Consider the following 69,986-nt stretch of genomic DNA (forward strand, 5'->3'; position numbering starts at 1 on the left):
CGCTTGTGTGATTTGCACTTGTAGTCTCGGGCACGCGTTCCGGAAATGACTGGGATCACCGCAGTTAAAGCACGATCTGGGTCGTGGGTTTTGGTAGGTTGGTTGTGGGTTCTGCGGGTAGACTGGTGGTGTTGGCGCAATTGGATTGGCGGGAAGGACTCTACAGTTTTCTGCAAGGTGACCAGCGCGGCAACATCGGGTACAAAGTCGACATGGGACTTGAGGTGGGTGGTGGAGTCTACAGGTTGGGCAAAAGGGGTGGTTTCCTGTGTAAGGTTTCTTAGTTGGCGGGGCAGGGAGTGCTGGATTGGTTAAGGCATAGTTGTGGGCTACAGGAGGTGTTGGGTAAGCTGACAGAGGGTTAGGCGCATAAACTGGGGGTTGGTAGATGGGTTGCTGGACAATGGGCGGGTTGGTAAGCGCATAGGCCTTGCGCCTGCGCTTGAGGTTTTTACGGTTTGAGGGTTCAGGTTTGGTTTCTGTTGGTTCAGGGGCAGTCTTGGTGAGTTTGGTCTTTTCTGTTCCCCGCAGGAACAGGGTTCCTGCTCTGACATGGTTGTCGCTGAGCACAGCGGCCAACTCGATGGCGTCAGAGAGGGTTACTGGGTTTCTGGCCCATACAGAATCTTGAATTTCCATGGGGAGACCCCCAAGGAATTTCTCTATGGCTCGGCGGGAAGGGGTAACAAGGTGAGGGACAAGCAGGCTTAGTTCATGGAAGCGCGTCGCGTACTCGCGCGCTTCACCACTGTACTGCTTAAGATTCCAAAATTCCTCCTCCAGGCGCTTAACTTCGTTGGGAGGGCAGAATTCTCGCGTAAGAATTTCCTTGAATTCCTCCCATGTCATGCTAAAAGCAGCCTCTGCGCCACCCGCATGAGCTACTCCATTCCACCATGTAAGCGCTCTGGATTCCAGGACACTGGAAGCATATAGGGTTCGTCTGTCTGAGGGGCATTGGGTGTGGAGGAAAGTGTTTTCTATCTTCTCAAGCCACTGGAGCATCACGGTGGCTCCTTCAAGACCTGTGAACTTTGGAGGGTTACCCGCGTTAAAGGACTTAATGTTGTAACCAGAGGTGTTGGTATTGTTTTGGCTCAAAGCTTGGGCTATTGCGGCGGCCATTTCCTGGGAACGTTGCTGTCTACGCATGCGCGAGGCTTCTCTTCTCTGAAATCGGCGAGATAGCAGAGGCATTCTATAAAAGTTTTAATTTTAGTTAATATCTTGGTTTTAGCGCAAAGTTTATTCTTATAAAGCTTGGTTTCGCGGAGTCAGTTACTGTCAAAAGTTAAAGTAAAATAAATGACCCTAAATGCAGACTTAATAAAGGTAACAAATTCGAATCAAGAATCGACAATTCATGTATCACCATGACTTTCCGAATTCCCAATTTAAAATATACGAGCAAACGAGTATTGGGGATTGACGATTCATGCATCACCATGACTTTTCAATCCTCAATATAAAATATACAAGAAAATGAGTATTGGAGGTTGACAATTCATGTATCACCATGACTTTTCAAGTCTCCAACCTCAGAACATAATCGTAAATGGAAATTGAAAATCAACTATTCATGTATCACCATGACTTTTCGGATTTCCAAATCCAACAAACGAATATGTAAGTAAAATCAATAAAAATCGAAATTTAACAAAAATCGGAATATCGCGGAATAAATCATAAAATCATATACTGCGCAAGCGCGAGCATATTCATAAATAACGAGTAATTAACAATAAGCGTGCAAACATGAGATTTCTCTCATGCGCGAGAAGGGACTCTTAGGTATTCTAGGCCGTTACGTCTAACCACCTATCCTAAAGTCAACGAGCTCTGATACCAATCTGTAACACCCCGACCAAAGGCGGATTATACATCGGGGCGCCACATATTGTTTCATTACTCGTGACACTATTGGGTGTCAATATTTAATAAATACATTCATTCGCGCACGCGCAAAGTAGACACAAGATAACATAAATCATCATAAATCAATATATTATAAATCATAATATTCGAACAGCAATAACTTGTCTTGATACATTTTAATCTAGGTCCAAAAGTAAAAACGTCCTACGTGTCCACAAGCTTCAGAACAGCTACAGCAAACCTGAACATGTGTTAAAATAAACGTCAAACACTTGCGTGATGGTGAGAAATCAAGTTTAATACAATACATAACAATAAATCTGCGCGCAACATGTGTATGTCTGGTTTTCAACAGGGGTGTAATCTGATCGGGACCAACTCTAAGATTCATAGACTGCCAGTGCTCACAATTGAGCTCACAAACAAGACAAACTGTGCATGTGTAAACAAAAGAGAAAATCATAAACGATAGTTCTCCCGTGTTCATCTAATGGTACCATGAGAACTGCGGAATAGACCGACAAGACGGTTAATGATCCACACATACAAATAAACAGCCAAGTCTACGTCCTCAACACATGGGATACTGCGCGACTAAAGTTCATAAACAAGTTTAAGACTCTAAGTTTGTATGAACACATGAACATCCCAAAACATTAAAAGCAAAAAGGGATTAGGTACGAGATTACTCACTTGATAAACGATGCGGCGTAAGATAAAGCAAGAACCAATTTTAAACAAGCACAAGTTAACCTATAAATAAGATTATTGTTTTAATGAATTGATTTAAGTCTTGATTATAAGTTAGCATAATTAATAAGTAAATTATTATATATAATATATATATTACCGGAAAGCAGGGCAGAATAGAAAGGAAGACGGAGGCAGAGAGGAAGGCGGCAGAGAGAGCAAGGAGGAGGTTAAATTAAGTGTTTGTGTGTGTAGTGTTAGGAAAAATAATACTATTATTTATAGAGAAACCCTAGGGAACACAATCCCTAGAAAAAGGGGAAAAGATCTCAAAAAGTAAAAGATTCCAAAAGCAAAAGATATCAAAAGATATGGCAGCTGCAGGGGGCAAGATAAAGCTGACAGGGAACAGTAAAAAGGCATGGGCGGTTCAGATAAAGGTACTGGTCAAGCATGGAAAAAGCAGATCTCCAAAGATAATGTCAGTCACTTTTTCTGCCAACCAATGGGGTTGGTGCGCATGCTGCGCCGAAAGTAACTTTTCAGACATAAAGCAGATTAGGTCAACAGCTCAAAAGATAAGACAACACAAAAGCAAACGGCTAGATTCAACAGAAGAAAACTCAAGGGGTTAGCGCGAGAAGGCATCGAGCGCGAAGGCAAAAGTGCGCGAGCGCGAAGGCAGACAGAACCAACCTTAACGCGTCGCGGGAAGAATTATATTTCTAAGCGCGCCGCGGGAAGAACTTCAATTCTAAGCGCGTCGCGAGAAGAACTATATTCCTTAGCGCGTCGCGGGAAGAACAGTATCCATAGCGCGCCGCGGGAAGAACTAAAATCCTTAGCGCGCTGCGGGGACAGTTCGTCTCGCGTATCGCAGTAACAGGTGGTCTTCACGCAAGCTTCCTTGTAAAGAGTCTGGCGCGTGGAGCTGCGCAGACAACCTTAGGCGGGAAGGAACAAAGGACAGAGGTTCAAGGCTTAAGGGCGGGACGGCGACAAGAGGGAAAAGAAGGCGGAAAGAGAGAAGAGGGACGGGACGGCGGAAAGAAAAAGAGAGAAAGAGGCGGGAAGGAAAATATATATTATTATTAAAAGTAAAATATAAGTATAAATATTAAATCATAAAAGAAAGAGATCGGGTCAGAGAAACGGGTACCTGGGTCGGGTCGGATCGGGGCAGATGTCACAATAATGGTGAAGCCCAGAGGCAGAAGCTTCCAGTCAGTAGATTTTTCATCCAACTTATGGAAATCGGACGGCTCAGAATGAAAGATGGTCACATAATTGTTTGATAAGCATTAAGCAATCAAACCACCGTATTTTAGTACCAACATTAATACTGCCGACACGCTTAATTTATAAACTACAAATTATCTTTGCATCCTTTTTATTATTTGTTTAGAATATATATATATATATATATATATATATATATATATATATATATATATAAAATCAGACACAATAAAAGTCTTAACAAGTGCCAGAAAGATGGATAATTAGTGACTGAAATAAGAGCAAATGTCTTGTGAAATCAAATGGCCGCTAGAGTTTGTGTGTTATAAGTTGTTTACGTGTTAAACTTACCCACATGAAAACACGTTTTAGACCTTAAGGGTGAAAGGTGTGATATTGGGGATGAGTGGTAACACCTTCACCCCTCGATGCCGAGTGGGTCGTATGTGCGTTGTAGATTACTCCTGACATGTTACCATTTAAGATTGTTTAAATTGATATTCGGCAACTAATTTTTTTTTCTTATTTGAATTAGATTATTAATGGCTTTGAGGATAAGAGAGATGAGTTCGGGGGTAATTAAAAACTAGGTCACATCAACATCATGTAGGCTTAACTCATTCACTAACTAACCCGTTAACTATTGTGTTATGGTTAACTAACATTAAATAAAACAAGAAACAATGTTTGATTGGTTGTTAGAGGTGAACCATACTTAAATTTAATCTCTTAGACATGTTATATTAACGAAGGAAGGGGCTCCATGATTGGTGCCTTGGTGTGTTGTGAGTTAGTAATATCAGCTTATGTGAAGAGTGGGACGCCACCCACTAATGCCTACAACAAGCGGTTTATCATTGAAGAGACATTATACAAGGAATGGAAGGATGGATGACGTCCACCTTTTTTTCAATTTAAAAAGTAAACGTTTATAAAAACAGACCAAAACGATAGCAAAACACACCCCACTCCACAAGCAGGATAAAAGAAAAGGCCACACCAAAAAAACTATATTAAATTGAAGTTACACCACTTAGACCGCTCTCTAAGTATTTACAACTGGACCTATATGTGTACCACAAAAAGTCAAGAAATCTGATCTTCCAAATTAAATCTTTAACTTTGATCACTTTGTCTTCAAAGATTCTGTCATCCCTAGCTTTTCATATACTCCAACAAGATTTGATCACGAATCACGATCTAATGGAATGCCATTTTCTTACCAACCCCCAAGCCCAATATGTTGAAGAGGTCCAACAAATATTTAACCGAGAAGGTGAAAATCGGTGCGGCTTTATACCATGAGCTCACAAAGTCCCAAACCTTCGAAGCCACCTCACAACCTATCAAAACATGCTCGATCGCCCAGATAGTACCCATGATCGTAAAAGTTATCATTAGCCCAAAACGAAGTGACATGAACGGTCCTAGAGATGTAACTCTCCAACACAAGCGATTGTTCTAAGACAGTTATGTCATTGTTGGAACCCGGAACACCAAAGAATGCTGACCAAATCCAAATTTCGTATGAAGCAATCGCTTGAAGGCTGGCCGTTGATCCCTTTTGGTTACCTCGTGTGTATTGACCTTGCCATGGAGTTGGGTAATTAATCATTCTCAATGCATACAATCTACACTCCCGATCATGTTGGGTAAATCATGCACCCTTGCATGTGCCTCGCAAAGATGTCGTAAATCGTTCAAGTTGGGCTCTCTTAGATAATGCGGTCCATAGTTTTAATATTCCTATATTTTATACAATTTATAAAATAATTAATTAAAGTAAACAAGTGATATAATTATTTAAAAAAATGAAATGTACCATAACAAAAATACTCTGAGGTGTCCCGAGTTGTTTTATCGGCCATATTTAAATACTCATCATTGATGTCGGACGTGTTTCTGCAGGCGAGCATGCGTATGACTGACGTAACCTTCTGAATAGCTGTGAATCCTAGCGCCCCTCGATTGTCCGTTTTTTTGCTTAATGTAATTAAGCTCACGCTCCAAATCATTGGTGATGCGCATAAATAAATTTTTAGACATCCGAAAGCGATGCTTAAAATTCTTTGGGTTCTTGTATCTCGGCGAGTCGTTGAAGTAATCCACCATCAACCGGTCCTTGGCGCAAATACAGTCTCGTTCGATATGTGTTCTTTGAAACCGGGGGTGGAGGAGAGCTAATAGAATTCATATAAGTTGCCGTGAGCACAATCGTACTCGTACCGCCTCTTCCTCCGCGTCGTCTTCGGCTTGTCGGTCTGGCCCAGAAAAAACCGGTTATATATAAAAGTGGGAGAATCCATAGATTAGGTTTTACAGAGAATTTGATGTAAAGAATATAGAGTTTAAGAAAGAAATATTTATAAATTTGGTGAGTTTGATTAGGGATGAAGATGATTATATATAAATTAATTTGTAATATGACCGTTAAACGATCAACTTTTGTGAAATTGCGTGCCCAATAAGCGTTTTGTAGAAAACGCCCCACCAACAAAACCAACCCATAACGTCGGGGGGGGGGGGGGGGGCGTTTTCACCTTCACAACGCCACAACTTGGCCATTAGGCCACCCGTAGTGGGCCCCTTGTTTGGGAGAAATCCGGCGACAATGGGCGATAACACTTCCCCTCCCTTCGGGCGATTTGTGGGGCGGGGTGGGGGGCAACTCTTTATCGCCTTCTTCCCTTTTCTTTTTATTATTATTATGTTTGTTTGTGTTATATATATATATATATAAAATGCCACAACACCATTACACCCTAAAAACAAAAAATAACTCTTTGTCATATGGCGTAAAACGGCCATTTTATAGCATCTCCACTACACATAGCCTTATGGATGGTTTTAGGGGTATTGAAATTTTTGTGCTTTGTTTTATAAAAACAAAAAGAGTCAAACAAGTTGTTAAACTTCATGCTCATGCTTGTATATTTGATCAAAAACCTGATTTCCAACATGCTATATGTGATTTAACACACTAAAATCGTCATGAAATGGATACAAGCAAAGTGAAAAAGAAAAACCTTCTAAATATATACTTTTTCATAAACAAAAACCCTTTTAATTAGGCCCAAAAAGATACTAGTATTACCATTTTACCCTCATGCGTACCATTTGGGTTGAGACTTGAAGAAGGTCAAGGAAGTTGTTTAGAGTTTAGAAATAAATTAGAAAGCAAAGTCTCTGTTGACATTCACGTGTCGATCTTAAAGTGGTCCATAGCAAAGGATGATACACGTTTTCTTAACGCTGTCGTATCAAGTTATTTTCATTTTCATCATATTCAATTTAATTTACCATATTTTGATTCCACAAAAGTAAAAACTTTTACTGTTTTTTTTTTGACATAAACCCAAAATAAATAAGGCCCCAGTTCCTTATTTTTATTTAATCTGAGCATTTATAACGAAAAACTATTTATTACTATTCAGTTTAATTTTTTTAATTTTTATTTATATATATACTAGTTTTTATCCCCGTATTACGGGGCTGTTTTATATTATTTGTTTTTAATATTTATATACTTTTTTGGAGTTTAATTTTATTTATTATAAAGAAATTCATAATATACTTAGAGTTTAATGATAAATGGGTTTTACAAATAACTAAAATGTTATAACCCGGTTTAAAAGTTATCTGGATTGGGTGAGATCCAAGACCCACTTATTTTTTGGTTTCTTCGTTTTTTTAAAAAAATCATATAATAATTTTATCTGGTTCTAATATTTATTTATTTTTTGAATTTATATTTTTTTATTGTATGAAAGTTAATAATATACTTATGGTTTGATGATAAATTGTTTCACATATAAATGAGATGTTATAACCCGTTTTAAAAGCTATATGATTTTGATGAGACCCAAGACCCGTTTATTTTATTTACTATAAAATTGGTTTTTAATTATAAATAATATTTATGAAAGTTAATAATATACTTATGGTTTGATGAGATCGAAGACCCGTTTATTTTTTTACTATAAAATTGGTTTTTTAATTTAAATAATATATATATCTTTTTCAAAATAAATAAGATATTAATTTTTAGTATATTCTATTTTATAGGATTTTTAAATCAATAATTTGGTGAAAATAATTTTAATTTAATGAGATTTTATAACCCGTTTAATAAAGTTCTTGGTTTGGTAAAACACATACACATGAATTCAGGTCAAAAGCATGAGAAGCCTTCATTTAAAAATTAAGCAAATCTGGTGACTTCTAAAAAATGGAGAGCGACCACATCGCGACATATATGATTTTTATGTTTTCGTTTATATATATTATAGATATAAACAAAATAGTAACATAAATACATAAGCTACCTAATAACTAACAACCATAACCATATAACTATTAAGTAAACGGTTAATCTTTATCATAATATTTAAAGAGAAATTTCTCAGTATAGTAACCGAGTTTCTTTCACATTTGAATATAATCAAATTCAATTGAAACCAGATAGTCATTAATTATTTTTAGCCGGCAATTAAGTCAAGTGGTGTTGATCATAAATCATAAATATTCTTTTATCTTACGTTTGACTTAACTAATAAATACCCATAAAACTTTTATTTCCAACTAATATTTTCAAATATATGATTACATTTTATTACTTTAATGTATGTATAAAATCAATTAATACTATTTATTTATTTATGTAATAAAAATAAAAACTTGTTGACCGTTATTAATGAAAAATAATTAAATTGAGATGATAATAATAATAATAATAATAATAATAATAATAATAATAATAATAATAATAACATTTAAAGCCGAACACTAAACTCACAAAAGTCGATGATGTCGTCTCGATCCAACAAAGTATACATTCAAGTAAACGCATACACACACACACACACACACACACACACGACTACACGATACACACATCTTCCTCAGTCTCCCTCAAATCTCGGATAATGTTGTCTCCACACACACATTGAAAAATTTTAAAAACCAGGTAATTGTTTCTGCAAATTCGCTAAGATTCATGGGTTTTGCTTTAAACGAAATGGGTCAGTCTTAGATTTGCTTATTATGCTTCAATTCAACCGGTTTAACCGATTCACCAATTTCAAGCTATGATCTTGATTTTGTACTGTTTTGATCAACAGTGACGAATTTACGACCATATGTTGCTTACAAATTGTGGGTTTTGTTAAAGATTTAAACTTTTGTATTGTTTGTATCGATTTAAGTTCATAATAAGCATTAATTTTAATGTTCTTGCTGTTTTGAAAACCAGGTAATTGTTTCTGCAAATTTGCTAAGAATCATGGGTTTTGCTTTAAATGAAATGGGTCAGTCTTAGATTTGCTTATTATGCTTCGATTCAAATGATTTAACTGATTTTGCATATTAAAGCACCGATCTTGATATGGGTTTTTGTTAAAAGTTAAAAATTTTGTATTTTTCTTGGAATCTTGTATTGTTTGTATCGATTAAGTTTATAATAAGCATCAATTTTAATGTTCTTGCTGGTTTTTTTCAACAGCTAGCGATTTGACCGTCACACAACGCAATCTGATCCAATTTGGTCATTAATTTAACTTCTTGGGAGACCAATTTGGATACAAATTGTCAAACAATGAGGTTACCAAAGTCAAATACTATGATGAAGTTTCAAGAATTCACATTTAAGCTTCTCCACTTTGAAAAAAGATGGGTGCTTCCATTATCATTAGCTTTAATAATATCCATTTTCTTGTTCACAATATCCATCAATTTAAACACTCAAAACAAGTTCAATTCTTTTCAAATTGGGTCAAACAAGACCTCAGCTTTTGCTGAAAACAACATCCAGTCTGCACCCCCTCCGCCCCGTCCGACGGTCCCTCGGTTCGCTTATCTTGTTTCCGGGTCGAAAGGGGATTTAAACAAGTTGTGGAGGACGGTTAGAGCGTTGTACCATCCGTGGAATTATTATGTTCTTCATCTTGATCTTGAGTCATCGGTCGAGGAGAGAATGGAGCTGGCTTCCCGGGTTGAGAGTGATCCGTTTTTTACTGCGGTTGGGAATGTTTATGTGATTCCTAAGGCTAATATGGTTACATATAGAGGTCCAACAATGGTGGCTAACACTCTTCATGCTTGTGCTATTTTGCTTAAAAAGTTTAAGGATTGGGATTGGTTTATTAACCTTAGTGCCTCGGATTATCCTCTCGTGACTCAAGACGGTTGGTTCTTGGATCTTGATTCGTTTGTTTGGTGATTTTGTGTTGGTTTTGATTGATTTTATTGAATTTGGTTGCAGATCTTCTTTATGCATTTCATGATTTGAAGCGGGATTTGAATTTTATCGAGCACACGAGTCAATTAGGGTGGAAAGAGTAAGTATTGTGTGTTTCAGTTTAGTCTAAATGGGTTCGGGTCATTACTATGTTTTTGAATTTTATCGAGCATTTATATTTTATGATACTTCACATACTTTTGAGTATGTGAAACTTATTAAGACCACACAAAAACTCGACATGATTAAAACGAAGTTTGTGGGTTTGTGTTTAGTCTAAAGGGGTTCGGGTTAGTTTCGGGTCAAACCCACAAACACGTATTTATTGTAAATTTGTGATTTTAGAGTATACTATGCAGAAGTATAAAATAATTTTTTTTGAGTTAAATGGATTGTGTTCATGTCAACCCGTGAAGCTTGTGTTTTCGGGTTCGTGTGTCTGACACGATTTTCGGGTTCGTGTAAAATTTTTGGGTTGATCCGTGAACCTGACCCGTTTATGTAATAATTTAAACTAAGTGAGTATCTTATGCCATATATCTTATATAAATTTGTATTTTTTATAAATTTCTGATTTTAGAACATTAGTATGTAGAAAGAACAAAATACAAAATTTAAGTTAAGTTAAATGGGTCTTGTTCATGTCAGTCCACGAAACTCGTGTCATGTTCAAGTTCATGTGTCTTAACACAATTTTTGGGTTTGATCCGCAAACCCACGACGTGACACGCATAATGCCAATACTGAAAGAGTGTGTATGACTCTGTATATACAGGAATAAAAGGGCAATGCCATTGATGGTCGACCCGGGACTATACCAAAACAGAAAGTCAGATATCTTTTGGGTTCAACCGAAACGGGCTCTGCCGACAACTTTCAAAATGTTTACCGGGTCAGCCTGGATGATCCTATCACGTTCATTTGTCGAACACTGCATATGGGGTTGGGATAATCTTCCAAGAAAATTACTCATGTACTACACAAACTTCGTCTCATCACCCGAACATTACTTCCAAACGGTTATTTGCAACACCCCGGAATTCGTGTCAACCGTGGTCAACCACGACATGCATTACATATCATGGGATACGCCTCCGAAACAACATCCTCATACTTTAACCTTAAACGATACGGGTAATATGATAGCAAGTGGGGCCGCGTTTGCACGCAAGTTCAAAAAGGATAGTCTTGTTTTGGATATGATCGACCGTGAGTTGCTCCACCGTAAGAATGGTAGTTTCACTCCAGGCGGGTGGTGCAAGGGGGACCCACATTGCAGCAAGGTTGGGAAACCGACACGGGTCAAACAGGGCCCGGGTGCTAAAAGGCTTCGCCGCCTTATAGGGATGTTGCTTCAACAACCTAAGTTTAGTCAAAGTCAATGCCAATAGATTTTATGAATTAGAATTAAAAAAATAGTAGTGTTTAATACTTTAATATATGCTCATATAGAATTTTTGCTTGTGGATCAAGGTGAGATGTTTTTGTTGTATTTTGAATCTGTTGTTATTCAATGACTTGTACATCATGCAGCTAGAGATGTACATTGTTTCGGTTTGAAATTCAAGTCATAACAATCTTAACTGCAAAAACTACAAAACTTGTACACCATCTACTCCCAAAATTTAATCCATTTCCAAAACCTTAATATTTCCACTAGAATTTGCAGCAACCAAAGTCGACGATTGAGGGCGCCAACACACGGATGAAATGAATTGTTCGTTGTCATCCACTTCATTTCCTGATAAAGGATCGGTGGTGTTGAATTTATATGACATTGCAGGCATAGGTAATGCTTTGTGATAGATGAAAACCTGTTCAAATGGTTATGAAAAAGTAAATAAACATCAATGAAATTATTCTCAATATAGAGAAAACCAAAAACCCGAAACAAACCTATAACGGGCGTGTGGGCTAAACACAATAAATAATAATAATAATATAGATATTTAGCGGTTACTAATTACCTCGTTTGTTTCTGAACCAGTAGCGATGTAGTTTCCTGAGATTGATAAACCAACAAAATTCTACAAAAAGGTAAAAAACAAATTATTTTCAAAACATCATCATCATCGTACTCAGTAAATCTCACCAATAGCAAAGCTATGGTAGGGTCTGAGGAGGGTAAGATGTAGACAGCCTTACCTCTACCCCATTGGAATAGAGAGGCTGCTTCCGGTGAGACCCCCGGCTCGATAGTAGTTTTGCATCAAGCCTTGAACATAAGGCACATAACACTCAACCATCGGCACACCGGCCGATTGGTGCATGTGCCCTTGTCTTTCGGCTATCAACACCACCACAGGATGCTTGATTAACCTTCCGACATTTTTAACGTTATTTTCACGCGATTAGTCTAATAACGTCAAAATTAGTGCAATTTCAATTTTGCCCACCCGAGGTTCACACATATATACATTATATCAACGCCACCAATTATTTTCAAAATTATTTTCAAAACAAGAATAAAAAACAACCAGTTTTGTCCTGAACCGGTTTTGACCCACTACCCAACCCGGTCAGCCTGGCCCATTTTGCAACCTCTAGAGCTCAAAGAAACAAAAAAGTAACTACCTTTACATTGATATGGCCCGAGAATGACTGAATCGGGCGGTCGACGACTTGACATGTGTCGTCTGATAAATCCCAGAGCTTGAGTGTGTTATCGGTGGATGATGATACAAGCGTTTTTGAATCTAGAAACTTGATGTAACTAATGGTTCTTTTATGTCCAACCAATGTGTGAAGTGGTACATTTAAATTGCGTATATCATGGTAATATACTCTATGATCTGCAGAACCAAATGCAAGAAAGTTGCTTGAATCACAACGAAACTGAACGCAGCACGCGTTTGCCTTTGTTCTAATGGTTCCAATACTCGAATTCTGCAGTAATAACAAGAAACGTTAGTTATTATACATTTTGATATTGATATAAGTCAAAGTTAAGTGTCGGTTAATAATGAATATAATTGCCTGATTAATATTCCAGAGCTTAACGCAACCATCATCACTCCCACTAGCTAGCAATTTTGGATCTGTTGAAAAGTCAACAGACCACGCGCGTCTCTCGTGCTCTTTCATTTCCATTGATAGTCGACCTTGTGCAACATCCCACACCTGAGAATTAATAATGATGTGCGGGTTGAGTAACGGGTCGAAACGGGCAGCTTTTCTTGATAAAAACTAATGCATTAATTATGATTAAATTTCAGTTTTATAAAGCGATAACTAAGTATTAGAAAAAAAAGGCTTTTGAAGACCTGTAACCTATTTGAACCATTTGACCCGTACCCTTTTTGCTAATTTTTTAATTTGACCCGTTTGAGATAAAAACTACCCAAATCGACCCATTTTGCTAACTTTTTAATTTGACCCGTTTGAAATAAAACTACCCAAATTAACCCATTTATTCACCAATTACCTGCACGACACCTTCAAAATTACTCGAAACACACTGGCTTTTGATGTAACTATTCCAACAAACACTGCTTATCTTTGACCTTGTCGGGATTTCAATAAGCGGAAAGTGGATGTCTCGATTCGAGTTCAAAACCGATTGATATTCGAAAACTTTAATCTTTTTATTAACACCCGCTGTTGCAAAGAATTCCCCATCACGATCAAAACTCAACGAACACACGAGGCTTGAAGAATTAAAAAGATCACCTTGTTTCAAGTCAGCTTTGACTTTTAACTTACTAGATGACATGTACTTAGATAATCCCTCCATAAATGAATTTATCCACCCACTATTTACAGCTCTATTTCTAGCTAAAAAGTATGCTGATTCTATTTTCTTGATGTTTTTCATCATTCTAGAACTTTCTTGATTTTCTTTAGGTGTTCTTTTGACCCGTTTTCTTGACCCGGAGCTTGCATTGTCGTCATCCTGATCATGTGTTCTTCTCATAGATGCTTGAAATTTTGTAACTTGTTGCAGATCAGAAGTCAAAAATGACACTTTTTTCTGCAAGTAATCCGCGGTTTCTTGTTTTCTTTGTTGTAGCATTAAAAGAAAGTCTAATAACAATTCTTGCTCGACAATTTTTTCTTCAAGCTCGATTGCAGCTTCGTGTTCGTCTAATTTTTCTCTGAATTCGTTAAGAAACTCACTTTGTAACACTTCACTACATCCAAGTAAACCACGAAAGATAAGAAATTAAGAACCTTGATTAACAAGTAACAAGAAAAACTATGATTAGGCGTGTAAACGAACTGAACGTTCAGTGAACAGTTCATGAACCGTTAGACGGGAAGTTCATTATTTAATAAATGAACAAACATGTACAAAAAAATTGTTCATTTAGTTATGTAAACGAACGCGAACGCATGTCTCGTTCGTTCATTTAAATTCCTTTATGTTTGTCACTTTGTTGGTTCATGTTTGTTTAAGTTCGTTAACAGAACGTTCTTCACATTACTTTTAACTAGTTTTAGATCAGTTATGTTTGTTCAGCTACATTTGTACGTTAATGTTCGTGAAACTATTCATTTATACTCTAAACAAACGAACATAAACAAACATGAGCAAGAGAACTCTACTGATTTAATTGTTTGCTTTCGATCGCTTGCTCAGTCGTTAAACGAACTAACACGCGCATGCTTTGTTTGGTCTGTTTACAAAGCTAACTATGAGTAGTTAGTAAATCTTGTGAACTTACTCTATTTGAGGCCTGCTAGCAGGGTCGGGATGCAATAACCGCATTACAAAAAACGCTTCCTTTGGCCACTTGAAATGTAATTGTGGAGGAAACACACGATGTTTAAGGTCACACATGGTCGGATTCTTTTCTTCTAACGAACTACAAGGGTAATATAACTGTTCATGGAAATAAACCCAAATGGAAAATAACTATTTAAGGAAATATTAACTAAAAATAACCAAAAGAAGCTGAAAACATACTGAAACCAAACACACCTCAAAAAGAAGAACACCTAACCGATAAACATCGGAAGCACACGAGCCGGGCCCACCAGCAGCCTCTTCAGGGCTTGTGTACCAACTCGTTTCCATTTCCAATATCTTTTTCATAGGAAACATAACTTTCCCTTCTTCCGCTTGTTTCACATTAATTTCGGGGCAATCGGTTTTTAACACTTTATGTGAAACATTTGAAGATGTTACATCTTGATAAGAATCTGAGCCCGAATCCGAGCAAGTAGCAGACTCTATAAACGAAACATGGTTAAACGACGACATGACAAAGCACGAGGGGCGGTTGTTGTGAACAACAAACCCTTGTGAATGTGCCAAGTTTACAATTTTGACTATTTGCATAAATATATGTAAGCATTCAAGCGGTTCAACCACTCGGTTCGTGTTGTCTAACCACTGTCTCAAACTAATATCTTTCCTTGTACTCTCATGATCATGATCATGATGATCATGATCAGTTTCAGACGAATTATCCATATCATCCACCAATTGATCCATAAAAATCAATACATATTCCAATTCTACAACATGCAGCCTCTATGAATAACATTTTACATCCAAAAATTTCCAACTTTTAGCCTGATAATAAATAAAACACATATAAGAGGCAGAAACATAAGCATGATCACAATAACAAAAACAACAACAACAACAACATAATAATAATAATAATAATAATAATAATAATAATACCAGAAAATTTCATGAGAGGAGCAGGGGGTTTGAGATGAGATCTTTAACTATATGTAAACAAGAACCACAAAGGTGGAATCTTTATTTAATAAAATCATAAAAAAAGAATCTCCACAGATGTCCTCAGGAGGTTGTTTTAATTGCAAACCAACATGTTTCTGAACTCAAATAAAATATTGGTATCCTACAAAAAAAGAATTAAAAAAGACCAGATAAGATTTGAGTTTGTTTTGAAGCCCCAAACTGAACAATCTCTTCTTAAACTCCTTTTGTACGTGGCAGATCTTTGTCCTTTAAATCCATAGCCACTTGCACAGTACGATACATAATAATAATAATAATAATAATAATAATAATAATATAAGCATATATTATTATATAATCAAAAGAAGCAAAAAAGAGAAAATGCAATTAACAACAAAAATAGAGTGGTGTTCCTTAATTAGGATAAATTGACAATGGAAGATGACATACTTGGGTTCGAATAGTGGAGAATGAGTTTGGTTGAATCATAAGAATTTCTAATAGGGGGATGATAAATATTACGTGCACATGTATCATCAAACTTTTACCTTTTCTAGCAGAAAGGATGATAAATATCATGTACATTGATATCATCTGTCAATAATTTTATAAAGACACTAATTTATCTTATTTAATAACTGAATTTATAAGTGTTGCTATAATAAAAAATTAAAAGATATATTAGATTATTTATTTGAATTTTAAATTTTAAAACTTATCTATAATTAATTTTTATTTTTAATTTTTAAGTATTACTATTTAAAAAAATTCAATTATAGTATAAATTATAGACTATTGAATTAAAATAAAAAATTTTAACTTTACAATATTATAAAGTTTGTAGATTTCGTTATATAATCATATAACTCGATTTTTTAAAGTTATACTTAAAATTGTCATTTTGACGGTTTTTCTTTAAGTGATGTTGGTTTTAATACCCAACAATCTTTTTGAGTGTTTTTTTTAATTTTCTTAGAGCATCCACAATGCTCTTACGTGAATGTCGTCTGGAAAATCTAAACCAATCAAAAGTGGTCGTATAGCGTTGTGAAGGTTGTCCAGAATTTAATGTCACTTTTATTCCTTTTCGTTTTTTTACAACATAAATGTTGTTTTAAACGAAAATGACTGGAGAAACATTTTAGTTTTTTTAACTTTTTGTTATATATATATATATATTTTGAATTATGATTTTTTTTTATTATTTCATTCATGGAATTTTTGTGTGGTCATAAAAATTCTCATATTTCATTTTAACTTATACATGTTGTAAAATACTTATAAATGTTGTAAGAGAAAGTTGTAAAAAGTTAACGAAAGTGAACAAAGGGAATAATTTAAAAGATAGAATCTATAAATAGAAACGTTTCAAAATAAACCGAAAACATTTTGTAAGTTTTAAACACCCATAAACATGCAACATCAACTATCAAATCAGATTTCAAACATTCTTTAAAGCCACCTATTTTATCAACAATGCTATAAATTTTCAAAAAAACCATCTATGTTGTAAAAAAACGAAGAGTAAAAGTGGCATGTAATTTTGGACAACCTTCACTGCGCGACACAACCACTTTTGGTTGGTTTGGATTTACTAGACGACTGTCACGTAGGAGCGTTGGTGGATGCTCTAACAAAATTAGAAAACACTCAAAAATATTGTTGGGTATTAAGACCAACCTCACTTAAAGAAATAATGTCAAAATGAATTATAACTTTAAAAAATCGATTTTATGATTATAAAACGAAATCTACAAACTTTATAATATTGTAAAGTTAAAAATATATTAAGTTTTTTTATTTTAATTTAACGGTCTATAATTTATACTATAATTGATTTTTTTAAATAATAAAACTTAAAATTTAAAAAAAATCAATTATAGATAATTTTTAGAATTTAAATTCAAAATAAATAATCTAATTTATCTTTTTAACTTTTTATTATAACAACACTTATAAATTCAATTTTAAATAAAATAAATTAGTGACTTCATAAAATTACTGACAGATTAATAATACCAGTAACTGTTCGATAATATCAAGGTACATAATATTTATCATCCCCTTTATTAGAAAAGATAAACGTTCGATGATATCAATGTAAATGATATTTATCATCCCTCTAACAAATATCCTTTTGATTCAACTTAACTCATGCTTCACTAATCAAACCCAAGTATGCCATGATTGTCATCTACCATTGTCAATATAATAATAATAATTTACAAGATTAATATGGAAAGAAATAATGTTAACAAACTATGAGGTATACAAGAATAACATGTATACTATATAATAAATAAAAGTTTTCTCATATCACATGTCATTCTCTTATGCATTTTTATTCTTTATTCCAGCCTCTCTCTCCTATTAATTATGCATACTTTTTAAAGTTATTTTTATAAATTTTTTGTTTAATGATTTCTCTAATTACTTTTACAAAACGTATGTTATATTTTTTAAAATGTTAGGTTTATTTATAAAACATTTTTATAAACGGGATCTTTAATTAAACTCGACCCGCATTATTTTCACCTGTAACCGTAATATCTTTCTTTCTATCCATATTTTGTCGATCAAAACCTTATCGATTCTCCTTTACTGTACATTCTTCAACTAAACGAACGTTTTCTTCTACTAATGGTTGGTTCGTATCGATTGTACTATTTATGTTTTCATAATACTATTTTACTTTAGTTGCTACCATATTTTTAGTGTATTATCTAATTTTGTATCGAAAGAAGTATTTAAATATTTATGATTTATATTTAAGTTTGTGAATAGTACTTATAATTTAACTTTGTACTTAATGTATTATTCAACTTTATTTATCAAAAGTTATCATTTTCAAAATTTAAGTTGTCCAACCCGTGTAAAACACGGATACATAAGCTAGTATACTAATATAAAAATGTTATCCCGGTTGGCTAATGTGAGAGATGGAATCATCGTCTAGATACATCCCTAAGACCTTCAAGTAAAGCCTTGATTACTGGTACATTTTTGTTATTCAAGTTATATGTTAATGTGAGAGTTGATTTATTAATTTGTAAACGAGTGTTCTGGGGGAGTAGTTCGTCGTATGCTGAACCTGATGTTATTGAGATCGATCCCCCGTTGGCTCATCAAAATTCGAAAACGAAAGCAAGGAGTACAGAAAAGGAGGTACGTAATTGTCATGTCTAGTTTTGTTTTATTATTATTTAAATTCATTTGAGAGTAGCGTTTATATAATAAAAGCACAAAACAAACAAACAAGAAGCTACGTCGACAAGAAGCTATGTTACCGGCTCTTTTTTGATTGGATAACTTTTGAGGCTGAATGTAGGAATTAAGTACATTTTTTAATAATAATATAATTTAATAAAGATATTCTCTTTATTCATATATATATAAATAAATAAATAAAAATATAAATAAACTTACTTGAATGTAAAAGATATTCAACAAGGTTCTTTGAGTGAAAAGTGTCTTTGGTTTTTTCTTGATCTTAACATTTGAAATAAAGTCGTTAACGTTGGTTGAGGATTCATATTAAATACCGTGTCACTTGAAACAGATTTTGTGTCGCTTCTTAGACGAACACACCTATCTCTCAAAGTACAACAACCAGAACAATACATGTACATGTACTGCTGGAGGTGGCTCTCGCACCCAAGGAATCACTGGGTAAGATGACGTTATAGACTTTTGTGAAAAAGAAAGAGAAGAGATGATGAAAGAAGTGAGAGTTTTCCTCTCTAATGGTGACTTTATTTTTGTCTAAATTTTGTGTCTTTTAGAAATGAACCGTAAGGTTCTATTTATAATCATAATTATCAAAACTCCTTATTTGTTTAATTTAAACACAATAATGACAATTTATGTATCATAAAAGTACTTAAGAATCATAACCAAAACATCCATGTAATTCATGGCATTGTTTTATGAGTCAAAATCAAAACAGCCATTTGATTTATGGCAAATACAATTTGTAAGCATTAATCCCAAAGATGAAACAAATTCCTATCAGTCACCCTAAGTTTAACAATATATATTCATTTCAACCACTGAACCACTCAACTTCGAGCATCAATATCTGATTCATTATAGCTCTGTTTTGGACACGGTTTAGTTTGTTGTGAAACTCTCACAATGTAGAGCACAAACCCGAATATAATATTTTATATACCACATATATAAATATAATAATTAGTCCAAGGTTAGGAAAAAAAATCATTTTCATATTTTGCTAAAATTCCTTTTTAACAATTTTCCAACACGGATAAATCTTTTCATATGCATGCAACTACTTGCTACAGTGTAGAAAGAGGAGTTTGCTTCATAAAATGCTGAAGTTCTACATATTTGATTATATACTCACTAAATTTGTCAGGTTGAAATAATTGATTTAGACATAGATGAAGACTGTAACAATGTAGTGTTTCTTGGAGGGAATATTAATGCTGAGTCTAACAAAAAAATGAAGGGTATAATGGGGATATCTTTAGGTTCTAGTAGTGCCTCAAAGTTAGATGCAAAGAAGGCTGAGTCAAATAACAATGGAAAGGTATAAGATGTTCGTTGGTTTTCTTTACTTTTTTTTTTTTTTTTTTTTTTATGTTTTCTGGTGTTTTATATGTGTAACTGTTATATGTAATTCTTGTCTGTTTCAGGAGGTTCTAGATTCTTCCAAGAGCTTCGACATAAAATCAACTAACGTTTTTGATTTAGACGATTATGTTTCTGATGATGTTGATGATTTGACTTTACAAGCCTATTTTGATAACAGTGATCTCCCTACTGGAATCAAAGCCTCTGATTATGCACTAACTAATAGCAGTAATCATTTGTCTAATAATACTCAAGTTGTTGCAAGTAGCCCTAGCCCATCAAGTTCAACACTAGCTGAAAGCTCATCTAGCAAAGTGAAGACGTCTTTTAATGACGAAGCTTTGGAAAAGTATCAAAGTTTCAAGAAGTTTGATAGTACTGTCATGGACCATTCGGATCATCATTATGCAATGACACAGGTAAGTTTGTGTTTTTATTTATTCCATTGTTACATTTCTCATTATTCATATACATGTCACTTGTTTCAGCCACATCAAAAATGTGCTAAAAGTATACAAGAAGAGTCGAGGATTCTTGAGAATGACTTGCCTGGTATGTCTCACTGGTTTATTAACTCTATTGGAATATAATGAATGATTAATGTATACATGATATTTTAGTTTTTGTTACAGACACGATATTTGTTCGAGTTTATGAATCAAGGATGGATCTTTTACGAGCTGTAATCATTGGAGCAGAGGGGACACCGTATCATGATGGTCTTTTCTTCTTTGATGTGTGTTTTCCAAGTACTTACCCGAATAAGCCACCTGTAAGCCATCTTTTTATCCAATTAATTTTAAATTTTTTAACGAATATAGCAAACGATTGACGTTTTGTAACATGTTTTGTGATGTTTTTTAGCTTGTGCATTATCACTCTGGTGGTCTTCGTATCAATCCAAATCTGTACGAATGTGGTAAAGTTTGCTTGAGCCTTCTGAACACGTGGGAGGGCGACAAGAGTGAGAGATGGGCCCGAGGCAAATCAACTATGCTTCAAGTTCTAGTCTCTATACAAGGTCTGATTTTGAACATGAAACCGTACTATAACGAACCCGGGTATGAATCTTTTGTGCAACCTGAAGAGCCTTCTTTAAGATATAATGAGACTACTCTTATTTTATCACTCAAAACAATGGTTTATACCATGAACAAACCACCAAAGGTAAGAGTTGTATTTTATTTTATTTTATTTTTAGTGTGTTTAGTTAAAAATAACGGTGAAAGTGATGGGTGCAGCACTTTGAGGATCTTGTGATTGGGCATTTTAGAAACTGTGTGCTTGATATTTTGATGGCGTGTAAGGCTTATACAGAAGGCGTGCAAGTCGGGTGTGTTGTTAAAGGAGGTGTACAAGATGTTGACGAGCGTGGCAGTTTTTGTTCACGGGAGTTTAAGAATGATGTGGCTTCATATGTTAAGACCCTTATAACTGCATTTAAGAAGATTGGAGTGAAAGAAGCTGAAGAATTTGTTCATTTAAGTGTAAAGAAAAGTCCTTTGCCTGCTGCGACCCACCGGACCCCACGTGCTCTTGGTTATTCTGGAACCTATACATCAAAGCATTGGTGAAAAGATGTCAAATGTTATTTTGGATTTTGATGCTATTATGTGTATATGGGACTAACATCTTTCTAGTGTTCAAACTTTTGAGTCGAGAAATATATCTACCGGTTTTGGTAAAATTACGAGTACTAGTTGCAGATGGACATGATTAGAATTAGAACTCTGTTTTGGTCATTCTGCATACAGCATTTATATTATTCTTTTACAGTATAAGTATATACAGCCTATACATATCAAATTCACTTGGTTTATAACTGTATAATTGGTACATTAAGAAAAAAAATTAATAAAAGAATCAAAGTTTATGTGAGAATATATGGAGATAGAATACAAGTAGGCTATAGGCCTCAACATATAGAAGTGAACCACATCAGGTTGTCCTACGTGGCGCCATCCCTACGGTATTCTCATCATTACGAATTTTGGTAGAGATGCATAAATCATCGAGTCATTTCACAATGGATTCTCTTGAACATATTTAACAAAAAGGGTGTCTTTCGTAAGAGTGGTATCTCGGTCTAATAAGCTGTGTTCATGGATGGTCTCGGCCTACTTTTGGAGAACCCGCTTATGGTAGGCCGACATTTTAATGTAATCACATCTCAGATGCATGTGACTACACTAAGATGTCGCCTCTACCATGGGCGAGTACTCCTTAACATATTTGTAACATGAGGACTTAACGAGTGAGCTAGTTAAACGTGCCGGCTAACCTTTTTTTATCCTCAATAATAAGCTGAAATTCGACAACTCGGCCATTGGAAAGAGATCAGAAATATGGCGGCAAGAAGAAGATTTAGAATTATATCAGTTAAGTTGATTAATAATACCATGTAAGGTTTTACAAAATACACGTTTTTAAAGGTGATTGAGATTTATCAAGATAGTATAATATACAAGATTAATATGGAAATAAATAATGTTAACAAACTATGAGATATAGAAGAATAAGATACTAATATAAATATGTTTACTAAGGTTTAATATTTAAGCCAAAACTAATCATCGTCTCAAATTCATTCATTCGCCATTGAAGACGTATTAAATGGAATCATCATCAAGTCAGAATTCCAAGTAAAGACTCGGTTACTGGTAGATTAATGTTATTCAAGTTATAATGTTAATGTGAGAGTGAGTTTATTTTGTTTTGTAGGAAAAGAGTGTTCCCGGGTAGCAGCAGTAGTTCATCGCATGCGGAACCCGATGTTATCGAGATTGATCCTCCTGCTCATCAATATTCGAAAACGAAGGCTACGGTTACGCAAAAGGAGGTATGTTATCATGATGGTAATCCTCCTTTTGCTCATCAATATTCGAAAACAAGTGTGTTGACTATTTTCGCATGGGACACGTGCGCTGGTTACTCATGTGGAGCCAGTTATAACTGATTAAACACGTGTAAATGGTGTCGAAAATCAAAATAATTTCAAATGAACATATTTGTGATTTGTGAACCAATACATTCTTACCCGAAAGCCGTTTTGACTTGTAACCCAAACCCACCCGATATATAACTATATGAAAACCTTTGCTAATCAATCTTTTCATATGTATGCAATGCAACTATACATGCTACATTGTAGAAATAATAATTTGCTTTGGAGAAATTTTGAAATTATGTATATTTGATTATCTAATCACTCAATTTGTCAGGTTGCCTTTCATGAAATAATTGATCATGAAGATGTTGTGTTTCTTGGAGGGAATAATGTGGACTCTAACAAGAAAATGAAGGGTATAATGGGGATTTCAATAGGTTCTAGTAGTGCCTCAAAGTTGGATGCAAAGAAAGTTGAGTCAAATAACAAGGAAAAGGTAAAAGATGTTTCTTGGTTTTTGTTTACTTGTATGAGTAAATTTATCTTTAATCTTGTCTGTTTCAGGAGGTTCTAGATTATTCCAAGAGCTTCAACACAAAATCAACTAACTTTTTTGACTTAGATGATTTTGTTTCTGATGATGTTGATGCTTTGACTTTGCAATCCCATTTTTCTAATAATTACAATTCTCAAGTTACTATAAATAGCCTTAGCCCATCAAGTTCATCATTAGCTGAAAGCTCATCTAGCAAAGCAAAGCCTCAGCGCTCATCTAGCAATGCGAAGCCGCCTGTTATTGATGATGCTATGGAAAAGTATAAAGGTTTCAAGAAGTTTGATACTGCCATCGACCATTCGGATCATCATTTTGCAACGCAACGGGCAAGTTTGTGTTTTTATTAATACATCGTTACGTTTCTTGTTATTTATTATAAATAACATACTTGTCACTTGTTTCAGCCAACTAAAAATTGTGCTAAAAGGATACAAAATGAATGGAGGATTCTTGAGAAAGACTTGCCTGGTATGTCTCACCGGTTTATCAACTCTATAGTGAATAAATGTATATATCATATTTTATTATTTGTTTTACAGACACGATATTTGTTCGAGTTTATGAATCAAGGATGGATCTTTTAAGAGCAGTGATTATTGGAGCAGAGGGGACGCCGTATCACGATGGTCTTTTCTTCTTTGATGTGTTTCCCAAGCACTTACCCGAATACACCACCTGTAAGCCATCTATTATCCACTTGATTCCATGTTTTTAACGAATATTTTTCTCATATGTTCGGTGATGTTTTTCAGCTTGTGCATTATCACTCCGGTGGTCTTCGTATCAATCCAAATCTGTATAACTGTGGTAAAGTTTGTTTGAGTCTTCTGAACACATGGTCTGGCAGCAAGAAGGAGAAGTGGATCCCAGGCAAATCAACCATGCTTCAAGTTCTAGTCTCTATACAAGGTCTGATTTTGAACACGCAGCCGTACTTTAACGAACCTGGAACTGGGTGGAATCAAGTAAAGCCTTCTTTAAAATATAACGAAAGTACTTTCATTTTATCACTCAAAACAATGGTTTATACCATGAAGAATCCACCGAAGGTACGTAAGGTTCTTTTTTCTTTTTTTAATATGTGAATTTGGTTGAAACTTAAATGATGAAATTAGTATTGGATGTAGAACTTTGAGGATCTGGCAGTTGGCATTTTAGGAGCCGTGTGCTTGATATTTTAAAGGCGTGTAAAGCTTATACGGAAGGTGTGCAAGTCGGGTGTCTTGTCAAAGGAGGTGTGCAAGACGTTGATGAGGGTAAAGGTAGCTGCTCACAAAAGTTTAAGGATGACGTGGCGTCATATACTAAAACACTTATAGCTGCATTTAAGAAGATTGGAGCAAATGAAGCTAAAGAATTTGTTCATTTAAGTGTAAAGAAAACTCCTTTGCCTGCTGCACCAAAAGTTACCCGAAGGCGGTCTGGTGTTGGTCATTCTCTAACAGGGGTTAAGTCTAAATACAAGTATCGGTGAAAATACGTCGAATGTTATCAAATTTCTCTCTGATTTTGTTTTCATAAATGATATAGATGCACGACTCGTTTCATAAAAGGATATTTCTTGTACGTATTTTGAGGAAAAGGTTTTCGTTTTTCGTAGGAATGTCATCTAGGTTTTAGAACTTGTGTTATGGGCGAGTCATGGAAACCAACATGGATGACATCGGTCTATTGTTGGAGAACTCGCCAATGACAGGGTTAGCATCAATCTCAATGTCGTCGTGTCTTAGATGCATGTGACTGTACTAGCAGATGACGCATGTGTTATAGACGGATTCTCATAAACTAGGAAGATGCTGCCCTTGTCATGGGTGGATTTAAGACTTCTACAGGACACAAATATTAAGACCAAGATGTCGCCCCAACCGTGACAACCCTTTTGTAAAAGATGTTCAAGAAACTTGAGCTCGGACTCAAGCGCACTTTAATTTAACTATGGCACATCATAATGCTTATTCTTTTTGAGTTAAAATTTGAGCTTGAGCTCGTAAAAAGTTCGATATTCCAGCAACTCCTTTAAATAAAAATTAACATCCAGAATTAAGCATAAACTAATATTACGATAGACCATAAATGAAATCGAGTTACAACATAAAATAAAGTTTAAGTTTGGGCTTGACTTAAATGAGTCAAACGAGCGAGCTCACCTTGGCTTATTTATAAACCAAGTGCGGTCAGGTTATTTCAAACCAACTTCTAGCTCAGAACCACATTACTTAACATTAGAATTTACGGAGATCAGAACTTACGAATATATGAAGAATGAAAACAAGGTGAACTAGGCCTTAACATATAGAGAGGTATACAACAACAAATTGTCCCACACTAAGATACGTGTGACTACGTTAAGATGTCTCTCTATCATGCGTGGGTTTTCCAAAAGTAGGAAGACGTGTTATTAGGGTGATACCATATCTAAGATTTGGTAAAATTCACCTTCATATGGAAACAATAATAATGTTAACAAACTATGAGATATAGAAGAATATATAACAAGCTAATTTAAATATATTAATTATCCCTTTCCATCATTATCTCCAATAATAATAATAATTCTAATAGTTAAATTGTAAGCAAAAATTAATATCATGATTGTTTCAAATTCGCCATAGAAACATAGGGTTAATTCAGTCTTGACAAATGGAATCATCTTCAAGATACATACCTCAAAACTCCAAGTAAAAGCCTCTTCTTGTTGATTACTTGTGCATTGTTGTTCAAGTTATTTTAATGTGAGAGTTTATTTGTTTTCTAGGAAAAGAGCGTTCCCGGAGAGTAGTTCATCGAATGCGGAACCCGATGTGGTTGAGATTGCTCCTCCTACGACCTATCAGAATTCGAAAACGAAGGCTAGGCGTAAACAAAAGGTGGTATGTAATTAACTAGTTATCATGTTGGTTTATAGGTTCAAAATGGTCGAGTGGGAACTTCTTTGATTATTTAACGCTTTGGCTCTAGTCCTGCTTGTTGTCGTATAGACTCATACTACACGTATAGGTGGCAGCTTTTTGTCATTATCCCGTTTACCACTTACGACTACACTCCACGAGTAGTATGGGGCTTTACGAGATTCATACGACTTTGAACCAAACGAGTAGTATTGAGCCATACGAGATAAATTTGAATTTGCTTATACGAGGTTAAGTCATACGAGTAGTGTAGGCTATACAACACAAATTTACACAATCCCCACTATAAAGGGTGTCTAAGTAGCATAGAGCCGTATGACTAGAATAGAGTAATATGACTCATATACGATTCTGGTCAAACACGTGTTTTACAATGCTGGTACGATGTCAGTGTACGACAGGGGTGGCTCGTGGGACAACAAAAATAAGTTAGGGCTTTAGACCCACTTAATTAAGGCCTCCAAATCCCAAAAAAAAACATTATATATAGATATATTATAGTGTGTAAAATAAACTCGACGTAATGTATTGGTGTGGTGGACTGGTGGCAGGCTTGGCTGTTTTCAAAGTATAGGTTATGAGTTCAAAACTTGTAATAAGCAAAAAAAAAAAGTTTCTTAGCAATTGTCATGAAAAGGCCACAAAATCTTGTTTCTATTTAGGCCTCCACATTTGTTGAGCCGCCCTGGTGTACGGACAACCGATACGACTCGTATAGGCTAAGGGTGTCTCTAAAATTGAAGTATGTGTCTTATTAGCAGCTCCCTTATCTTATCACTCAATTTGCCAGGTTGAAATAATTGATGTTGACAATGATGAAGATGTAGTGTTTCTTGGAGGGAAGAATGTTGTCTCTAGCAAAAGGATGAAGGGCAAAACGGGGTTTTCATTAGATGATTATGTTTTAGATGATGTTGATGATTTGACTTTGCAATTCCTTTTTGATAACAATGGTACTCAAGTTGCTGTAAATAGCCCAAGCCAATCAAGTTCAAGGCTTGCTAGCAGCTCAGCTAGCAAAGAAAAGCCTATTGATGATGATAATGCTATGAAAAAGTATCGTTTCAAAAAGTTTGATACTGTCATGGACCATTCGGATCATCATTTTGCAACCACACAGAAAAGAGTTTGTTTTTGTTAATATTATTGTTACAATGTTACATTTTATTAATTTATTTATTTGTATCATATGCATCACATGTCAGAAGTATCATCAGCCTTCTAATAAATGTTCTAAAAGGATACAAGAAGAGTGGAGGATTCTTGAGAAAGACTTGCCTGGTACGTCTCACCGTTTATTAACTCTATTGAAATATAATGAACGAATGTGTATATGATATATTATTATCTGTTTACAGACATGATATTTGTTCGAGCTTATGAATCAAGGATGGATCTTTTAAGAGCGGTGATTATTGGAGCAGAGGGGACGCCGTATCATGATGGCCTTTTCTTCTTTGACGTGTGTTTTCCAAGCACTTACCCGGATGCCCCACCTGTAATTATCCACTTGATCGATTTTAAGTTTTTAACAAATATAACAAATGACTTGACTTTTTGTCATATGTTTGATGATGTTTTTTTTTCCAGCGTGTGCATTATCGATCTAGTGGTCTTAGTATCAATCCAAATCTGTACTGTGGTGGTTATGTTTGCTTGAGTCTTCTGAATACGTGGGCCGGGGGCGTGAATGAGATGTGGGTTCCCGGCACTTCAACTATGCTTCAAGTTCTAGTCTCGATACAGGGTTTGATTTTGAACATGAAGCCTTACTTTAACGAACCCGGGCGCGAATGTATGAGTCGCTCTGTGCAAGGAGAAAAGTCTTCTTTACAATATAATGAAGGCATTGTTATTTTGACACTCAAAACAATGGTTTATGCTATGAATAACCCACCATTGGTAAGATTTTTTATTATTATTTTCCTAGTTTTTTAGTAAGAGTGGTTAAATTTAAATGGTCAAAGTGTTGGATGCAGCACTTTGAGGATCTAGTGATTGAGCATTTTAAGAGTCATGTGGTTGATATATTGATGGCATGTAAAGCTTATACAGAAGGTGTGCAAGTTGGGTGTGTTGTCAAAGGAGGTGTACAAAATGTTGATGATGGTAGCAATAGTTGCTCACAGAAGCTTAAGGATGACGTGGCGTCATATATTGCGACGCTTATAGCTGCATTTGAGAAGATTGGAGCAAAAGAAGCTAAAGAATTTGCTTATTTAAGTGTAAAGAAAAATCCTTTGCCCGACATATCAAAAGTAACCAAGACCCCACGTGCTATTGGTTATTCCGGTATAACATTTAATTCTAAATCAAAGTATTAGTGAAAGATGTCAAATGTTATTAAATTTTGATGTTATTTTACAATTTGGAGAATGGGTATTGGACCATATATGGATAACATTTTTTTCTAGTGTTAAAATCTTTTGACTTGATAAATTTATATGCTTGTTTGGGTAAAATTTTGAGTAAATGTGGTACGTGGTTATTTTGCTTGTTTAATAGAGATGTAATGGGTTATCAAAATTAACTATTAAGCAGAAGGAATATTCCTGTTTTGGATTGTCTATGTGCTTTGCAACTTCGACCTTATGTCTTCTGATTACATTTTTACACGTTCGGGCACTTCTGTTGTTTGGGATTCTATAAGCTCGTGGTGCAAAATTCTCTTTCTTTATGCTTCATGGTGAGAAACATTTTAGAGTTATTTTTGAACTTGGGGCTTAGGAAAAGGAAGTCTTTTACGGTACAGGGATTATTACCTGCTGGAGGGCAACCTTTTCGAAGGTAAGGAAGTGAAGATCGTAGGTATCATTAATGATATAAAGTCTTTGGGCTTCCTTTTGTTAAAAACAGATTAAAGGGTAAGTTAGCTTGCTCCAACTGGATTCATTTTAGTTTGATGTAGTTTGTTTTAGTGTTTGGTTCCCTCCGGGTTGTGGTGGACTGGTGGGGGCTAGTGGCTTCATCCTTTGTTTATACGAATTAACATTTTGAGGGGGGAAAAGGAGACTACATGATATGTACCGTTAGTTTACATAAACACATCTTTAATGAAAAATTCTATTTCTTTGCATATTCACTACAAATTTACAATCAAAAAGTACAAATGTGTATAAAATAATGACATAAATAGAAAATTTTGTATTTCTATGGTTAATACTTCTTTATAATTTTGAGAATTTGCCACAACCGGATTGAGTTATGATTTAAAGAAAACATTTTAAAGAAAATTATGAAAATAAAATGTTTAAACATATACTTGAATCCAATTTGATTAGCCAAAAGTGTTGGATAAACTCAAAGCTAAAGTTGAACGAATTTTACGATACTTGAAAAGTTTAAATAAAAAACGACATATATTTAAAAATTATACATAACACGAAGTATTATCTTAAATAAATATACATTTTTTATAAGTTAACAAGACAAACAGACATCAACCATCAACAAAAATAATCGAGTTAATCACACAAATAATCCTTGTCATTTGGGAACACCTTTGGGATCTGATGTTTTAGAAGTAACAAGTTTTAAGTTTTCGGTTTCATGTAAAACGACAAAAATACCCTTTCGAGTTAGCTCAAATAATAACAAAACAAAAATAAACCAAATTCATCACCATTCTTCTTCTTCTTCTTCTTCTTCTTCTTCCCCTTATGGAATCAGACAGTTTTTTTATATACAAAACCACATCTCCGCTAACAATCACCGTCGCCCGGCCCACCGCACAGCAGCCTGAACCGGAGCCTTATTACGTGCTGCGTAACATATGTACGAACTCAACACCCTTGCCGGAATCTTCTGCCCCTGAGTTCTACTCTCTCGACGGTGATGAAGATACTGATGATCGGAGAATTAAACGTCCTCGGTTGGCCAATGAAGAACCTAATAGTTGTCTGTTTAAGAGCCCCATGCTTCGGCTTCATAAGGGTATTGATTTCATACATTTTTATTAATTGGGTTCATTTTGATTTTTGATATAATTAAATTAGTTAGCTTGGTTAATTTGTTTTGATTGTGTAGTTAAGATATAGCTAAATTAATTGGAATCAAATTAAGAAGACTAGAAGTACACGAAAGAACAATGTAAAACTAGATAGGTTATGAAAATGATTATGGATTTCGGTTAGTTGTAAAACTATGTTATGATGTTAAAAAAGCTATTTTGGATTGTTTATAATAGGAGTGTGCATAGTTCGGTTCGGTTATTGCTTATTAGTCTCCACCGAAACCAAAGTCGTGTTAACCAGTCGATTTTTAGTTAATCAGTTCGGTTTATTCGGTTAGTTTGTTGGTTTTTGATCGGTAATTAAAAATTTAAAACCAAACGTTGGCTAAATTTTTTTGCTTAGACATACATGAAAATGGAGGTATAAAACATGAAATGCATGTTTTTGGAGGTATAAAAGCTAGAAATATTTGAAAATATGAATGGTTCGGTTCGGTTAATTTTGGTTAACTGATAGTATAAAATAAATCGATATTCGATTTTCGGTTAATGCGGTTTTGGTAAATTTGATTTTGCTTACTTTGGTTAATTTCGATTCGGTTTTGTCGGTTTTTGGTTCGGTACTTCGGTTAACGGTTCTGTTATTGCTCACCCCTGCCTATTAACATCTGTTTTGTTGCAGAAATACTGGATTTTTGTGATTTTCTATCTCCTACTGTTGAAGAACAAGTGTCACGCAACACAGCAGTTGAAACTGTTTCTAATGTTATCAAGTCTATCTGGCCAAACTGCAAGGTATTGTTTTTTTTAGTATTATGAATCTTTAAATGCTCAAAATATGCTTGATACATTTCAGGTAGAAATTTTTGGTTCTTTCAAGACAGGTTTGTTCCTTCCAACCAGCAATGTTGACGTAAGACCATTTGTTTTTCTATTATTATTAATTATTAGAACAGAATTATTGATTTACTGTAACTGTTACATGTAGATGGTGATATTAGAATCACATATACATCCTGAGACCGGTTTACGTACTCTCTCTCGGACTTTACATCGGAGAGGTCTTGCAATAAGTATTCAGGTACCCTGTAGTATGTGGTGATATAGTGAATGCATCATGTCATTATCACCTTCATCAAATCTTTGTCTAACATACATATTGCGACATATATCAGGTGTTTGGAAAGGCTCGTGTGCCAATCATTAAATTTGTGGAGAAAAGAAGTGGTATCTCTTTTGATATAAGGTTAGACATCCCAAAAGTTCTCACTTTTTTCTAATTAATTATAGTATTATCAGTTGTTCCTGAATGCTTGTATTTTTGTAACAGTTTTAATATGGATCATGGACCAAAAGCTTCTGAATATATACAGGTTTCATTTCATAGATACTACAAAACTAAGGAACTTTTCTATGGATCTATCAACTTTGTAATACACATTTCTTTCCAGGATGCTATATCTAAGTGGCCCCCTTTAAGACCTTTGTGTTTGGTATTGAAAATTTTTCTGTTACAACGACGGTTAAATGAGGTGTGATACTTTTCTGGTTTTTAAGCCTCGTTTCCAGTAGTGTACTCTTATAAAATTAGTATTAATCAGTTGTTATTACTTATTAGTACAGGTGCATTCGGGTGGGATTGGGTCCTTTGCGCTCCTAGCTATGTTAATAGCAATGTTGCGGGTACATATTATATTTTTTTATAATCCTGAGTTCCATGTCTTTTGACTTTCTGAGGCATTAATATTCTTATTTTATTCTACAGAATTCAGTGAACAAGCATTCTTTTTCTCAATATAACCTTGGAGTCCTCCTTGTATGATCTCTTTTATCTTCTTGTAAAGTTGTATGTGTTGTGTGGTTTTATTAAATTATATTTTGTTTTTGAAAAAAAAAGGTAACTTTCTTTGATATGTACGGGTGCAAGTTAAATACTCTTGATGTTGGTGTATCTTGCAATGAAGGAGGCGCGTTTTTCCCTAAGAGCAGTAAAGGGTAATAAGTTTATTTTGTTTACATGCTTTTTTTTTCCCTAAAATGCACTTTATTTCTTATAGTTATTGATAAGTATATTGTCTTTGGCTTTATCTTTCAGGTTCCTAATACCTGGCAAAAGTTTACTGCTTTCCATCCAGAATCCACTGGTAATGCATCTATCATTTTAAAGCCTTTAGGCTTTTTCGAAGTTATGATTAATTTGGTTTTCTTTATTTGATTATAGGATCCAGAGAAAGATGTAGGAAAAAATTCCCACAAGTATATTAAGGTTAGTATTTTTTCTAACTTTTTAAGTTATAATACTAAAATAATTTATTTAAGGTGTAATGCATTACTGTTGCAGATTAAATGCGCGTTTAGAATGGCATGCTCGATTCTGACAAACACACAGCTTATTATGTCCTTGGGGCCCGACCGGAGTATTCTTGGTACTATTATAGGACCCGACGAGGTGTTGTTGGAACGAAAAGGAGGTTTAAACGGTGACGTGGCATTTACTGACGTGCTTCCTGGAGCAGGAGAACTTATGGTAGATGAATTTTGTGGACCCTATGGGCTTTTTGCTAAACAGCATATTGATGACTGTAAAGAACCATTGCCGCCATGTGAGAAGGAGGTTGCTGGTGGTGATGACGGTGTCGGTGAAAAGGCTGAAGAAAGTTCAAAGAAAGTGGTCAAGGTGAAGAAGGTCAAAGTCAAAAAGATGAAGAAGGTGGCTGTTATCAAGGAAAAGAACACAACATCAACAGATGCAGATGCAGATGCAAATACAAATGCTCAGAGTTGAATGTTGGCGTTAGTTTATTCACTTTATATGAGTAGAAGTTCTTACCATATACTTGTAAGAAATCTTGGTTAATTTTTCTAACTATATTTTTGTAGAATATTGGAACTTGATATCAATGGTAATTGTGTTTAGTTATATTTTTCAAGTTTGTTAAAACTTAAAACAATCTATAATATCATAATTCTGAAGGGGGTCTTTATAGGCTGTTGATACTGACTTAACCGTCGAAACAAAAGCAAGTCGGGAAAACCAATTTTGTATATATGTTCGTCGAAACAAAGGTTGTTGGCCGTTTTAACAGTTATTATTATTTTTTTGCTATATTTATGAATGCGCAATTTTGTATATATGTTCGTTAGCTACGTTTATCATTCTAAATTTCGAATACAAATTGAAAATTTTAAAAATATATAAAACGTAGATTTAAATCAGAATGGCCGGCTAATCCAACTTGTTTCATCGATTTGTCCTTTTTCAAAATCATAATTCGTAAGGTCCTGAATTCATGAATTCATACATTGTCCCGAGTCTACACACCAATAAGTTTGTCACACTGTATATGAGTTTGAGCTATATGTAGTCATACGACCCCCGCATAACTTTTTCAAACCACACACCTATCATACTTGTCACATCATTCTGACCCATATAAAACAAACTTTTATATCATAACATATAACATGTACGTCTTTTGCCACCACTCACCACTCTCGTACTAGTCGGCCTCAATAAATTTATGCATTCATATAACCATACACCACTAGAGCTGTAAACAAATCGAACGTTCATCAAACAGTTCTTAAACCGAACGTTCAATATTTTACACACCACAAACTCGTGAGGAATCCTCTTTTCGACTCTAACTCTCCCACTCCAGTCGTTGCTTTTCTTTCTGTTACATCGAAAGTAGCTGCTTCAGCTTCAACCACTCGAATTTTCAATATTCCTTAGGCACGTGAGGTCTCATCCATCCCAACAAACTCCAACCATCTTTCTTTCCCTCTGCCAATACAACACTTTGATTATTTTATTATTATTAATATAATCTCCATGGCCGGCGTAATTGAAACCCTAACAATTCCTCGTGCTTCTGGCTTACCGGCGTCTTCAATATCTCGCGTGACCTCCTTTCCCGTCGCTCGGTTATCCGGTTACCGGAATGCGGTAAACTTGCCGGAATCCAGAGGCTTAAGGATTCACTCGTACGGTTCTTCTGCGTCAGTGAGCTTGAGGTTGAAAATCGGACGCCGTAGATGTGGAATTGTATGCGAGGCTCAGGATACAGCAGTTCAAGGTTAGAATTGTCCATTCATTTTACCTCTATTTCTCAGCCATTGAATTGTGCTAAAACGCTTATAGCAAAATGTATTAAAACCTAATTCATACTGTAATTAGCGAGCCTATGGTGTTCTGTGTTAATGTTCAGTTATTACTTATTAGCCTAAACCGAAACTGATCAGTTAATCAGTTTTATTATTATTAGCCAATTGGTTTTCCGTTATATCGGTTTCGTTTATTTGGTTACTTTGTCGATTTTCAGTTCAGTTAGTAACCAAAACCAAACATAGGATAACACATGAAATGGAGGTAAAAAAGCTAGAAATACATGAAAATATGAATAGTTTGGTTAATTCGATGGGTAGAAAAAAAAAACCGATAACCAAGTTTTGGTTAATTCAGTTTTTGGTTAACCTTTCTGTATTGCTGTATGTCGGTTTTACATTATATTCCTCCATTATTTGGTTCATATATGACCTTTCAACTGCACAGATGATATGATCTTGTTGACACAGTAACACATGCATTGTTTCATTTTTGCTTTATTTTGGAGTTATACCTTCCTCCTTTTATGCCTTAGCGGTTGTTGTGGGGTGCTAGATGGGGGGTGAGCAACCCGTAGTTGCTCCCCTCCTTCGAGTGTGAGGGGTTTGATCTTTGATTCTTGCTCTAACTCATCTCGAGTCGGGGTCTTTAGGGGTCTGGTGTCTTTTGTGATTTGTTTGTTTTCTGTTCTCGTGTGTACATGGCTACCATAAAAAGAATTCGAAACGTAAATACAGAAGGGCTTGGTCCTAGCTCCACTTACGGTTTAAGGCCATGCCCCTTTAAGCATTTCCACGAGTGTAAGGATGGTAGACCTGGGTCCTCGGGGTTTTTCCGCCTACTTGAGCACATGCAAAGTACCCATTTCAAAACGAATACTCGGAAGAACCTTTTAAAAGATGCTATCTCCAAGGATTTGGACCTTTTTATAGATGTTGGGGAAGCCCTTTGGGCGGGGGATAAATGGTTATGTGGGAGGTGCATGACGTTGCATGCCCTAAGCAGAGGGTGCAAGCATGCTGATGGTGTCTATTCTTTTTCTGTGGTTTCTGGAGATGCTGGATAATTCATCGTTGGGATTCAGAAACCTAATCGTGTGTCTGTGGATAGAGACCCAGGTCCATCTGTAGGAGTGGTTGGGGATGTATCCCTTTTGGAACGGGTTTTCTTCCTTCCCATTCAAACGGTTAAGAGCATCCCCCCAAGTTGTCGTTTGGTGTTTGCTCAGACTTTGGCATGCGCTTTACGCAAGGTAGTGGATTCACAAGGCTCGATTGAGAATTGGGTCAAATTACTATTGTTGCCGCGTTGTACTTTAAGGGTGGTGAAACCTTCCACTAGGCAGGAACGCAGGTCTGGGAATCGAAAGTCTTTGCAATGTAGTAGCATTCAGCAAGCACTTGCGGTGTGGAAAGATGGATCTGGTTTTGCTGACTTGGTTCTTTCTCTGTTTGATAACGTGGGGGGAAGCACTTTTTCTAAAAGAGAGGTGGGAGGGGAGGAGGGTTCTGAAAACAACCTCAATATTAAACAATGTCTCAGGAAAGTCAGGGATGGTCATTTCACAGCTGCAGTCAAGGTATTATGCTCAAGTGGGGTTGCCCTTCTCGGAGATTCAACCATGAAAGCCCTCATTGATAAACACGCAGTGGTGCCACCTCCGTCCTTGCCTTCTAGCTCTGTCACCCTGCCTACTCTCTCTGTAGATGGGGACTGTGTGCTTAGATGTATCCGATCATTTCCTAAAGGGATCTCATGCGGGAGAGACGGGATGCGGACGCAACACTTGTTGGACGCTCTTAGTGGTGAGGGATCAGTGACTTCCATGGGTCTGCTCTCAGCCATCACTGAAGTCGTCAACTTATGGCTAGGGGGTCCGTGCCCCAAGGTGCTCGCTGAGTTTATTGCTTCGGCCTCCCTTACCCCTTTATTAAATCCGGATAATGAAATTCGGCCCATTGCTGTGGGGGCTATCTGGCGTAGGTTGGTTTCTAAAGTGGCTATGAAGATGGTTGGGAAGGAAATGACTCAGTATTTAGGGGACTTTCAGTTTGGGGTGGGGACCCCTAATGGGGCAGAGGCGGTGCTTCACAGCGCGAACCGGTTTCTTAACTCCTTTCACGCGGACGGTTCTTTAGCTATGCTTACCGTGGACTTCTCCAACGCCTTCAATATGGTCGACCGCACAGCCCTTCTCCGGGAGGTTCATCATCATTGCCCGTCTATCTATCTATGGGTCCAGTTCCTTTATGCCCAGCCGGCTAGGTTGTACGTTGGTGATGACTGTATAGGGGCTACTACTGGGGTTCAGCAGGGAGACCCCCTTGGGCCCCTCCTCTTTGCCTTAGCATTACACCCTCTTGTTCTTCGGGTACAAAATGACTGTAACCTCCCATTTCATGCTTGGTACTTGGATGATGGGACTATTATTGGTGGTGCCAACGAAGTCGCTAAAGCTCTAGACATTATCCGCTCGGAAGGGCCTTCATTGGGGCTGCAACTTAATATTAAGAAAACCGAGGTTTTTTGGCCAGTGTGTAATGGGGTAAAAGTCAAAGATGGGCTCTTCCCTAGTGGGATTGGTAGACCATAGAGAGGGGTAAAGCTCCTTGGAGGGGCTGTTAGTCGAGATCCCTACTTTATTAAGGAGTTGGCGAGGCAGAGAGCATCTCGTGCGGTTGATCTTATGAAACTCTTACCTTGCCTTAGGGATCCCCAGAGCGAACTCCTCCTGCTTAGGTCTTGCATGGGGGTTGCTAAGTTGCTTTTTGGGTTACGAACATGCCACCCCCATATGATGGATGATGCGGTATCCTGTTTTGATAAGGGACTTCGAGAAGCCATCGAAGACATAGTTGTATGTGGAGGCCCGTTCTTTGGTGATCTTCAGTGGCGACTTGCATCTTTACCGATGCGCTTAGGGGGTTTAGGCCTTCTTTCGGCTCATGATGTTGGGGTTTACGTTTTTGTAGCGTCGAGGGCTCAGTCTTGGAAGCTACAGAATCACATCTTAAGGAATAGCAGAGTTGTCGACCTGGACTCAGACTACGTGCAGGCCCTGGAACGCCTAAATGGCACTCTCCCAGACTTTTGACATTGGCGGTTTCTCTAATATGGACACAGCCCCACCAAAGCCTCAAAAACTTTGGCGAATGCCCTTTTTGGCAAAATCGCTCAGAGCCTGGGAGAAGTTTTTGGATTGTCCTCCCGACAGAAGGCGGTTATTGAATGCTTACAAGGTCCTCATGCCCAAGATTTTCTGACCGTTATCCCGATTGATGGCTTGGGCCAAAGCATGTCTGCGGTCGAGTATAGGGCCATTCTTAAGTACCGTTTGATGGTCCCAATGTATCCAGAAGACGAAACATGTCCGATCTGCCGTAAGGCTTTCCTGGATAAATTCGGAGAGCATGCGGTTCATTGCAAGGAGATGCATGGGTTCAAATACCGACATGATTGGGTGCGGGACGTTCTTTGGGACATCTTAAAGCGAGCTGGGATATCAGCTAAAAAGGAAGCCCCCGTAAACTTCCTTACAGACCCCACGGAAGGGAGATCCACTCTACGACCGGCAGATTTGCTCGTCTTTGGTTGGGCCGGGGGAAAACACGCTTGTGTTTACCTCACAGGGGTATCTCCCTTAGCGGGTTTGAGGGATAATGGGTTTGTAGCTAGCTGGGCAAGCAATGAAAAGGGCTGAAACGAAGAAGGTGGAGAAACATGCTAAAGCCTGCGAAGAGAACCAACATGTTTTTGTCCCTTTGGCTTTTGATACCTTTGGCTCTTTGGCACCGGAAGCTATCCGTTTCCTAACCAGGGTCCAACGGGTTGTGCATAGCAATGTGTCGACTCCAAAGGTGCAGGGGTATGTCTTTAGCAGGTTAGGGTTTGCAATTCAGAAAGGGGTGGCGGCGCAGCTTGTTGCCCGCCTGTGATTATTTTTGTGGGTCGGGGGTGGTATGACCGGGGGTATTGAGGAGAGCATGCGGTGTTTTGTGAGTACGTGGCTACCGGGGTGTTTTGTGGGTCAGGGGTGGTATGATCGGGGGTATTGAGGAGGTTGTTTGGCCGTGTCCGTTTAGAGGCTTCCACTGTTGCCCGGATGGATTACCGGGGTCCAAGGGAGTTCGATTGGCCGCACATATTAAGCGGCTTCATTTGTCATCGGATGACAAGAAAGAGACCTTACGGGAGGCGATCTCGACAAATTTGGATTTGTTTATTTTGGTTGGTGAGGCTTTAAAGGTCTCGCGTAGGTGGATGTGTGGAGCGTGTATGGAGTCACATGCTCTCCGTCGGGGGTGCCATCATGATGACGGGTCGGTCTGGTACAAGTGTGTCACGGGAGATGTGGAGGAATATATAGTGGGGATTGCGAAGCCACATGTTGGGAGGGAAGTTGTCACGGTGGGAAGGGTGGAGGTGGATGTAGCTCTCCTTGAGCGTGTCTTCACTCTTCCTATTACGACTGTTAAAAACATTCCTCATAGTTGTCGTATGGCTTTTTCCCAAGCCTTAGTGGGTGCTCTGGGTAAGGTGGCGGCTATGCCAGAGTCTGTTGAGGCGTGGGTGAAACTGTTGTTACCACGTTGCACCTTACGAGTTTTCAGACCTTCTAATCGTCAGCAACGCAGGTCTGGCAATAGAAAGTCTGAGCAATGCCGAATTATTCAACGGTCACTATCCGCTTGGGGTGACCGTGACGGTTTCTTTGAGCTCCTTATATTGCTTTTTAACCAACCCCTAGGAGATGCCCCGGGTGGTGATGCGTTTGTACCCGAGTCTGACAACGCCGGGTTGGGCGCCAATGTTAAACAATGTTTGCGAAAAGTTGCGGACGGGCATTTCACTGCTGCGGTCAAGGTATTATGCTCTTCAGGGGTTGCACCTTTCGGTAAGGATACTTTGAACGCTTTGTTGTCTAAGCATCCCATCATGGCACCTCCGATTATGCCTGCTTCCTTGCTTTCTGAGTCTCCCCTTGTCGTGGACGTTGATAGTGTGCTTGGGTGCATTAAGTCTTTCCCTAAAGGGACTTCGTGTGGGCAGGACGGTTTGCGAGCCCAACACATTTTAGATGCGTTGTGCGGAGAGGGGTCTCTGATTGCGGATGGGTTGCTCAAGGCTATCTCTACGGTGGTTAATTTATTTTTGGGGGGAAGGTGTCCTAAGGTGTTGGCAGAGTTTGTTGCGTCTGCCCCACTTACGCCGTTGCTTAAACCGGACAACGGGATTAGACCTATTGCTGTTGGGGCTATTTGGAGGCGGTTGGTCTCTAAGGTGGCTATGAGGGGTGTCGGGAAGGAGATGGCTAAATACCTCGGTGGCTTTCAATTTGGGGTGGGTGTCCCCAGTGGGGCAGAGGTCGTGCTTCATAGCTCGAACAGGTTTCTAAATCAGTTTCATTCGGATGGGTCATTGGCTATGCTTACTGTTGATTTCTCCAATGCCTTCAACTTAGTAGATAGGACGACCCTTCTACATGAGGTCCGGAGTCGATGTCCTTCCATTTCTCTTTGGGTGGATTTTTTATATGGGCAGTCGGCTAGGTTATATGTGGGTGATACTTTCATTAAATCCACCACTGGGGTTCAACAGGGGGACCCTCTTGGGCCTCTCCTTTTTGCCTTAGCTTTGCACCCACTTGTTCACCAAATCAGAGATCGGTGCAAGCTTCTCTTTCATGCTTGGTACTTGGATGATGGCACGATTATCGGGGATACTAGAGAGGTAGCTAAAGCATTAGATATTATCAGGTCTGAGGGGCCTCATTTGGGTCTTGAATTAAACGTTAAGAAAACAGAGTTATTTTGGCCAACATGCAATGGGGTGAAGGCACAGGAGGGGTTGTTCCCTTGCGGGATTGGAAGGCCGATGCTTGGCGTGAAACTCCTTGGTGGTGCTGTAAGCCAGGATGCGGGGTTTATCAGCAGTTTGGCTATGAAAAGGGCATCTAGCGCTGTGGAACTGATGAGCTGTCTCCCAAGACTTCGGGATCCTCAATGCGAGCTTCTTTTGCTTCGCTCATGTATGGGAGTCGCCAAGCTTTTGTTCGGTTTGAGAACGTGCCAACCTATGTATGTGGGGGAAGTTGTTTCTATATTTGACAATGGTCTTCGAAGGGCGATTGAGGACATCGTGGTTTGTGGAGGTCCGTTCTTTGGGGATCTCCAATGGAGGTTGGCATCACTTTCGACCCGTTATGGGGGGTTGGGTCTCTGTTCGGCCGAGGATGTATCTACATATGCTTTTGTGGCTTCGAGAGCATAGTCGTGGTGTTTGCAAGACCATATTCTTCGGGGTTGTGATATTTATGGGTTGGACTCTGATTATGGGTGTGCGATGAATCGTTTACGTACTTCACTTCCAGATTTTGATCTTAGCGGGTTCTCTAATAAGGACACCGCTCCCCCTAACGCCCAACATGTTGTGGCGAGTGCCTTGTTTAGTGGAATCGTCAAGAGTTTAGAAGTGAAGTTTGATCTATCCCCTCGCCAAAAGGCGGTGTTTGAATGCCTTCGGGCTCCTCGGGCTCAGGATTTTCTAACGGCCATCCCCATTGAAGGATTAGGCCAACGTATGTCGGGTTTGGAGTATCGGGCTATCCTTAAGTACCGGTTAATGATCCCTATGTTCCCGACGGATGAACCGTGCCCAATTTGTTGCAAGGTCTGTTTGGATTCTTTTGGTGACCATGCGGTGCATTGCAAAGAATTGCCTGGCTTTAAATACAGACATGATCTGGTTAGGGATGTTCTGTGTGATGTTCTTAAACGGGCAGGGATTTCTGCTAAAAAGGAGGCCCCTGTTAACTTTCTCACGGATCCTCTTGAAGGGATGTCTACTTTACGACCAGCTGATATTCTTGTGTTCGGGTGGGCAGGGGAGAAACACGCCTGTGTGGATCTTACAGGAGTGTCTCCTCTTGTTAGGCTCAGGGACCGTGGGTTTGTTGTGGGTCAGGCTGCGTTGAAGACTGAATCGGGCAAAGTTGTTAAACACGAGAAAGCTTGTTTAGATAATCAACATGTCTTTCTACCATTTGCCTTTGATACATTTGGTTTTCTGGCTCCAGAGGCTGTGAAATTTTTGAGTAGGGTTCAGCGCGTCGTACACGGAACCTCTTCAGCTTCTAGGTCCCAAAGCTTCGTTTTTAGCAGGATTAGCTTTGCTATTCAAAAGGGGGTTGCGGCGCAGCTTGTTGCCCGTTTGCTTGCCACTTTATTGTAATCGTTTTATAGTAAATTATATAAAATAGCTGCAGAATTAATAAAAAAAATAATAAAATAACCAACATATATCATCAAGGCAGACAGTTTATTCAAAAAAGAGTTATCTGAGCATCTTCAATTAAAAGTAATGACAGTTTTTTCAACAACTATCTAAATTAAATTAAAGTTTAAAAACATGTTAACATGTTGCATGATGCCAATTAGTAAATAAAACACATAAATAAAACACACTATATTAAACTTTCAATTATGGAAAGGATGCATCTTCAAATAATTAAAATTAAAAAAATATGAGAATCGATCACTATGGACAGAACTAACTTTACTGAATCGTGTTCTTTAATTATGTTAACCCATTCAATTTTAGGTAAGTTGTTTAAATGGGTTAAGTAATAAGTAAAAAAAAACAAATAAAATTAAGCAGAAAAATAAGCAAAGGCCGACTTTTCTCCTAAATTAGCGCCTGTAATTAAGGAAGGCGGTAAACCACCGTGTCGCTAAAAAACGCCTTGGCGGTCAGGCGTTGCGCTTTTAGTAACTATGTTTGAGAGTATGTTGCAATCTTACTGAACATTTGATTGTAATTATTAATCGATTCATAATAGTGATGCGTTTTGTTTATTAACAATGGTAGTGCTTCCTGTGACTGATTCAACATGGCAATCACAAGTCCTAGAGTCTGATCTCCCTGTACTGGTTGAATTTTGGGCCCCGTGGTGTGGGCCGTGTCGCATGATCCACCCTGTCATTGATGAGCTGGCAAAGGAATACAATGGAAAACTCACTTGCTACAAAGTAAACACTGATGAGAGTCCTTCGATCGCAACCAAGTATGGAATCAGAAGCATCCCGACCATCATAGTTTTCAAAGGTGGAGAGAAGAAAGATGCAATCATTGGTGCAGTCCCCAAATCGACATTGTGTACCTGCATAGAGAAGTTCTTGTAGAGGTATTGTTAGTGCATTTGAGTTTAGTGCCCTTTAAACTCTATCAAGCTTTCGAAATTTGAAGTTTTCTTGTTTCTATATCTCAACTTGATGGAATGAGAGATGCGTTCATGCACTAGGTTGATTTAGTTCTTTCCGTTCTGTCTGCAGTGTATGTTTTGTTTCGTTTATGTTAATTCAAGGATAAGTAACTGTGTTATAGTCCTAATGGGGTCAGGAGAGTGTTTTTAACACATGAAGTAAATGAGACCAAAATGGCACTTTCGTTTTTTTTCCCTTTTCAGTTCACAGTTATGGGGTCTCTTTTTTCTTTTTTTCTATTTTGTGTAGTTCTTTATTTACTGTTAATAATGATTATCTTGTTTTAGCATTAGTTTAACCGCTCCAACTCGTAAACAAGTATAGTGGTTGGTTCTTGGCCCGGTATTAAGGGACACAGGACAAAAACATGACATGTATTAAAATATTTAGGAACACAAGACAAAAGCATGGGACATGCATAAAAAAAATCTTGCTTCTAGTCTTGTCTCCTTGTATAATCAAATATTTGATGATGAACCTTCTTTCTTATCTTTACATTCCAGTAGTCGGTAAGTCCTTAGCAACTTAACACATGATTAATACTATCTCCCTACTTACACCACTTCTCTCTAGCTTTCAATAACCAGTTCTAAATGTACTTCCTTGGTCAGTTGTCTCTTTATCCCTATCATATACATTATATACATGATAAATTATACAACGCACCGGAGACTGAGTTAACCATTGGACTATTGGAATGGTCTCTAAAGCTTCAGCCATGACACCTATCCTAGCATGTTCTCTATATAATCCGGACCGTGTCAACAAAAAAAGTGAAAGCAAAACAAATGTTGATTCAAGAGCAACAACACATATTGAACAAGCTAAGGCACTTCCAAATTCGTACAAAAGTTATATAGCTCTCAACATTCATGAAAATTCACAAGACTGCTTACATTGAACGAGAAAGAACATCTCAGCCAACACACCAGATCCTTGTTGCAACACCCACCGCCAATTCAATATAACTAATAATTTATACATAACTGCAGTTGTGTGCTCAATTTCTTATGATAAAAAGGATTGTAATTGTAGTTGTAACTGTAACTGTAATTATAGTTCTACATTATGATCGTAAAATTTCAGACTTTTATATAATTACGCTTCTACCTCAGCATATTAACAGGTAAAAGTAACTGTAAAATCTATTCATCTTCATCTTCACCTTCATTCTACGTGAGCAGGCAACGACGATGATCGTGTAACGATTTCTGGCACAAAACTTGGTGAAGCGGCAGAAGACACAGATGCACTGGGTTTAAGCAGAGGTGTACCCACTCGGCTTGAGTTTTCATTAACCACAAGCGGTGAGTCTGAACCATCTGATTCTGGCATCAACACACTATGTGATTGCAACTCAATTTCAAGACCTGGGCCGGGATCCAACCCGGCTCGTGGACTATCGAGCTCATGGTTGTCATATTCCTCTACAGACACCACGGTGCTTGTGTCGGTGTGAATTGTTGAGTCATCACCATATATTCCTAACCGCCTTCTCCTTCTAGCTTCTTTTCCCCAACCGTGGATCGTGTCTCTTATTCTTTGGGGAATTAATGCAGCCTTGTAATTTGTACCCATCTGCAGATTGTGATATAGAGTTCAGATGCATGTAAATATATAAATATGTGGCTCGGTTACAGTTTTCAAACTTTATGTATGGGGTTTGCTTGAAAATCTTCTCCTTTAACTTCAATAAGTACAAAAAACGTCCTAAAGTTTATATTTTGTCACATTTATCGTCCTTTCCACTAACACTTTGTTGACCCGTTCCGGATTATATAGAGAACATGTACTTACTGAACTTTAGGGACGCATACATGAAGGGAGAAAACTATAATTTATCTTAAATATTTAACTTTGGTTTGAAAATATACCTGCGTAACGAGTGCATAAAGTGGTAGGGTGCTATAACTGCATAAGAACTGGCCCACAAACCTATATGAAGAAAGTAAGACGTAAGAACATCATGGACTTATTTTGACTTATGAACCGTTCCGACGTTACCAAACCCAGCCTGGTCCGTCCGTTTCACAGCCTCTAAACAACATGCACGAAAACAAGATGAAGATAAATGGAAATATATGCATACCCCAAAAACAATCGCATATACACGAGCAAATGGTTCTTGATAAAACAAGAATCGTAGCCAAATTGCCACTGCAATAAAACAAGATATAGTTTATAAAAAGCAAGTTTAAAGATTAGATATGGTAAATAAAATCAAGTAAAAAAATTACCCAGAACCAAAAGAATGAAGCTAGCTCAAATGCATTCTGCATAGAACAAATTAAGCAGAATTGAAGCAAATAATAAGAAAAAAGACACATCTTAAAAAAAAGAAACAGATGCTGACCTGGAAAAGAATAAAATGGATCAACTTGAGCAATAACTCCGGCTTCTTAAACCAAAAAAGTTCATCTCGAGGCTTTAATCTTGTTTCGGTTACATACCCCGTAATTCCAGCACTCTCTAGTGCCAAAGTTGCAATAACATGTTGTAACTTTGTCCCCAAAAGTAAAACAAGCTGAGCACAAACACACACGTTTATCAGAATTCAGAATATTAATATACAAACAAAAAGCACTTACAGTAATAGGAATAATGGCAATCCAGAAATAAAGATTTGATCCTGCATGAAACGTACAACGGTTAATCAAGAATTCAAGATTGAATTCCATCATGGCTTTAAAATGATACGTGATTAGTTCAACATTTGTACCTTTCACATTAAAGAGCATAAAAGCAACCACAAATCCCCAAAGTGGACCACTGCAAACACCCGAGTATACAAAATTAATATTCATGCATACGTTTGACATATGGAAATAAACGAGCAAGAAAGAAAGTGCATTACCTTACTCCTACTATTCTTTGAAATTCTTCTTCCATAGAACGGATCATATAACTGTGAAAATCATATTTTGATGTGAGGTTGTGATTCTGCCATGAATAAGAGAAACAAACAACTGTGAACAATAATCTGAGATTGACTACTGTTGACCAACTAAGTTATGAATAAGTAAACATAAGTAGATACACACCACAATAAGTTTATTTGAATTATTAGCATAGAAAAATAATACTAATTATTTATACAAATTTGACATACCAAGATGAAGGCTTTACGCAATGTAAGGTAATCCGCACGAACAACCGAACGCCCAAATTGCCGAAAGAAACATATCTGTTAAGCAATTTAAACCAAGTATAAAAATTTATAATTTGTAATTTCTGAATATAAAGATCAAACTGGTATGCAAACTGGGAGATATTTACCATCCAAGAAAAGAAACCATTTACAACCATTGTATTTGATGACTGGAATTTGGCAATTGTTGATTGCCTCCTCATTGTCTTATTTCTTGATATTTCTGTATTATAAATATGTTATATAAACATATATCGCATTTCACGTTTAAAAAATAATTATGAACTAGCTATACATCACGCATATAATACCGGTTAACACATCAAGCCGATCCACTTGAGCCTCATCCTCCCATTTCCTCCAACTGTGGATCTAAATGGATCACAACAAACAAAAATATATTCATATTCTGTTACTTTTTTATAACAATTATCAGTCATAACTAAATAGAAGTATGTAACCTTCACGACAGCCAGAAGCATTGTTAAGCAACTGTAAGACACATGTGTAATTGCCATAACAAAAATAAAGCGGTGTAATTGTTCAAGGCCTTCATATGATACAAACGGCTCGTGATCCTGTAAATGAAAAATGATAAGATACCTATAATTTAATAGAAAAAGAATTTATAAAACTCACCTTTGGGCAGGTGTTCTTGTTCATTGCATTCAACACCCTCCTATGGGGATACAAAAAGCTCATAAAAAGTTTCCGCTTATTCTCGTTATTCTCCATTTCTTCATCAACCTCGGATCTAGTGCATGGAGAAAATGCACCATTGTAGAATCTTGAGGGAATGCATATATTTGATATAACACTAGAAGTAGCTGTAAGAAGCAGAGATATGAATCCAAGAAGCATCAACTCTGCACACAAACAACCAAAACATGATCATTAACCATATAAAAACATTAAAATATCTTAAAAAGATTTTGTATATTGTAAAACCTTCTTTCATTTTCTCCACCGCAGCAAGCAACGGCTTGCGATTTGTTTTCCTCAACCACTGACATGTAAGAACAAATTGTCACATAAACAAGATCAAACCTAAATATATATATAATCTCATATGTACTTATTTGAGCTACAAAAAAGGATTTAACTTCATCTTGTTGCTCATAGTGGAATAATAATATATGAAACCAAATACCTTGCCGATTAAATGCTATTTGGTCAAAATTGAAAATTTTATATAGAAATTTAGTATACATATGTATATTTATTTAAAAAATTACATATAAATTCCAATCTGATTAATCCCAATCCCCACAGCCCGACTAGCGAATTTTACAACACTGACGTGGTAATAAGAAATGAAAACTTACATTACTTAACCGATGAATCGATCGCTCCACGAGCAAGGAAACAACAACAAAGATGGTCAAGACAGTAGCTACAGACCATGTTGGAGTCAAAGCTAAAGATCTTGACTCTTCTTTGTCAGCTTCAGATGACATGTTTCACCAGTTTTTACCCAACTTGAAATACCAATAACATACAATATCTAACAAATATCTTGTTTCTTGCTTCTTGTTTTAATAACAAGACCTGATAAATATAATTACTTGAAACCCGGCGTCATTAGCTCCAATCATAGTCTTCAAATCCAAATCAAATCTCTCAGAGACATTTAGTCGAACAGGTTGTGCGCATACAGTAAAGACCCACAATAATAATAATAATAATAATAATAATCCAAATGCTTGATTAGTAGTAAATAAAATTAAAAAACTTAACAACTGTAAATAAAATACAGTGGAAGCAAAGCAAGATTAAAACTTAATATTAATTGGATCTTTATGATTATTGTAGTTTGTATTTGTATCAAGATTGAAGACAAGAGAAAAGAAAGAAGTTTGAAGCGAATCTTTAAGATACCCAACTCGCTTTTGAGTCAGTAATGATAAAGAAATGATGAAAGCAGCCAGCTTTGATAATAAAGATTAAAGATGAATGTAAAGGGGTGTGTGTGTGTGTGTATATAAAATAATAATAATATAATGAATGTATGAATTGGGGGTGGGTTATTAATTTCTAAGCAGCTTCTTTTTGATTTGCTCTGTATCTCACTCATAATACCAGAATTAATATTAATACACAGGAGACAGAGAGTGAAAGAGATTTGCGCGTAATTAGCGGAAACGACGTCGGTTGTTCAAAGGGGTTACGGGGACTGTGTTTGATTCTATTGTTTTTGACGTTGTTCAAACGCTAGTTGTTCAAAGGGGTTACGGGGACTGTGTTTGATTCTATTTTAGTATTTTAGTTTTTATGTAAAATACTAAAATGCTAGTTGTTCAAACGACGTCGGTCCTTGATTTTTTTTGGACGTTGTAATAAATGATAATATTATAATATACATTTTTCCTTTCTTGTTAATTTCTGTCTATATATGTTTTTATATATTTTCTGGTTCGTTTAAGGTAAATATAAAGTCTGAAATATATTTTTTTTAATGGCAGCAAATATGGTGACTACCTCAACGGCTCGACTCATAACTCAAACTACAATCTTCTTTGACAACGTCAAAATTTGAACTCTCGTCTGTTATGTTTTATCAGTCTTTTTAATTTCGTGAGGTCAAAGGTTCTTTGTTAAGTTCTGAAATATATGTTGAAAATAAAAAGTAGTGAGATTTTAGTAATTTATATTTATTGATTTAAATCTATATTAGACTATTTTCTTCCTTATTTGGCTATTCTTTTGTAACTCCTATTTTATTATTCAAATTTTTTATTATTAATAAATATGCATGTTCATGTGTTTTAAATAGTAGTTTTTATGTAAAATACTAAAATGCTAGTTGTGTAAACATTCAGGTTTTGTGTTATTAAAAATGATTATCCATTAAATTAAAAAATTATTCTCACCAAATTATTTTCACCAAAAAAGCGCGCTTTGCGCTTTAAGCGCGCTTTTTAAAACCAAGGATGTTATAACCCGTTTAAGGAATACTGAGTTTGAAAAGACTAATACCCATGAATTCGGGTCACATGCATGAGAAGCCTCCATTTAAAATTCAAGCAAATGTGGTGACTCCAAAAAAGGGTGGAGCGACCACATCGCGACATGTAAGATTTTTATGTTTTAATTTATTTATATTATAGATATTTAAGATTTATATATGTAATAGTTAAATCACAGAACAATCGTAGGAAAGTATGAAACTTCACTTAAAAGTCAATAATGTTAACGTAAAAGTAATAATAGCTTAAAATTCTAATCACGGTTACAATCACATCAAATTTCATCTTTATCTTTCATTTCTCTTTTTATTAGGCTGAGGGGTGTGGGGCGCTAACCTGGGCGCGAGAGCCCCTCCGCTCGCGCCCCCAGGCGCTAACCCCACACCACCGGGGCGCGAACGGGGCGCGAGCGCGAGCCCCCAGGCAGGCGTGAGTGTGGTCGCGGGAGAAGAGAGAGAAAAAGCTGGTGTGGATGCCCAAAAGAGCCGTTGAGCTCGGAATTAATAAAAAAAAAACCTTAAAAACCTCTATATAATACCCCAAATTACTCCCATTTCAACCATATCAAAACACAATTTCACCTAACAAACTCCTATATAATATCCCAAACTCCTATATAATACCCAAAAAAGTCTGGAAATTGGTACCCAAACCTAGATTCAGATTATATTGACGACGATTTATGGTCGTCACCAGACCAACCGATGTTTTATTCGGGGCCGCAAGAAACATCCGGCTTTCAACCATCCAACATACAACCGTCTCCTAACTTTGTTGTTCCAGAGACACAAGAATCACACGGTGATGCTACGGGAGCAAGAAGACGCGTCCACCGGAAAAAACAACTTGCAACGGACGGGCCGGGACCGGCTTCGACTCCGAGGACGAAACGGAAAACCACTACGTGGTCATCGGATGAGAAGGAAGCCTTGTGTCGGGCTTGGATAGTCATTTCTGAGGATCGGCGTTGCGGTAATTGTTTTAACGTTTTTAAAAATGATTTTTAATAAAAAAGTTAAATAAAAAAGTTAACTGGAAATCTAATTTAATTATTCATTTTGCAGCCGACTACCAAAAAAGCAAGATTTTTTGGACAAAGGTTAGGGAGACGTTCTATACGCTCGTTGGGAGTACAGAGCGAAACGCCGATATGATTTCGGGTCGGTGGTCCGAAATCAGAAAATTTGTCGGCTTGTTTACTAATCTTTTCAACAGGAACGCCGGTCGTATGAGACCAAGTGGCAGTGATGATTTGGCGGTTTACAATTTCACGGTCGAAGAGTGGAGGTAGGAGTGTTTGCGGAGGTATGGGATGGTGAAGACGTGGGACGATTTATAGTTGTGGGAGAGGTTGAAAAGGTGTTCCAAGTGGGTTGACCTGGTGGCGCCGGACCTTGATGCGGAAGTAGGGCCGAAACAGACTAAAACTAGTTCGTCTGGAGCGTATAGCACTTCCGCCGGGTCGGATTGCCGCGTTGGATTCGACCTAAACATTGCGGGGGAGGAAACATCTTCACCGCCGAGGAGGCGGCCATTGGGAAGGGACGCCAAGGGGAAAAAACCGGCTGAGGGGGGAGCCGTAAACATCGCCGATCTTGTTGAATCCCTCAATAAATTCAACAAAACCATGGAGGTGGTCTCTAATGACAAAAAGGAAAAAAGTCGAATGAGAGATTTGGACTTCCTTACAAGAGACTTCAGTAACCTAAATCCGGTCGATCAAATGCTGATGGAAAAGCAAAAGGAACGTATCCGAAAGAGGTTGATCGAAGAAGACCAAGCCGAAGAATAAGAATAATGTTTTTTTTAGTACTTTAATTTTTATTTTATTTTTAGATATTAATGTGTTTTTTTAATTAATGTGTGTTTTTTTAAATAATTTATGAGTTTTTTTAATAATACTTTTTTTTAATACATTTATAAAAAAATAAAAATAAAATCCGCTGGAGCCCCTGCTGGAGCCCCTCCACACCAGGGCCAGGGGCTCCAACGGGGGCTCCAACACCCCCCTTATCCAGTTTCTCTCTCTGCCACACGTCATAATATTATTGGCTGGAGCCCCCACTGGAGCCCCCATTAGAGCCCCCCACACCCCTTAGCCTTAGTGTTTTATTATAATTATAATTGTTATTACTTTGTATTATTATTATTTTTCCCATTATACATGTGTATATATAGAAGTATATTTAAGGTTCATTTAAAATGTATTTTCCCTTTTAAAAATCTTCACAAGTCTTTACATTGATATCAGATAGATGCATGGAACGATGTCTCCAAGATTGATGAGACTTTATTAAACAGAAATGTGCAACTAAAAGAATTAATCAAAGGAGATGTAGGCGACAGAAAAAACACATTATTTTGGCTCGACACATGGGTTGGCGATAAACCCTTGTGTTGCCAATTTCCTTCTTTATTCAGGTTAGAAAGACGTAAACGGTGTTCGGTAAGGGACAAAACAGTGGCTGGGTCATCGATGTATGGTTGGAACTGGACATGGTCGGCTGACCCGTTTACTCCGATCGAATTACAAGAACTTTGGGATTGTTTGGAAGTGCTACCGGGTCGAGTTCTGGAGGATAGACCTGATAAATGGAAATGGGGCCTCGAAAGGGATGGACGTTTCACGACTAAATCTTGCCGAGAGCAATGTGCAAAGAACTCACATTCACATCCAATTTATGTTATGGATTGGAATAATTGGGTCCCTTTGAAAGTTAACCTCTTCTGGTGGAAAGCGGAAATGGGTAGACTCGCCACATCGGATGCTCTTTTCCAAAGGAATGCCATAGATGAAATAAAGTGGTGCCCGCTTTGTGAGGATGAAAGGGAGTCGGTTGATCATATATTCTTATCTTGCTATGTTGCAACAATAATATGACAATTTGTAAGCTCTTGGTGTGGGATCCCACCGGTTTTTGCTTTCGAATTTCGGGATCTTCTAACGATACATCTTACAAATGGGGTTCAAGAAACTAAGCGAAAAGCCATTCAATAGTACTCACGGCAAGTTGGTGTATTTGGAATAATAGAAATTTGGCAATCTTTGAAGGAAGAAGGGTATCGATTAATCAACTCAAAGAGGACATCAAAAGGCATAGTTTTCTTTGGGTAAAAAATAGGGGAAAATGACGGAGTTAGATTGGGAGAAATGGTGTTCGTTTTCTTTTTAAGAAATGTAATGTAATGGTGTAAACGTTGTGGGTGTGTTGGTTGTATCTTGTCTAGCTTCTTGCTAGCTTTGTTCACTTTCATTCAATAAAATTAGTTGTTCAAAAAAAAAGGATAGATGCATTTATTAGCACAATACAACCCAAAAATAATCAGGTGTTAGTTGTTTAATATAACTTGTTTATTCCAAATAAGACTCGTTTAGCTAAGTATTTCTATAGTCGTACCTTACAGGATTTGAACTATTCCTTTTTGATACATGACCTCGAGCAATTGTTGATACAAAGAAAAGTCAATCCTTCGTTCTTGATAGTTGACCTTGAGCTATATTGTTTATCAACATACTCGTCCCGAGTTCTACTACTTGTGTTTATTTACTCGCTTCCTATACCCAGACAGTCGGAACGGTATGCTAGGGGTGCCAGCGAACTCGCAAGGGTGGTGGTTTGAGTGCCCCATCCACCCTTAATGTGGTTATTCAATCCAACTTAGTGTTCCCGAGTTCACTTAACGAGATAAAGGAAAGGAAAGAAAACTTTCTTTTCCTTTCTTTTTCTTTTGCTTTCTTTTCATTTAGTTCCTCCTATTTTGGAAGGAAAGAGATCCTTCAAAATTTACTCATTATTCTCTCATCCTTTATTTAATGATCTTTTATCTAATGAAACTCGAGAAAACACATTTTATTTTTTCTTTAATGAAACTCGGGAATATGACAATTCCTTTCCTCCTCTTCATTTCCTTTCATTTCACTCCTTAAATGAAACTCGGGAACACAACAATTCATTTTCATCTCTTCATTTCCATTTATTTCCTCTCTTAAATGAAACTCAAAAACAGAGCCAAGTTTGCTCGGGCTTGAAATCTATCTATTATGTTTCAAACACTAAGATTTACCTTACCCAACCTGTTAAACATGTCGTATTCTCCCATTGTTAACCCAATATACATATGGGGTTTTGAATTTACTTTGGTTGAAATATTTTTAATTAATGTTAAAATATCTCAATATTATAAAATCTTTTGACTTTTATATTGTCAATTGTCATAATAATTAGGTACCTCTGCTCCATATGATAAGTTGGTTTGGGGATCTGAACTCATAACCAAAACTTATCCATTTAGTTTATTACCTTTATAATATTATACCTGGGCATGTACTTGCACACTCACATGGTCACATACTTAAAAGAGGTTGTTTACTAACACATGTAAAGGACTAAAGCTCCATATTTTTAGAGATATAATATAGTGAGATAAGCATATAACAAAACACTTGAACGATCATCAAGCAAAATACATTAAATAATGTGTTAAAAAACTAGACTGGGTGAAGAAAACCGTAACACGTTAATTCACTAGTTTGATGGTTGAATCTGACTTATAACCGAATAACATTGAAAATCATTTTAAAAAATACTCGAACATTACCTAAAATTTTAATGTTATATCATATGATGATTATATTTAAAAATAAAACAATATCTGAGAGATTATTTTAGGGATGGGGGGTGGGGGATTAAAAAATATATTTATGTAGAAATAAGAAAGGACCCAAACCGGGTCGATGGTTCAACCGCCACTTATATAAATAGGCAATCCAACCAGTGTTGGTTCAACGATTCAACCCGTTACACATACCAATAAACCGACTAGAGCCCAATTTCCAATTCAAGCAGTCAGATAATCGGTTTTAAATACATCATCGTAAACAAAATTTAACTATAAAAATAAAAACAATGCATCATCGCCATCATCATAAGTCATAACTATATGAAGATCCAACAACTTATTATTAAAAGTTAACCTTTTTTTCAAACCAAATGGCATGCTTACTTTCGAACTAGCTTAGCCAGTACTCAGTAGTACCTGGGTTTTGATTCGTATAATAGGATCGATAAGCTTAAAATCATTCAAACCGCAAAAATGTTTGATAACATTTTGTAAGATTCGGATATAAAATTTAGTGATGGATATTATTCAAATATTAACCACAAAGAGGAGTTTTTACGTTTGTTCCCTATCACATATATGCATAATTGCATATGCACATATGGGTGGGTCATATCCTTATAGGACGGGGCCTAGGTCTCCCACACGACCAACAAAAGGTTTGAATTGTTTTAGTATAACTAATATTTAGGTTGGAAGCCTTTTTCGTTTTTCTTTTTTTATAACTGTGATTGGAACCACTCCCGTTATACATGTAAGCTTTCTTGATACGAGATGTCAATCGTCTGTGCTAATTTTGACATTCTAGGTGTAACTCACCTAACCCCCCCCCCCCCCCCTTCCGAGTCAGGCTTCAAACTTAATATTTCAAGTCTTAACTATCACCCTATGTCTCATTGGATCAGAAGACCAACTACATGTTAGAATCTTATAAATTAGAAACACAACAAGGAACCATAGAAGTTGGGAATTAATCATATATTATTTAACGGTATAATTTACATTATTTGTTTTGTATGAATGATTCTCGTCTATTTCTAGCTTTAGTTTATTTTCATCCAGTTTATTCATTTCAATTCTTGTTTATGTATATATAATTCATCAATCAGAGCTCAGTTTTTATTTGTAAGGTCTCGTTACCGGTAGTCCTACTTTAGCGTCGGATTTACTCATAAACACAGTTCTACAAATCAGAGTTTATTAAAACTTTCGCGGAATGTAAAACATCAATCATCTGTTACAAAACATTTAATCTTTATTTTAAAACCATAACATAAAACGTCATATTTAAAACATCATTTTTTCTATCTTCAGATGCCAGCCGTTCAATCCATTCCACATGTCATCCTCATGCCATCTCGATAAACATGTATACCTGCGTGCATACTAAAAGTCAGTTACGCTGAGTGAGTTCTAGTTAATCATGCGACACACAATACATACGTATATCATACATACATACATACACACATACCCGAAGATACATATCCCTACTTAGTCAATTACCCTACTACCATACGTACATACATATCTACAATCACTAACCTCAGACTACCGAGAGTACGTTCATAGTCCGCCGTCTATACCTGTACTCAAGGTCGTGAACACGTAAAAGGTCCGCAGTCCTTACCTATGTTCACAAGTTTTGGTACGTGCAAGGTCCGCAGTCCTTCCCTGTACCATCCTATTATAACAACACGTACAAGGTCCTCAGTCCTTCCCTATGTTGCAACCTAAACCATAGCACGTACGAGGTCCACATTCCTCCCCTATGCTACCACAACACAATTATAGCACGTATAAGGTCCACAGTCCTTTCCTGTGCTGACGCTTATCTACAATATGTATAAGGTCCACAGTCCTTATCTACGTTGATGTCTATACCTACAACACGTATAAGGCCCATGGTCCCTATCTACGTTTACATCTATCATCTATATCATGTATAAGGCCCACAGTCCTTAACTACGCCATCACCTGCCAAGTCGATGTCCAATAGAAGTTAGAGGGATTTGCCATCCTAACTTCCTACGTCAGACGTAGAACTCACGTACCATTCCTGTACCTGCATACACTTACTTCGTATATACAATAAACACATCATAGCATAAGAATACTCTAGGCGTTCCTCACATCATTCAATTAACAATCATGCTCCTTGTCGGTACGTGCAATATCCGAAGATCATTCACGCCCCGACAAGCATTCATTTATAACGATCATACATCATCCATATATAACATTCATATCTTCATTTACAACCCGACAGTACGCGCAATATCTGAAGATCTTTCGCATACCGACAGTCAGTCATTCATATCTATCACATATATCATATATGGCATACACTTACCACTTAAGGTAAGTGTATTAACTAAACACATCGAGTATGCACACAGTCCCGAAAAACATAACAAGGAGTGGGGATAGAAACTCACCTGAACCCGGTTACTTCTTCCGTTAGTGGTTACTTCTTTCTGAAGTAGTGCACGACTAACTGTATAACAATTACATGTATCAATTAACTATCACTACCCATATCGTCTTTCTAGTTCAATTATTACTCACAACGGACGGGGGTCCGGGGGGCACGCCCCTGGCAGCGGGGTTCTAGGGGCGGCAGCCCCTAGCGGGGTCCAAGGGGCAGAGCCCCTGGCTGGGGTTAAGCTGATTCGTTACCTTGCATTTATTAGCGGACATAAATGAAAGCGAACATACATGTTAAGCGAACTTAATTAGGCGAACTTAAATTAAGCGAACTTAAGTTAAACGAACTTAGCTGGAGACGAACTTAACTGGAGCGAACTTATCAGTGGCGAACTTGTATGCTGCAAAGTTAACATCATGCGAACTTGCATATAGCGAAGTTAACATCACGCGAACTTGCAGGTAGCGAAGTTAACACCATGCGAACTTGTATGCTGCGAAGTTAACATTGTGCGAACTTACATATAGCGAAGTTAACATCACGCGAACTTGCAGGTAGCGAAGTTATCGTGCTGTAGCTACCAGTTCTGATATTAACCCACTGCCCATTTCGTTTCATCATGCAGACCTTTAATATGATGTTATCCATTCCCGTAAATGTTCCCACGACCATTTTCAGATAAGACTTGACCCGAACGAATCATAAAGTTTGATCTTTTAAGCTAAAAACGTTCAATACTAGATCTAGGGTTTATTTTATCGAGCCGTTTCCATATTCGGGTTCATTACACTCATGTTTATTATCAAGTTTACAACTTTATGCTTCGTTTATACCCGATCTATTCTAGACTCAAGTTTCAAGGCTAAACGTTTATAAAAACGTAAACTTTAAGATCAAAACATACCTTTTCGTGTTTGTTCGGCTTAGTTGTGGACTTTAGATCTTGTATTTATCTTGTGTATTGAAGGATCTATCAAGAATCACCTTTGCTTGGCCTTGGATCTCTCTCTCTCTCTCTCTCTCTCTCTCTCTCTCGGCCGTGTATATGTAGCTAGTGTGTGTGTGTTTTGGGTGTGTGTAGGGATTATGGAAAGATGGAATGAGAAGTTAGGGTTTTAGGATGGTTTAAGGGGTATTTTTATCCCTTAAAGCCCATGGACCTAAGATCCATCCCACCATCTTAATCCATTTAATTACCCAAGTCCATGATTCTTTCTATATTTAATATTAATTAAATATTAACACTCGTTTTTAATCATAGACCTCTTTTATTTATCATTACAAAATTCGGATATTACATTATTAAGGAAAATGTTAGTTCTTCCACGATCCAAATCCGGTCAATTTAAACTTGACTCAACCCAATTTTTACCACAAATAAAAAAATTAATGCATTCGTCAGTCTGTCACTATATACTACTAACTAGTCAAACTTAATTTCAAATAAGATAGAAGATAGAATGAAAGCCGCAACGAAATAACTCAAACAACCAATAAAACATGTATCGATGGCATTCATAAATTATAGTTTAACCTGCTTACTATTTTTCCTTTAAAAATATTACAGTTGAACTTTAACCCACGTTTTTTATCACTGTTAACAAAATAACAATAACATTATATTATTATTAGTATAATAATCAATATTTTTAAATATTTATATTAGTACTAATATTATTTTATTTGTAATGTGTTTCTTTTAGTGTTGAAACTTATAAGAATATAATAGTGTTTTATTAATGTTATGTGAACTATTTGTAACTACTTTTAGTTGTAGTTAAGAATCTGACATGAAAAAAGGCATTGTAGGTTTAGTTAATTTTAATTAAAATATAAAAATATTTTAGTATTATTCGTCTTATTAGTATATGAGAAATATATCATAAAGGCAAACGGTAATCTAGTTGGATGTATTAGTTATTAAATTTTAAAGTATAGTTTTTTAAGCATGGATAACCTCGAAATGAAGATTACGTTTTTATAATAGTTACTTAAAACTAACATGAAATTCACATATTTGTATTTAGTTTCAACGGGTTAAGGACAGTTTATCAAACATGCTAACACTCTTAACTACACGTGTAGTGTTTGGTCGGCTCTTACGTTTTTACAATGTTAAATATTTTTATGTTATAACTTAAACTGATCGATTGAGTATTTTATAACAAAATATAAATGATAAAAGAAAACAAGCATCAATTTATAGTTTAAAATTGTTTTTTATAAACATTTGTATTTTTTTTTCTTTTGTTATAGCTAGTAAATTTAGATCATTAATATGTATAAACATAGAATAAGTTTTTTGGTTTAACGGGTCTTGTACATGTAAACATGTAAATCATGTTTAAAATCAAATGGCACAACTTTCATGTTCGTGTTGAATTCGACTATGAAACCCATAAATATGACTTATTTAACACCCCTATGAAGCTAGAACTAAGAGGAAAAAGTGAGACGGCTTGTTAAGAAGAAAATTTGTAAAAGTGGTGATAAAATATGAATACTTTGGAAAAGGTGAGATGTATTCATGCAACTATGCAACTATGTAATTATTAATAACTAGAGTTTTACCCGGCGCGTTACGTCAGGTAAGTCGGTAAAACCCGGATTATGGTAAAACCCAAGCGTTATCGGTTTCAAGTGTTGAGGTGCTAAGTTGACGCTACTTCGGTTGGTTTTGGTTACGTGTTTTACTGTACACTAAAACAAAAATTATAAAAATTGTGGTGGACTAATATGTGACTTCGATTGGTAAAACTCGAGCGTTGATACAACCCGACCGTTGTCGATCTCGGGTGTTATGGCCGTGAGTCTACGCAATTTCTGTCGGTTTCTGTCACGTTCGTAACGATACCGAAAAAAGTCGGCATTTGGTCTTTTTCGTTATGTACGTTAGGATACTGAAACTAAAACAAACCACAATGAGCCTACGAGAACTTGGTCGATTTTCGTCACGTTCGTTACGGTACCGAACTAAAACAAAACCAAAAAAATGTCTTGCACCAATAAGATGCCGCCAAGTGGTTCAATGGGAGTGCTTGCGATACCAAAACTCTTATATATGTTAATATTTTTAAAAAAAATAATAATAAAAATAAAAATAAACCAAAGAAAAAAATTCTGCTCAAATCAAGATGGAAAAAATAGTTGAAATTAAGATGAGTATGAGAATTGAACTTAAGTGGACTGCATCTTCCTATTAAAATATTTAAAAAAAAATCTTTTGTGGCATCAAACTTTTTAATTATACTACATAGATAATACGGTCACAGAAACGTATATGACCTTCAATCAAATGGTTATGAATTCAGTCTCATTTAGACATGAGAATTAAAATAAGATGAAAAAAAATTAACGGTTAAAAAATATATAATTTTATGAATAATAAAACAAAAACACTAATGGAATGCATATAAAACTGAAGTACCAACGGAAAATGGATGTTTAACAATACATGTGCCGTCAACTAACATTACAGTAACTCAAAACGACAACGGGTCAGTTACAGATGGCTACCTCTACCCCGTTCTTATCCGGTGTCAAAAACTCACAACTTACATTAAACAAGCCTAAACAACATTAAAATAAACAATTAAACACATGGAGAGTTTTAAACTCGAGTTATAAAATTATGAAAAGTGTGACTTGAAATTTGTCATTCAAATATAACCTACCAGCTTTCTTAAGACATCCAAAACACAATAAATAAACAAATACATAATTTATTAATACAATTAACATGCTTTCATTAAATTATATATCCACATTGCATATTTATAGTTTATGTCACTCTCCTATGTCAAGACATGTCTCACTAGGAGCATAACCTAGAATTCTCATATCTTCTGTCATCATCTCAACCGTCGAATATATCTCCTCAGATCGACGATGCATCTATCGCGCGCAACAGACTCGTTAACCGTGCCATAAATCTCTATACTACTACAACCTGGGGTTTTTGTTACTCCTCCGATCATCATTATATTTCTTAATTTACGTAAATCATCCCATCTATTACAAGCTGCATATATGTTACATAATAATACATAAACTCCACCATTATCCGGCTCTAATTCAATAAGTTTCTTGGCTGCTATTTCAGCCAAATCTACATCTTTATGGACTCTACAAGCACCAAGAAGGCCCCGCCAAACAACCGAGTTTGGGCTAATTGGCATAGTGGTTATGAGATCATAAGCTTGGGCTAAAAGCCCAGCCCGGCCCAAAAGATCAACCATGCAGCCACAATGTTCAACCTCTGGCTCGATTCCATGGTGGATCGACATGTCAGCAAAAAACTTTTTGCCTTCATTCACCATACCCGCGTGAGTACAAGCAGTTAAAACGCCTAGGTAACATATTTGGTCCGGTTTTATCGATGCATTTAACATTTTTTTAAACATGTTAATAGCTTCATTTCCATATCCATTAATAGCATAACCAATGATAATATTAGTCCAAGTGAACTTATCTCTTTTGGGCATTTTATTGAAAACATCCACTGCTTTGCTCACTTCACCGCATTTAAAATACATGTCTATAAGTGCATTTCCTACAAAAACGTCGTGTTTAATCTTCTTTTTGTCGATACAAACGTTAACCCACTCACCTAACTCGAGTGCACCCGTGTTAGCACAGGCTGTAAGAATGCTAACCATCGTGAACTCATCCGGTTCCACTTTTGCATCCTGCATATTCTTGAAAAGCATCAAACCCTCTTTAAACCTGTTTTGTTTTACATACCCGTCAATCATTGCAGTCCACGAAACCGAATCTCTCACAGGCATTTCATCAAAAACCCCACGAGCAACATCGAGGTTTCCAAGATTAAGAAAACCCGATAAAACTGCAGTCCAAGAAATCACATCTCTCGTTTTCATGTTCTTAAAAACCGCCAATGCAGCATCCATTTCCCCGCAGGCTGCATATGCATCAATTAAAGCATTATTCAATACCAAATTCGGCTCGGTTATCCAATCTTTGATGTACCCATGAATGTGCTTACAACTATTTGCGTCCTTTAACTTTGAACAAACCGATAACATCGAAACAAGAGTGACACAAGCGGGTTTGATTCTCATCTTTTCCATTTCATAAAAAAGCTTTCTTGATTTATTAAACTGTTTACATCTACTGTATCCAGCAATCATAATATTCCAAGTGATCGCGGCATTGGTTTTCAAACATGTATCAAACACCATTCTAGCATCATTCATATTCCCATGTACTGAATACACACGTATCAATGATGTCTCAACAGCTGGATTAAACCCGAACCCGAACTTAGATACATGACAATGTAACCCCTTCCCATATACCAACCCAGCCCGTTTTGTAAACCCGTTAAGCAGGAACGGAAACGTGTAATTATCGGGCTTCGTATCCCTCCTTAACATTTCTACATACATAGATACGGCATGTTCGGTTCGGTTAGTGCGAGAGTAGCCCTTGATCATCATATTGTAAATGAAAACTTTTGGTTGAGGGATTTTGTCGAACACTTGGCGTGCATAGTCAACACTGGCTGGATTTTGAGTGCAACAAAAGGCGATAAGTTTGAAACATATGAGAGGGTCTAGGCTTAGGCCTGTTACGAAGTATTGCAAGTGAATTTGCTTAAGTTGGTCCATGGATTTGCAAATGGAAATACGACGAAGTAGATGGTCTGTTTCCATCATTGACTATGCACGAAGAGCTCACGGATTTGCAAACGGAGATATGTGTTAATTTTGTAAAAGTTGTGTGTTTACTCTTCTAATTATAATAGTATCTATTAGACCAAGTGTACCGGAACATTTTGGCCGGCGTTTTGACCCCTCACGTGTTATCGGCTCCAAAAACATTCCCAACGTAGAGAAAATTGGATGAACAGGATGGTGGGACCAATGTGAGAAACCATCCAATAGAATGAGAGTGGAGTGCGTTGTAGACATTGTCTACAATGCATGGTTTATTTAAAAGTGTAATCTTGAAATTTGTGCCAAGCCATCGTAATCCTACATATGGCTATTGGGTGTGAGTCACTTGTTGTCACAACTCACGGAGGGAGCGCTGAGATGGCTCGAATGATGCTGCATGAACATTGCGCCCCCACCTCCCCTCATGCATGGCGGGGTGCGTATGAGGGTCATCACGTGCTCATTCATACTCTTCTTATTTTGTGACCACACCACTCACAACCTCGCCTCAATCATATATTTTTTTTCTCTTCTTTTTCGTATTTTTATAACATAAAATAATAGAATGTTGAAGAATGGAGTATAACATGGGTTGTACTATGGATGAAAAGTTGAGGTGACGTTGACGTGACAAATAATGGAGACAAATAGCGCATATCCTAAGTAGGTCTCATTGTATCCTTAACAGCATTTCCACACGTACTAGAACCTTGGGTCTGTATGACGTGGTGGTGGGCGGATGGCACGGTGACGCACGCTGCAACATTGTGGAACTTAAGTCTGAGGTTAGTACGGCCGATTACGCCGCTGGGTGGGGGTCCACCACTATACATACATATATTGTCTTAATGAAACTTTTATAGGTTTTAGTTATTGAAGAAATAATTGATCCTTCAAAAAAAAATTGTATATGATGTAACAGTTGACTTGATGGTTTTTGAATATCCAATATTAGAGATGCTTTAAAGTGGGTGGTTCGGAATAGTTATTTACAAATGGTGTCTTGGTATGACAGTTTTTATATAGAGAGATAGGGAACCTAGTTTAACTTCAAAAAAGATGTGACATTTTTAGGTGTTACAACTTATAAGCTTTAGCGTAACAAGAGGAACCGAATTTAACCAATCGTACTTCCGTCACGTCCCCACTTAACGGAACCTTGTAGTAACTAAAAGTTAACTTTTTATTCAAAAAATGTGACTAAACCAAAATTATATATGAAAAATATATTTGTATGTTTCCTTTTGGTGTTACAACTTATAAGCTTGACCGTAGACCTCACATTAACCAGATAATAAGGTAACGACGTTAGACATAACAGGTCAGGATACCAATGACGATTCAAGCACCCCTTGCACGGTCATTTGCGACGGCTACCGGTCAGCACGTTGTGAAGAATGCCGTACATATCAGTCGCAAGTCATTTACGTTCAATGCCACGACAACGCCGTCACCTACTTCCGTCAGTAGACGCTTTACCGTCGCAGCTTCCAGATCAGATACGTCTGAGGTCAGTAAAGTTAAATTAGGTTTTAATTTTGAATGATTTGAATACTACTTATTTGATTAATTAACAGGATGATGTGAGCTTCTTGTTGAAGCTGGGAGCTGGATCTTTTGCTTGCAATAAAGTACGGCAGCATTCTGGTGCCGGAGATAACACGGCCGAATATTATACAAGCTCTTATTATGATATCTACTCCTGTTATTGTTGCTCTTTTACTTTTGATTAAACAAACAGTATCACATTACACACCCCCATTGTTATTTCCTATAAATAATATCATCATCATTTTGAACTTCTAGTGTTGACCATGCTCTTTTTGACCTGTTGACCTTTGTTCTTGTGTTTACATTATGCAAGTAGGGGTGTTGTTTTTACCACAAACCCGAATACCGAACCCAACTATAATTCACCCGAACCCGATCAAAATGAAACCTGAAACTTGAAAATGGTATTCGTTTCGTTGATTGGGTTCAAAAGAGTTAACCCGAAGTTACACAAATAAAATTTTTTTATTATACACGTACATAACAATAATAACATACATAATCAATAGAAACGTTTGGTTTTCTCCCATATGTTGTGTTTTTTTGTGTAAATGTATGTACATATATGATATTTTTCTGTTGTGAACTTGACGATTTTAACGGTTTCTTTTTAACGTATACAATTGGTTGATACATTTTGGTTTTGTGCTTATTTTGTTTGATATTTTTTACTTGATATATATGTTTACTACATGGGTACGAACGTCTGATCATATTTGGTTTTTTATTTTGTTATATTTTTTTGTGCTTATTGTCTCATGAATATCATGTTTAGTTAAATTGTATAGTATGGATTCCAGCTTGTACTTAAAAACCCGAATACAAAATAACATAACTCAAATAAACCCGAAACCAATTAACCTGAATCTTATTTGGGTCAGTAAACGGGTAGGCTTCCTATAGCATAAAACCCGAATAACCCAACCCCCAAAAACCCAAAACTCGATTTAAAAGCCCAAACGACACCCCTACATGCAAGTAAATTTGATTAGGGAAAATCGGGAGAATATGCAATTTACAATGTCTGTTTCACTAAAATAGCCGTGGATGTTTTTTCTTTTATTTTATAAATTTGACCGTTACATATGTCGCATATATTCGAAACAGGTCACATATCTCAAGGTCATGTAATTTTGAGCCAAGGGGCAAAGATCTTTTAGAGTTAAATGTCAAACACGCACCAATCAGATAATTATACGCCATAATTAATGGCTTGAATAATGTTATTATGACCCAAGATGTGACTTCTGTCATAAAGCTGGGATGACTAGAACCATTCCAACCCAACAAGCTAACCCTACTCAATGGAAACTGTCTTGTGTTCTCATAATCAACTAAGAAACAAAGATCATGCAGAATATGGATACATGATACAGAGTGACCACCTAATCATGGACTGGAAAAAAAACGGTGTAAATAATTTAAATATACTACAGCTTGTGCCGGACAGATGACTTTCAATTTTCAAGAGGTTATAACAGAAATCCACTTAAAGCAAGATCCAAGCCTAATTAGATCACCTCTTGAAAGTAGTCAAGTATAAAGTTATGATTTGGTCATAAGTTGAAAGGGTTAATTAAATAAACGGCGTTTTGCACGCTCCTGTAGTCCTGTTACAAAAGTATTATTCGATTTTATGCAAAGAGCTGGAGAGTTTGAAGATTTAAAAGCAAATCCAAATGAACCAAGAAATTAATAAATACCATCTGAACTTGAAGCATGCAGTGTTTATGTTCATGAAATGTGTACACACTTTGATTCTTGAAGTTCATTATACTTAATAAACTCACAAGACTCCTTTTGACGAATGAACTAGCAATTGGAGATTTAAAACTCGACATTCTAGCATGGAATACAAGTGTTTTACATACACCAATCGACTGTAATCTAAGTTTCAACCAAAACTTCAACATGTGCTTTCTAAATAACCGAAGAATTCTTTCAACAATTTCTTCAACAGAATCCGAGGAGGATATCCTTTTAGCATCCATTTCAAAAGAGCTGAAAATCTTTGGCTGCTAAGTTAAATGAAAGAGTATTATCATATGCTCATCAGCATCTACAAGTTGTCCTTAAACCAATTTATAGCTCCTTTTACAACAGACCTACAGTTTGATAGAAAGATATACAACCCCGTTAGCGTTTCTCAAATAAATCCAGCCAACGAAAACACGTGTAAAAGTAAGAAGAAAGGAAAAATACCCGGCAAAATCTGTTATCTTCTTCAAGGGGTCATCTTGATCTTCTGAACTCTTACTTTCCTCTGCAACTGGTTCCACTTGAGTTTCTGTAGCTTTAGCTGCGAAAACACAAACCACCTTAAAAATTCTAGAATCATGGGACTGATGAAATATTGAAAATTAACAGAATTTACCGGTTTGCTGAGCATTAGGAACAGGGGCCTTAGGGCGAGAACGTGGACGGGTGGATGCAGGGTTATTAAGAGAAGCAAGTTCTTCAAGAAGATCACGTTCTTGGCCACTATTACAACCAATATTAGGTTAGAACAAGACTTTTTGACAGGAAAACTTATTATTAAAAAGCATACCTGATTCGTTTTGGTATAGTAACTTTAACAGTGAATAAATGATCCCCTCGAATGGAAGGTCGGTTCAACTTTGGAGCACCTTTTCTTGCCAAAACAAGAATATCACCAGGTTGAGTACCTGCAGGGATTTGAAGTTCAGTCATCCCCTCAACTGTCTTCACCTGTAACACAATGCAATTGAATTAGAATATTAGATCAACCAATAAATAAAATAAAGTATTAAAACAAAATTAATCACCTTGGCAACAGTCCCCAGTATAGCATCAAGATAAGAGATTGAAATGGATGAAATCAGGTTAATTCCATCTCTTTGGATCTCTGGAATTTCTTCAACATCAAGGTAGACATAAAGATCTCCAGGAGGACCTCTGGTCAAACGAAAAGAAACAGTAAGAAAAAACATAAATCAAAGCGGATAGTAATAAGGGTATATCATTTCCTTGATACATCCAAACGACTGAATTAGCCTCAAAAAGAATGTATTTTCCTTCTTTCGAAGTTGTTTCAGTATATTCGCATAAAAGCTTGATGATATTATTAAGGGTATAACCGTCATTTGAAACATACCCTTTTGGACCAGCATCACCTTCACCAGTAACTCTGAGAATGCTTCCTTTGCTGACTCCAGGTGGAATTTTGACTTTAATATCTTTCTTCACACGTATACGCCCTTCACCAGAGCACTTTCTGCAGTATTCAGATATCATCTCACCATTCCCGTTACAATTTGGACATATGGAAACCTACATATCAATCAACCGTGATCAAATGCATATTAATCATGTTCTCCCATATGAAAATAATTAATAAAAATCCTTAATTACCTGTGAGAACATACCGAAAGGTGTTTGCTCTGTTCTCATAACTTGACCTCTGCCACCACAGGTTGAACATATTCTCATCTTGGACCCCACTTTTGCTCCCGTTCCAGTGCACACATCACATGTTTCAAGATGAGATAATTCAAATTCCTTTTCGGTTCCAAATATTGCTGCTGAAAATTCTAATGTCATGTCGTATCTGTAAATACATCAACTTCGTCAACCATCTTTAGCTTTATAATAAACAATTAATACTAGAATAAAATCTAACTAACGCACCGTATATCTTCGCCTTTAATAACAGTAGTGGCACGACGTCCTCCAAATCCAGCTGTATCAGCACCAGCAAATCCACCCATACTTGTTCCAAAGGTCTCAAAGAGATCAAATGGATTCGTCTATAACAATAATAAAGAATAATCAACATAATAAAATAATTCAGGATTTGTTTTGCATCTGAAAACGAATACAAGAGGTAATAATGGGTAGTACCGCATAAGCACCAGCTTGTCCACCTACTGTGCTTTTAACCCCATCTTCACCATACCGATCATACATTGCTCTTTTTTTGTCATCTGACAGAACATGACAAACTCATACTTCAGCATTCAAAGTATTGTGAAACTATGTAACATATATTCTTCTATGAAATGACCAAAAGGGCAATTGAAAGTTTATTGATTTATATACAAAAAGGGTAAATGAAGAAGCCCTAACATACCTCATACGCAGCACTTATCTCCTTAAACTTTTCAGTAGCACCAGGTTGCTTGTTGACATCTGGATAATACTGGACAGAAGAGAGAAATATTTGCAAATCATGAGTAACGTAAACTTGTAAAGGTAGTGATGCATTCATTATTATATTCATGAAACTAGAGAAATAAATATAATTATAACTGGTTAATATGTAAGCAACATCAGTGGCATTTCATCAGATTCAGATGAGATGTATGTCCATACAAAAAAATATTAGAAAAAATACAAATAATAGGAGAGCTGACTTAATAAAATGCAACACCCTGAGATTTAAATATTAAGCTTAAAGTAATCCGAAAGTTCGAAACAAATTATAACTAGAAAGTTGGCTTGAAAGGCTACAACTGAAACATGAAATAAATCTGAAACCAGATGATGTTAAAATGATCAAAGATATAAATGCAACATATGAACAAATCTTCAACTTCTCCACCACTTCATAGTAACGAAAGATCTTTCTATTGTAGTCCAAAATATAAACAATAATGAAATTAACGGATGTTTGGATGCGTGTTTTGAAAGTTGAAACTAACTGTTGACGGGTGAGACAGGCATTTCCATTAGTTCAATAAGGTTGATTAAGAGTGGGTGACGTCATCCTAACAAACCTTCCCTCTCGTTTTATAAATAAGTGACACCACAGAAATAGATAGATAGAGAGGATCAACTGTAATAACAGAAGAGAGTGATACAAAGTTTGAATTTTCTTGTACTTAACACTAATGGAAATTTAATGAAGTGGTGATTTCATTTCTTGAACTTTTGAGTGTGTTTTATTAAAATTCAAACTTGCTGGAACCTATTTTAACAAGTGGTATTAAAGCCAAACACATATTGCAAAAGAGGTTTGAGAAACTGAGAAAAAAATTGCATATATCCTGAAAGGTAAATGAAGTATTGGTAAGGCTGCTGATCTTTGTTATAAAAAAAGATTAAGCTATATTAGTGAGAAGGGTTTGATTGGTTTTGCTGAAAAAATGAATGGCAGATCCTAAGGTTAGATGTATGTGGGATTGTGGTCAAATTTGAGTGTTAATGTACAGTAGGAGTAATCACTGTGAGTTATTGGGTTGACAGGTCTGTTTCATCTGCAATTAAATTTAACACACATTTGATTGCGTTAACTGTGTCACTGTATATTACCTATCATTGTAGTCAAAAGTGGTTTGAGGCGCACAGACGAGGTGTCTGCACCACAAGCCCTCAGGTAGAACTCAGTCACACAAGGCAAGGAGCCATCAGAAGACATTAGCCAAGCGGAACCGAGGTGAAATCTAGTTCTTTTTTGTTAGGTTTTAATTTAGGTTTTAATCATTTGGTTGATAATGACAAACAACTAGTCTTGTTTGTTTCGGTGAATTGCTATTAGTTTAAGCTATCTGTAAACGACTTACTAGTACGGATGCAAAGATGTTCCTTAATCAAGTCCAGTAGCGAGATTGATATATTCTATGGAATACATTGTGCCCAACTTATCCCATGACATAAGCGGCATGAGAATGTGAGATACTAATCAAATCCACACAGAATTCACTAGCAAGCTATGAAATGAATATTGAGGTACTTAAAACTTAAAAGGAACAAGTTATGAAGGTATACTATATGCGTAAACACGAACCACGTATCCATTGATACGTAAATGCTGAACTTTCTAGTTACTTTTGAGTACATTGTGCTTACTGAAGCTATAAATAAGACTATACAGTTAAACGTGCTGTTAACTAAGCTTCGATAAGTAGCTCAACAACTGTTGATCCATGTGATAACCAGAGTGCTATACATATGAGTAGTAGTGGTGTACACAAAAATGAATATTATTCAATAAAGTAGTGATTTTTTTTCTTAATTCTTGCAACATGAATAATTAAAAACAAATAATTAAGAGAAAAAACAAGAAAAAGATTGGTAATTTAAAAATTAACAAAAAATTAAACTTTATATAAGACCTATTTTAATCCTAAACAATAAAAAAAACTTATCATCATTATCATGTGTTTAAAGTTTAAACATTTCAGCTTAAACCAGCATCCAAACACCCTCACATTCAATAAACCAACATCAAATCAATAAACACAATAACCTCAAAATCACCAAAAACCCTAATACCTGACGAGCCAATTTCCGATAAGCAGCTTTAATATCTTTAATAGTGGCAGACTTGGGTACTCCAAGGGTCGAATAATAATCCGCCGCAGCGAACACAAAAAACCCTTTACATCGCTTGCCGTATAACCTCTTATTACTACTGAATTGCGAAGAAGAAACACAAGCCCTGTTAATATTATTATTACGGGTGAAGGAGAGTGTACCGCCGCCGAAGAAAGATGAAGAGGATGATGATGGTGAAGAGTGGGTGAGAGGTGATGAAGGGATGAGAGCGAAAGAAGAAGTTGCCATTGTTGTTGCAGGTGTGTGTTGGTTGTTCGAAGATGCAGACCAGGTGTTCGACGATATGCCTCATGTTTTTTATTTAAAATAAATAAAAGATTGTTGTTGTTGATCAAAG

The 69,986-nt window shown here is 36.6% G+C and overlaps 8 protein-coding genes and 3 pseudogenes across 10 annotated transcripts in view; 7 read left to right on the forward strand and 4 right to left on the reverse strand.

The window, feature by feature from the left end:
* The first annotated feature begins 8,669 nt into the window (after positions 1–8,669).
* On the forward strand, positions 8,670–11,547 carry LOC143587820 (beta-glucuronosyltransferase GlcAT14A-like). Its single transcript, XM_077069000.1, has 4 exons — positions 8,670–8,776; positions 9,309–9,986; positions 10,064–10,139; positions 10,815–11,547. Exons 2-4 carry the CDS (start codon positions 9,398–9,400, stop codon positions 11,428–11,430), a joined length of 1,281 nt encoding a protein of 426 aa, XP_076925115.1. The 5' UTR covers positions 8,670–8,776; positions 9,309–9,397; the 3' UTR covers positions 11,431–11,547.
* LOC143587810 (protein SPA1-RELATED 4-like) lies at positions 11,507–15,804 on the reverse strand. Its single transcript, XM_077068993.1, has 8 exons — positions 15,672–15,804; positions 14,961–15,557; positions 14,704–14,861; positions 13,464–14,169; positions 13,016–13,159; positions 12,614–12,925; positions 12,007–12,066; positions 11,507–11,853 (listed from the first exon to the last, which is right to left on the reverse strand). Exons 2-8 carry the CDS (start codon positions 15,474–15,476, stop codon positions 11,665–11,667), a joined length of 2,085 nt encoding a protein of 694 aa, XP_076925108.1. The 5' UTR covers positions 15,477–15,557; positions 15,672–15,804; the 3' UTR covers positions 11,507–11,664.
* Positions 15,805–18,606: 2,802 nt separating this feature from the next.
* Positions 18,607–21,975, forward strand: LOC143586625 (putative ubiquitin-conjugating enzyme E2 38; annotated as a pseudogene). The gene is made up of 8 exons (XR_013144740.1): positions 18,607–18,627; positions 18,711–18,864; positions 20,033–20,244; positions 20,351–20,707; positions 20,777–20,840; positions 20,921–21,060; positions 21,153–21,455; positions 21,530–21,975. The product of XR_013144740.1 is annotated as a putative ubiquitin-conjugating enzyme E2 38 (transcript).
* A 658-nt stretch (positions 21,976–22,633) lies between these two features.
* LOC143586633 (putative ubiquitin-conjugating enzyme E2 38) lies at positions 22,634–25,219 on the forward strand (annotated as a pseudogene).
* A 153-nt stretch (positions 25,220–25,372) lies between these two features.
* On the forward strand, positions 25,373–28,964 carry LOC143586640 (putative ubiquitin-conjugating enzyme E2 38). Its single transcript, XM_077068139.1, has 7 exons — positions 25,373–25,428; positions 26,487–26,601; positions 27,431–27,766; positions 27,846–27,921; positions 27,999–28,138; positions 28,231–28,542; positions 28,620–28,964. The coding sequence occupies exons 1-7, from the start codon at positions 25,373–25,375 to the stop codon at positions 28,962–28,964; spliced, it is 1,380 nt and encodes a 459-aa protein (XP_076924254.1).
* A 1,119-nt stretch (positions 28,965–30,083) lies between these two features.
* On the forward strand, positions 30,084–33,450 carry LOC143585829 (uncharacterized). The gene is made up of 13 exons (XM_077067521.1): positions 30,084–30,573; positions 31,275–31,387; positions 31,449–31,505; positions 31,581–31,673; positions 31,768–31,838; positions 31,923–31,965; positions 32,044–32,124; positions 32,216–32,275; positions 32,358–32,408; positions 32,490–32,587; positions 32,688–32,736; positions 32,814–32,858; positions 32,934–33,450. Exons 1-13 carry the CDS (start codon positions 30,300–30,302, stop codon positions 33,375–33,377), a joined length of 1,479 nt encoding a protein of 492 aa, XP_076923636.1. The 5' UTR covers positions 30,084–30,299; the 3' UTR covers positions 33,378–33,450.
* An 896-nt stretch (positions 33,451–34,346) lies between these two features.
* LOC143587831 (uncharacterized) lies at positions 34,347–43,146 on the forward strand. Its single transcript, XM_077069007.1, has 2 exons — positions 34,347–34,671; positions 42,567–43,146. Exons 1-2 carry the CDS (start codon positions 34,428–34,430, stop codon positions 42,878–42,880), a joined length of 558 nt encoding a protein of 185 aa, XP_076925122.1. The 5' UTR covers positions 34,347–34,427; the 3' UTR covers positions 42,881–43,146.
* Positions 43,147–43,698: 552 nt separating this feature from the next.
* LOC143587840 (MLO-like protein 11) lies at positions 43,699–48,116 on the reverse strand. Of its 2 annotated transcripts, XM_077069018.1 has the most exons (15): positions 47,435–48,111; positions 47,058–47,115; positions 46,749–46,975; positions 46,571–46,687; positions 46,421–46,481; positions 46,238–46,332; positions 46,071–46,145; positions 45,816–45,901; positions 45,681–45,730; positions 45,550–45,590; positions 45,315–45,485; positions 45,199–45,234; positions 45,051–45,118; positions 44,836–44,896; positions 43,702–44,539 (listed from the first exon to the last, which is right to left on the reverse strand). In XM_077069018.1, the coding sequence occupies exons 1-15, from the start codon at positions 47,564–47,566 to the stop codon at positions 44,129–44,131; spliced, it is 1,689 nt and encodes a 562-aa protein (XP_076925133.1). In that variant the 5' UTR covers positions 47,567–48,111; the 3' UTR covers positions 43,702–44,128. The 2 variants fall into 2 exon arrangements, with proteins under 2 accessions (XP_076925127.1, XP_076925133.1); XM_077069012.1 differs by having other exon boundaries at positions 43,699–44,539; positions 45,550–45,730; positions 47,435–48,116.
* Positions 48,117–51,551: 3,435 nt separating this feature from the next.
* LOC143586649 (uncharacterized) lies at positions 51,552–51,956 on the forward strand. The gene has a single exon (XM_077068143.1). The coding sequence runs from the start codon at positions 51,552–51,554 to the stop codon at positions 51,954–51,956; it is 405 nt and encodes a 134-aa protein (XP_076924258.1).
* Positions 51,957–59,767: 7,811 nt separating this feature from the next.
* On the reverse strand, positions 59,768–61,769 carry LOC143585839 (putative pentatricopeptide repeat-containing protein At3g15930 pseudogene; annotated as a pseudogene).
* A 3,391-nt stretch (positions 61,770–65,160) lies between these two features.
* Positions 65,161–69,986, reverse strand: part of LOC143587857 (uncharacterized) — a 4,895-nt gene continuing 69 nt past the window's right edge. Inside the window, exons 1-11 of the mRNA XM_077069027.1 lie at positions 69,587–69,986; positions 67,439–67,511; positions 67,214–67,314; positions 67,001–67,119; positions 66,725–66,920; positions 66,468–66,643; positions 66,139–66,268; positions 65,901–66,061; positions 65,727–65,833; positions 65,555–65,651; positions 65,161–65,457 (exon numbers count right to left, since the gene is read on the reverse strand). The exon at positions 69,587–69,986 is cut by the window's right edge and continues 69 nt beyond it. Coding sequence (XP_076925142.1) covers positions 65,412–65,457; positions 65,555–65,651; positions 65,727–65,833; positions 65,901–66,061; positions 66,139–66,268; positions 66,468–66,643; positions 66,725–66,920; positions 67,001–67,119; positions 67,214–67,314; positions 67,439–67,511; positions 69,587–69,877 — 1,497 coding nt within the window. The 5' untranslated portion in view covers positions 69,878–69,986 and the 3' untranslated portion in view covers positions 65,161–65,411. The remainder of the gene's footprint in view (positions 65,458–65,554; positions 65,652–65,726; positions 65,834–65,900; positions 66,062–66,138; positions 66,269–66,467; positions 66,644–66,724; positions 66,921–67,000; positions 67,120–67,213; positions 67,315–67,438; positions 67,512–69,586) is intronic.

This window comes from Bidens hawaiensis, unplaced genomic scaffold (assembly GCF_021521415.1).
Source record: "Bidens hawaiensis isolate Kalapana, Puna unplaced genomic scaffold, B.hawaiensis_p1.1 tig00001575_1, whole genome shotgun sequence".
Taxonomy (NCBI): Eukaryota; Viridiplantae; Streptophyta; class Magnoliopsida; order Asterales; family Asteraceae; genus Bidens; species Bidens hawaiensis.

What these genes read in the sequence shown, in the direction of transcription:
- LOC143587810 (XM_077068993.1), bottom strand. Translation starts at nt 15,476, where the DNA reads ATGGATCAATTGGTGGATGATATGGATAATTCGTCTGAAACTGATCAT. An exon ending in TAGGTGTTCTTCTTTTTGAG is followed by an intron (nt 14,862 to 14,960) that starts GTGTGTTTGGTT and finishes TTCCATGAACAG; the next exon opens with TTATATTACCCTTGTAGTTC. An exon ending in CGGGCCATATCAATGTAAAG is followed by an intron (nt 12,067 to 12,613) that starts GTAGTTACTTTT and finishes ACCTTTTTGTAG; the next exon opens with AATTTTGTTGGTTTATCAAT.
- LOC143586640 (XM_077068139.1), top strand. Translation starts at nt 25,373, where the DNA reads ATGGAAACCAACATGGATGACATCGGTCTATTGTTGGAGAACTCGCCA. An exon ending in GAGAACTCGCCAATGACAGG is followed by an intron (nt 25,429 to 26,486) that starts GTTAGCATCAAT and finishes TTTGTTTTCTAG; the next exon opens with GAAAAGAGCGTTCCCGGAGA. An exon ending in CTATGAATAACCCACCATTG is followed by an intron (nt 28,543 to 28,619) that starts GTAAGATTTTTT and finishes TGTTGGATGCAG; the next exon opens with CACTTTGAGGATCTAGTGAT.
- LOC143586649 (XM_077068143.1), top strand. Translation starts at nt 51,552, where the DNA reads ATGTATGGTTGGAACTGGACATGGTCGGCTGACCCGTTTACTCCGATC.
- LOC143587831 (XM_077069007.1), top strand. Translation starts at nt 34,428, where the DNA reads ATGGCCGGCGTAATTGAAACCCTAACAATTCCTCGTGCTTCTGGCTTA. An exon ending in TCAGGATACAGCAGTTCAAG is followed by an intron (nt 34,672 to 42,566) that starts GTTAGAATTGTC and finishes TAACAATGGTAG; the next exon opens with TGCTTCCTGTGACTGATTCA.
- LOC143587840 (XM_077069012.1), bottom strand. Translation starts at nt 47,566, where the DNA reads ATGTCATCTGAAGCTGACAAAGAAGAGTCAAGATCTTTAGCTTTGACT. An exon ending in ACAAGAACACCTGCCCAAAG is followed by an intron (nt 46,688 to 46,748) that starts GTGAGTTTTATA and finishes TTTCATTTACAG; the next exon opens with GATCACGAGCCGTTTGTATC. An exon ending in TATATGCGATTGTTTTTGGG is followed by an intron (nt 44,897 to 45,050) that starts GTATGCATATAT and finishes TTCTTCATATAG; the next exon opens with GTTTGTGGGCCAGTTCTTAT.
- LOC143585829 (XM_077067521.1), top strand. Translation starts at nt 30,300, where the DNA reads ATGGAATCAGACAGTTTTTTTATATACAAAACCACATCTCCGCTAACA. An exon ending in AAGCTTCTGAATATATACAG is followed by an intron (nt 31,966 to 32,043) that starts GTTTCATTTCAT and finishes ATTTCTTTCCAG; the next exon opens with GATGCTATATCTAAGTGGCC. An exon ending in TTCCCTAAGAGCAGTAAAGG is followed by an intron (nt 32,588 to 32,687) that starts GTAATAAGTTTA and finishes TTTATCTTTCAG; the next exon opens with GTTCCTAATACCTGGCAAAA.
- LOC143587820 (XM_077069000.1), top strand. Translation starts at nt 9,398, where the DNA reads ATGAGGTTACCAAAGTCAAATACTATGATGAAGTTTCAAGAATTCACA. An exon ending in TCCTCTCGTGACTCAAGACG is followed by an intron (nt 9,987 to 10,063) that starts GTTGGTTCTTGG and finishes ATTTGGTTGCAG; the next exon opens with ATCTTCTTTATGCATTTCAT. An exon ending in AGTCAATTAGGGTGGAAAGA is followed by an intron (nt 10,140 to 10,814) that starts GTAAGTATTGTG and finishes CTGTATATACAG; the next exon opens with GAATAAAAGGGCAATGCCAT.